Here is a 72,089-nt window from a genome sequence, read left to right as displayed (position 1 = left end):
CAGATTCCTTGGGTTGCCTTAGCATTTTATTTCATTATTGCACACTGAAGCTTACAAGGAAATGAGATAATATGTGGGTTTTATTTATTATGCCCATAGTAATAAAATTAAGTCTTTATGATTCAGTTTGCAATTATAACATGTGGGGTTTTATAGGAAATTTCAGTTCAGCTTCCCATGTGAGTGTGTGGGAGGAATATGAGAATATTATTTCATTTTTTATATGCACTCTTATTCAGTACCTTTCCCAGCATATTGATTTTGTACATTAAATTGTACATTTACTTTGGTGCAAAATTGCCCTGGCACTTAAATGAGTCTGTGGATGCAAAGTTTTTAAGCCCTTTTTTCTTTAAACATACCTTTGCTATGAATCTTTACTAAGATTTTTTCAGGTTTACCTTCACTAATAGCATTTGCTTTTTGTATAAGTAGTTATTCTCTAGCATAAATGATAAATGCAGTAAAATACTTGTGTTTTTTTCTTTTCTTTTAATAGTTGGTAAAGATAATTCTATTGAAAGGACACATACTTAGAGTATATCTTTCAAATAAAAACATTTTAATGAAACTTAATTTTAGGCCAGTGCTTTAATTAGCTAATGCTGGGAGCTCCTACACTTATCAAAGACAAGCGAATAAGAGTAATTATACTTTAAAAGAATGGACTTCCCATCTCAGGCTTTCAAATTTACCCATTATCTCTCCTCCACTGCAGGCCTGTGCAAAACAATGCTGTTACACAGATGAGTTGTGTGTCCTGTGTATCCAAGGTAATGCAGGCTGGAGCAAATGTGGAGTTTGTCCTAAATGTGGAGTTTGTTCTAGTGTTATCTTACTCCAGTGCTAATTTCAGCAGATAGCTGTTCTTCAGATTTTGTTATTTTTATTGGAATCTGCAGAGTTAGCCATGACAGAACACACTGGGGATATATACTTGCATGAAAAGCATTTTTTTCTTCAGCACCTTTGCTAGTGCTGAAAGACGTGAGGCTGCCCAGCTGGAGTTCCAGATCTTGGGGTGTTTGCAGAGTTGGAAGCTGTGGGTTGTGCTGTTTTCATCAGTAAACCAGACAACCTGAACATACATATCATTTGCACATGTTGTCAAGATGATGTCAAGGCATACTTCCAGGTGCTAAAAGAAAATAATATACTACTTCATTAAATTCAATTCAGCCAACCATTTTTAATGAATTGCACCGTTCTGATTCATTTTTAATGTATAAAATACTTATTATTTAGAAAAAGGTTTATGACTTGAAATAATTTGCAGTTCTGCAAATTATGTTTTTCATTACTCTGCCTTTTTTACTGACTTCCAATTCCGCTGTCTTTTTCGTCCACTATTCATAATCTTATCTGAAGGAGCTCTGTTGCTTTAAAGAAAATTGCAATTGTCTGGTATTGCTTCTGACTTTTAAACAAAGCCAAGCAGCAGGCTTTCTCCTTCCAAAACACCATTGTATTTATTGTATGACAAATTCTATGTATTAACAAAGCTCCAGGACTAATCTAGAGTTCTATTCCACAGGATTATGGGGATGCATATGCACGTTAAAGTTAATTTCAGTGGAAATAAAACAAGCAGAAGTCAGCCTTCACATCTCTAAATTAGCCTTTTAGCTCCAAGTAAAAAATTTACGATGGTATTTCTGAGAAGATAAAAAGATTGGGACTTGCTTTTAGTAGTTGCTTACATTTATAAGGGCTAAATTGATCATGGCACTAGTTCTGCCTGAGAATTAAGTTCTCAAAGTAGACCGTAGCCATAAGGATAACTTACCACAAAATACAAACATCTTGAAGAAGTGACAGAATGGAAGCCAAATGTCAGAAGTTAGAGAACAAGCATTTAGTTTCTGATTCCTAGTTGTCGCTTGCATTGGAAGTGAAGAGGAAGCTGCTGTGGACTGTGGATGGTCTGGAGATGGATACAGAAACCTGTCACTTGTGTCAGTGTACAAACCCCTCTGGTTTCAACAACAAAAACGACTTTTTCCAACATCAGCTCGAAATTTGAATTACTTGACTCCATACAGCTCTTCCACAGGGTTCACAGAGCTATTTTTAAGTAGCATAGAAACTGTCATGTCCTTATTTAGTTTGTTCTGGCTTTACAGAACATCAGTATGAGCTCTTCATCCCAAACCAGATGCTAAACCTTTCCTCCCTGATGGTATTTCTGATTCTAAATAACTAATCACGTATTCAGACTGCACAGACTTCCATTAAGGTGTTACAAACTGAAGAGCACCACCTCTCAGGTATTGTGACAAACGTCACATACAGCCTGTGTGACTAACACCTGGATGAGAAGCAGTGGAAATCTCTGATTTTGGGGCAGGTTCCTTCTTGATATGGAAAGGATCTGCAGCATTCACTGATGATCTCACAACTGACATGTGTCCCATCCTATTGGCCACGTTTCCTCGTTTTACTTCATCAGTTAAGTCACTCTTCAATGCTTTTCCTACTGCATTTGCATCACTTTTCTTATCTCTTCCCACATTTGTTTCCCTGTGGCATTGCCTCATTCAGTACATTACATTCTCCAAGTTCCTTGACAGCTTCTAGATTAATTTATCTTTTTTTTTTTTCTTTTCTCTGTAAAGGTTTTGTTTAGCCTTTGATTTATTTTCCTCTTGTGCCAGTTCCTTTCCTGCAATTTCAGTCGCACAGTCCTCTTGCAGTGGTGTTAACAATTCCCTGCTCTTATTGGCTTGCACGCAATTGGGATTTTTCAGTCACTTTCTGGAATTTTGTATTCCTCTGTCTCTAGCATTTCTTATTACATCTGGACTTAAATTCATGTTAACCTCAACTGCAATTTGTTCAGGACAAGCATGAGTTTTAAGTATACAAAGGGAGTCAACCTAACCAAAACTTCATTTTCAAGTCATTTCTCCAGCAAAGTTGTTCTGCATGCTGCTCGAGGCTCTCAGTCTTTCTCCACCAACACACACTCGTATGTGATTTGTCCTTCTTAAATGGCTTTTCATAATTTTTGTACTTGATACAGAAAAGAGGATAATTTCCCGTGCCACTTGTACTTTTAGCATAAATGATTGTCACAGGATAGTTTTCGAGATTGCCCAAAGTAGGTAGAGGTCTTGTGTTAAAAACAAAGGAAGAAATGCTCCCTGCATGAAATTCTGTTAACTCTAGAGAATTTCTTTGAGTTCTTTTTAGAGTTCCAGAAAATCTTTCTTTGCACTGTTCTAAGTTATATATTAGCATTGCAATTTTTCTAGGGTTATTAGAAGTTCATTTGACTATTTGCATAATTTCAAAGTTAAAGGCAATTGTCACATTAAAGATTAGGAAAAAAGCACGTCCAACCAAATATGTGAAAATATAGAAACATTTGTCTTTATTTTTGCTGTTGTAAAAATCCTACTGTTTGAGCAAAATTTCTCAAAGTTAATGAATTTATTCAAAGTAAACACAACTTTCAGAGGATGCAGGCTTAGTCTGACCTGTGACCAAAATCAAGGGAAATCTTTTTCATTCAGACTTCTTAATACAGTAGTTTACGGTCAGTGAAATAAATATTTTACATTTTCTACAGCCTTAAAAATAACATGGCATTATTAATATTAAGCTAGTGTACTTTTTCATTAGAATTTCTTTTGTAGGGAAAATGACACCTTCCCTGTCATTAGGAAGGCTGAACAAATTAATTAGAATTTGTAATCTAGGTTTAAATTCAAATAATATTGTCACCTTTCTTATGATGGATACAAACTTACATTTTAAACTGGAATTGGAGGTAGAAGTTAATTTTCAGAAGTGAGTGATGCTGCACATTAAACCAATCTGTACATATTGACTGGAACTGCTTAAGTAGAACAAGTTTGTTTAATTTCTAAAATATTGTGGCATTTTTTCCTCTTTATTTCTTTTTATCTAATTGTAGGGCAGGTGAAAAGGCAATGCAGAAGCTGGGGAGAGAGGTAAATCTTCTTTCTACTCGTGGACACAGAATTTAACCTGTTGAAGGAGCAGTTCCACCTTTTCATGCTCTATTTCTTCACTCTGGAGACATCCAGACCAGTCATGGCTAAAAATGACATGAAATATGGAATCACTACTAGAGTTCACCCAAGTTAACCTGAGGTTACAGCTATTTATTAGAAAATTTGCTGCTTTCAAATTCTTCATTGCGTTGGATAGAATGAATTCTTTCCCCCCAGAATTAGGTTTTTCTTCTGTGGTATTTATTGTACTCTGGTGGTGTTTGTTTTGCGTTCTCAATTTTGGAAGAGGAACTAATGATTTTATTGCTACAGAAAGCAAATTTCAGCAATTTTAACGCAACCATTGTTTTTTGAATTGTGTCTGATTTTAGCTTTTGTCATTTTTTTCCTTTCTCATTGAATTTTCACAGTGTGGGACACACACTATACTGTAAACTATAACTGCAAATCCCAGGGAAAGGCAGGGTAAACACAGTATCCTGTAAGGAAACAGTGCTTCATGGACCAAAACCTCCTTCTCCTAGACTGATATTGGACAAAGAAAATTTGTCATGCTTATATTTAAAACCAATTTCTAGCAGATCAGTTCCCTTCTTCCTGCCTTGGGCTGTGTCTTGTCATTTTCTGTGCTGATCTCATCTCAATTCCTATTTGGTGTTTTATGCCTGCCAGTGAAGTTGTGTTGGCAGCACTTAAATTGTCATGAGAGGGAAAAAGGCAAATCTTGCCTGTTCCAAGCTCTAGTCCCTAAAGACAGGAAATTTGTGCCCCGTGGGGCAGGAACCTTGTTCAGTCACGGAGGTGCAGGTGAGACACCAGAGCAGGAGTAAATACGTGAGAGAATCTCAGCTGGGAAGGTGGACTGACCCTATTTTCTCCATCAGAAGTAAAACTCTCTACCTGCCTGTGCAGTCTGAGAAATCGAGTGAATATTCTCTCAACACAGAGGGACCAACGTGAGCCCTTTTTCCTGCCTGGAAAATCTGTGTGATCCTTGCAGGGCTAATCCTTAATGGCAATAATATCTGGCTCAGAATACAAATTAGGTGCTGCTGCTCCTCTGCTTTGGCCGGGAGCAGTGTGCCAGCTGTAAAAAGAGCTCATCTAGACACCTCCACTAATGCCCTGAACAAGGCTCTAATGAAATGTGCTAATTGCAGCTTCCACGAATTTTAATGAGATTTCCCCTTGGGAGTGTTAGCCCACGAAATACCAGCATTTTTTGTGCTCTCAGTGTGATGTTTCTTAGGGCTACTGACAGGATCCATAATGGAGATACATGAACAGCAAGAAGAATTAGGATCCCCCGTGTGTCCCGAGGGCTCCTCAGTTCTCTGCAGGTTCTCAGGGTAAGGCAGGAAGACCTTCCTAGGGTTCGTGTGAAGCAAAAGGAGACATGCTCTGAAGAAAACCAGATGATGAAGACAATTCTGAGAATGTGTTCTTGACTGAATACAACTCTGTGTTTGTTTTTAATGTGTGTAACCATGAAGGGATTAAAAAAAAAAAAAAAAAAAAAGGGCCTGAATGAGAGCTATTGTTAGCAGAAGCAAAACTCACAGCAGAATAGGAAAAAACAACTAAAGAACCAAAACAAATTAAGAACAAAGGGTAAGCAGGTGCAGGGGAAAAAAAAAAAAAGTTTTATTTAAACATTTTAAATTTTGAAAGTAAATCTATTTCCTCCTTTTCCTGAAGAATCAGAACATAATTACACTGATTTACTGTCCTTCTCTGATGATTTCGACTGCCAAGTTGCAACAGAAAGTGAGTAATTTTCTGATGAGAGGATAATTTTCCTCTAAGTTTGAATTATTTTTCTTTACCTATTTTTATGGGTGTCTCCTTCTTTCTTATTTAGGAAGCTTTAGGGACTTTTTTGTAAGTTTTAGCCCTAAGAATGAAAACTGCAATGAATTCCACTGTCATTAGTGAAACAAAGAATCATTTAGAGATCCCAAACAAAACCCAAGGTAAAGGGGAGTTAGACAAATATAGTAAGAATGTGCTTCTGTCATGGTGAACTTATACTTGGAAGGGACCAAATAATAAGAGAAATGTTATTATCTCATTTAAGAATGTGGGATGAAGAACAGAGCAATGATGTGACTTGACTAATGGTGTAGGTCTGAGCTGGGAACAGAATCCAGACTGCCTGACTCCCCAGGCAGAGCATTAAACAGATTGCCTTTCTCTCCTCCTTGAGAAATAAGTGAGGGCTACCTGTTGAACAGCCTGGATTTGATGAAATATGCACTGAGTGTTTGATTTGGTGAATTGTCTTGTATCACAGTGAGGGTATCTTCAAAAAGAATCTATAAAGAAACCCACTAATTAGAAATTGTTTGTAGGTTCAGTGTGTCGCTGCCGTAATGATGCTTCTTGCTAATCAAAGTGACTGTATCATGTCAGAAGACACTGGTGTTTATCTTTCAGGGAATAAGCACCAGAAAATGCTGCATAGGATTTCTGTTCTTTGTAAGCAGCCCTTGTTAACATTTAGCCCTGAAACATGTGGTCTTCAGGGTGCTGCTTCACATGTTCCTTCACTAAGAAGGAGCAAAAAAAAAAAAAAAAAAAAAAAACTGTTGCCTCGAAAATGGTTTTAAATATACATGCAAAAGTTTATCTTTTTTGACTTAGTATTATCTAGTGTGCACTGCAAAGTACTCCTTTAAAACCAACCAGGGTGATGTAGCAGTACACGTTCCAAAGAAATGTTCTTAGTTTGCCTCTATAAAATGCATTCTTCATTTGTATTAGATTAGAATTAGATTAGAATCCCAGCCCTGCTGGAGGCTGAATTGGGTAGGCTTTAGCCTGAGAGATACACAACTTGGTAAAAGGCAATTACCTAAAATTAATCTAATCAATGTTTAGAGCGAACTAGGACTCGCAAAAGAAAAGAAAAATGTTGTTTATCTCCGTAGAAGGTGTGTAGAAGGGTGAAGAGTGCAATCTGCAGGAACGGAGGTTAAAGTGGAACTTTCCTTAGTACAGTAACCCTGCCAGAAGCTGGAGCTTGCACATTATGTATTCCCAGACATGTCCCTAAGCTAGCTTTAATGAATGCTCTTCTCATTAATTTAAATGCTGCTAACGTGCAGCTAGCAATAAGATAATTGAAGAAGTTCTTAATTTAGAAGCAGGCTCTCTGGTTGTTCCACATGAAGTAGCAGAGCTATACATGGTTAAATTCAGGACAGAGCTGCGTTTTTGGAGATCCATTTAACAGTGCTGGGGAGAGGGGTAGGGGAAGAAAAGAGAAATGCTCACTGCTCTTTACAGGAGGAAAGTGACTGTGGGTTTGAAGGACTATAAATTTATTATTTTCCTAAGGCCTACTGTCTTCGAGCAGAGATTTCATCTTCATGGTAATTAAAGCTTTTGGGGGCAGGAGCTCTCCTTTTGTTTTCTACTTGCACAGCCCTAAGGGTAACAAAGTTCTGGAGCAATAAATTGGGGGACCACAGTAATTCACAAGGAAGAACATTGGGGAGACCGTAACATGAATGCAGGTAATAAATAATTTCAAGGACGTTACAGCAAAGGAGGAAAATTCTTTCTTCTGCTGGTGAATTCAGGAACTTTCCATATTTGTTGCTAGGACACCTGCCATCCAAAACTTAGCCTTGTGCAGGGGGATACCTCTCTTCTCACTCATGTGGATAGTTTTCCCTGGATTCAGTCCTGAGTTTGCTGTCAGTTACCTCGAATTTCCATTTTAGCAATCTGTGAGTGTAACCCAGCAGTGTAAAGCAGCTCATGTTGACATATTTTTCTGTAAAATCTTTCAGATGTAGGGAAGTTCAGAGGCTTCAATATGAAACCATAAAATATCTCTGCTTCCTTTACTGGAGTTTGCTCCAAAACTTTATGAACTGAAGATTAGAACTTCTACCTCTGTGGAAGCTGAATTTAGCTGGCTTTGCTCTTGTGGCATTTTATGTCAGAATTGTAGAGAAATTAATTAATTCCTCATTTTAAAATCTTTTAGTAGAAGGAGGCCTTATTATAAGTGATGTGAAAATGTGACATCTGATAATGGATTTCTGCCTCCGTGCATCAAAATCAATGGTGTAGTGACCTCTTTAAAAATGTTTAAAATTAGAACAACAGTCAGAATCTAATTGCAGTAACTGAGTTTTGAGGAAGTTGCTGATGTTCAATTTCTCCCCTATTCCATCACCTCCTTCTCAAAGATATTTTCTCTGGTATTTAAGAATAGATGTTTTCATTGTTTAGCATTTTTCACTAAAAATTAATGTTCATTTAAATGACTTGAAAATTATAAAAATGACACAAATAAAACTGTATTTATAATAAATAATAAATAATAAATATATCATGTATAATATACAGCATACTATATATTATAATCTTATATATTATATCTTATATATTATATATTACATTTATATATTATATATTATATATTATATATTATATATTATATATTATATATTATATATTAATTATGTATAAAATATAAACTAAAATATAAGACATAAAATATAAAATATAAAATATAAAATATGAAATATAAAATATAAAATATAAAATATAAAATATAAAATATAAAATATAAAATATAATGTAAAATATAAAATATAAAATATAAAATATATATAAACCTAACATGAACTGGAATAAACTGTGAATTTTTTCCTTATTTATTGTTATCTTTAAGCAATTCTCTTATTTTCAGCAGCATATAAATTCCTATCAATTTTATGTTTTTAACTTTTCTTGGTGATTATTTGAAAAGTCTCCTGGATATACACAACTCACGTGGTTGGATATTGAGCAGCTGCTGTAAAACTCAAAGAACTGAAGAAACCAGAACAGCCATAGAATTCCCAATCTTTTTTTGATGAACGATTCAAAGGAAATCATTGTGCTTGTAATTCCAAACCACAGTGATTAATTGTCAGATTTTTGGAGGTAATATTGTTAGCAATATTTTCATTCTGGTTTGTCAAAATGTCTGACGATGGGTGACATAAAGAGCAGTACAAGAAATAACCCACTGTACATTTTTGGGGTGTATTTGACAGCACGTTTATAATAACTATTGAAATAGGAAATTAACAGCTATATTAATGGATTACATGCCTTGGGTACGTTGCATCCTGAAAAAAATCCTCTAATTCTTTTGTTGTGCCTTACTTCTTCTTTCCCTTACTTTTTATTAATTGCAACAACTAAGATTTTAAATTCTTTTTTGACTGATCTGGGGATTTTGTTGCTTAATAAATACTCAGGAGAATCAGTGAAAATATTTTTTTTTTTTCCTGAGAATTCTATGTTGGACAGTTTTGAATTTCCAAAAATGTAAGTATCATCTGGTTCCTGGAAAAAATCTTGAAACCTTGCAAATTTCTTCTTCAGCAAATAGGCAAAGTTTGCACAAAATGAAAATACTTTTGACAAAGATAAATGAGTCCCAAAGTTAAATTGCAATATTTGAAAAGTGAATATTTTTAATATAACAATTCTGCTGTGAAAGCAAGTGGTGAAACTGGAGTTTAGAAAGCATGTTTGTTTTTTGGTTTTTTTTTTTTTTTCATAGCATTCCTGCCTTCCCTTTTTCTTTACAGCTGGCTTCCAGTTGGTTTAGTATTTCACATCAAGCATATTTCTAAGTGAATTCTGAATAAAGACTTGGGAATTGTCAGATGATAGAAGATCAGTCTTGATCCCATGAATGAAAATTCACTTTGACTTTTGTTCAGTGAGGTGTATGCCTAGGGAAAAATTCACCTAAAGCACATGGTCTTTAAAAATCCATTACTCAGGTGCTAAAAAGTTCATCTAGCAAACCCTACTGCCTTTTGGCAAAAAATGGACAGAGAGTTCTATGTGGCACATAAAGCCCAATTTTTCCATGGGATAAACTTGAGTTTCCCAGTCACCGAGAGCCCATGAATGTTCAGTAGGTTCATCCACAAGGTTGCAGCAAGGGAGATAGATTTCAAGTGATGCTCACAGTTATGTGAACATTCTTGGTCATTCTCTGACAGGAACAGTTCATGCTTATTTTGGGTCTCGTGACATATTGAGCACTGCCTATATTTAGAATCAAATCCTTTGGAATCCCTGTTGCAAATACGACAGGGTTAATGTAAAGGCACTGACTCTGGCCTTTCACATTGGTAAGTGAGATTGGTAAGAGCCACTGATCAGTACCTTTGATCCAAACCTTTCAAAGACACTTTCCTGAACATTCCAAAGCAACCTATTTTTGCACTGACATTCTATACTGAAGAACGTGTTTCACCTCCTGGTGTTCATACACGGTGTGATAATTTCTGCCTCAAATGACGTTTCCCCCTAACTGTGAAAAGAAATGTGTCATTTATGCTCTTACACATCCTCATTTGGAGCGTTCCATCAAGAAATCCAGTTGAGCATCCTAACTGAGAGCAGTCCTTTCTCCCTGTCCAGCTGCAGCACCTCCCCAGCACCCAGTGCTGTTGCTTTGTGATGCTCTGGCTGCACAGCCCCAGGAACAGATGGCTCTGCCTGCCCTGCCCACCCCACAGCCTGGCTGGGAACAACATTTACTGTGCCCATCAGGCAGGCAGGAGCCTCCTCCTTTCCTTCTAACCTCTCAAATTACTCAGCTTTTCAGTGTTTGGCTATATACCTACAGGCAAGGTACCAGCTAATAACTATTGGCTTGGCTAGGGTAATAACAAAACCAGTTACGTTATTAGCAGGTAGAATTTTTCAGATTTACTACTTTTCCATTTTTGGGGGGGTTTTAGGGGCTTGGTTTTGGTTTGGTTTCTATTTTGTTGTTTGTTTTTGTTTTTAGAGAGGGTGTTGTTTGAGGGAAGCTTGCTTTCTGTTAAAAGTGTAAACCCTTCAGCATAGTGACAGTGCCTCTCCAGAGGCTCTGCAGTTAGTCCTGATCCTTTAAGGAGTTTTGAATGTGGCAAAATAAAAAGAATTGAACAATGCAGAATAAAAAGAAATCATTATATCAAGTAATCTACTTATTTAAGCACTGATTATCACTCTTAAGGTGGAGTTTTCTGCGGGAGTTCAGTCTGGGTGAAAAAAGATGGAACAATGAAAAGCACATCATCTCTTACTGCAGCCAAATATTTGTAAACTGAAGTTGCTGAGAGTGTAAGTGGTTACAGTCATCTTGCAAACAGATGGGACAGTCCTGTGTTTGTGAACTTTTGCCCTAAGAAAAAAGAGGGTAAAGGAAAGAGGAGAAAGTACAAGAAATGCTTAGTAATTATTACCTATTGCACATTATTATCTTGCAATTATTGTTTAGCTTAGGCATATGTGTATAACATTCATCAAAATAGTCTCAGAGTAATTCAGATACAACATGTAGGTGTAATTTTGAAAATTGCCACTGGATGTTTGTATCATTTTTGGGTTGGTTCCTTTTTCTTAGTCACAGTACACAGTGTGACAGAGTGGTCACTAGACTATTAATGATGTCATAGATCAAATTGCATTCTATAAACAGAAATTTACACCCTGTACTTGCAACTGAAAGGAAAAATCATTTAAAGTTTGACACAAAGAGTCTGGACTTTCTCTATGCTAAAATCTACTTTGAAGTGTTAATAAATTAAATTCATGGGGTTTGTGGAGGTGTCTTAGAGTGATCTGAAATTTCAATGAGGAGCTAATGTATTTAAGGGTAATCACTTTTCTGTGTCATGATTAACTGCTCACCTACTCTAAAGCATTAACTTGGTTGTAGAATATTTTAACTTTTGATGGTTTAGAATTCCCTGTGCACCTTGGCTGCCATTAAAGCAGGATGTTGGTCTTCACTGACAGAATTTTTTATATCCTGTTTCCTAACTGGCATTTTCCCACCGTTCCATACACAGGGAAATCACTGACACTTCCACCCGTGGTTAGGAAGGAGATGCTTTCTGCAGAGGTTTGTACATGAAGTCTGTTGGTGGGTTTGTTCATTCCCCTATGTTCTCTGAAATATGCTTTTTTTATTTTGCAGCGTCCTAACAGGGTCATCCTCTCCCTTAGAACTCCACTGACACCATTCCCCCCAAGCATCACAAACTGCTTTCACCACAGCCCCTGGACACAGCCAGCACAAAGTCAGCTGGGGCTGAGCTGAAATTACTGCCAAGGGCAGAGATACTTCTACATCCAAAGTCTCCTGCTTGCAGCACAAAGCTGGCCAGGTCCAGGACACAGCCCATGAAGAAGCTGGAAACTCTTTCAAAGTCATCACCAAAAGTAAGTGCTATTTTAGGATAAGGCTGAACAGCTTGACTTGGGATACTGCTGCCTCTTTCATAGTGCAGCTTGCAGTACCAAACCTGGTGCCTGTGTTTGTTTCTATGCACAGTTTGATATCAGGTCCACTACACCGAATAGCATGAATATTTCAGGATTTAAAAGAGTTTTACGCCAAAAATTTTTTACAGTAGTGAGACCGGCTCCTTCATGGAGCATGAGTTTTTTAGCTCATGAAAATGCTTGTTTAGTAGTGAATAATTTGGATAAAAACTGTTGAGTCAGTTATTTAGGGGCTTTGGTAACCAATGTTCTGTTCTCAGCAGAGAGGGCCAAAGGGTGGGAGGTTTGGTAAATAACATTTGTAAATCTTATTGCTTCCTCTCTAGAATTCATAAACTCCAGTAGCAAAGAAATTCTTAATTTAAGGGTGCTCCCAATAAAGGAATGATCACTTTTAAGTGTTGGATTAATTAATCAGTCTTAATTCTACTCAGCAGAACTTTTGAGAACGTTTTCAAGCTTATTGCTCGAAATTAAATGAGCATTTTTAAAATGCAACCAAATGTTCTGAATTAAGGTCATAACATTGAAAAAGTAGTTACTAGAAAAATGGAAGGAAAAAAGTGCCTTTCTCTGGCTTGGTTTCTTACAGAAGACAAAGCATTGATTACAAACAGTTATTGACATGATGGCAGAACATGAAAGAACTGCATTAAGGACTGGAGCTACTTTCAATAACACAGCTGGAATGACTTTAATAGAACTTTCAAAATAGCTTTTTTGAGATATTTGGAAGGTATATTAAAAAGTTCTGCAAATATATTCAGTATTCAGTATTACTGAGCCTTATAGTCTATAGAGAGAACTCTTTCATTTCCATGGAAATAACCTTATGCTTATTTCTTTGCAAGTTTCAGATGAAAGTTTGTATTTCTTGGGGTTTTCTTATAGATACACGGGGTTTAAAATGTATTTTGTGAAATTACAGTGTAAAAGTGGCTCATGTGAGCCCTTGATTTCAAGAAAGAAAATGAAAACAAAGGTGGAGGTTAGAGAGGTTAGTGTTAAGATCTTTGACAGTGGTTTTTTTTTTTGGTAAATGGCCTTACCTCTTCGTATGTAGAAATGTAAATGCGACAAGAAATTCATAATGGTTTTATTGGGCTGGTAAACATTGTTTATAAGTAAATAACACAGGTTATCTTAGTGTAATACTGCACCAATTGTGACCAGCCATGACTGGGTTATTTGAGCTCTCTCATTCATTTTTAGCCAATTATTTTGGCTGCTTATCAGGAAGTGACTTCAGTAAGGAAGCACAGTAATTCAATTATCAAACACTCCTTTTCTTACCCTTCCAAGAAAATGCATATGGACTCAATGTAAGAAAAACATTTATTTGCAGCTTCTTGTCTTTGATAACTCATTATGTTGCCCGCATTATGATTCCCCCCAGAATGCTTATCTGTCACGGAGGGTGGGAGGAGGAGAATGAAAAATTCTTACACCACCTAAAATATATCATTGCCCTGTAGGCAGTGATGCCATTTCCAGGAGAAATAACTCAGTTATCTGTTTGGAGGAAATTCCTCCAGCCCTTGGGCCTTGTACCCTTTGTTCCTGACCACCTTGAGAGAAGCAATTAGAAAAATCTCCAGCTTGGGAACCACACTGCCCCCAGGGCAGCTCCTGATCCTTGGGAAAAAAATGAATTTGATTTGCTGAAATTGCAGTGTGTCCTCTGAATATTGTTGTTAATATATATTTAAGAAATTGAAATAATAAAAAAGGATTGGAGAGAGTTCAGAGCGTTTCACAGTCACTGGTCAAAGTTCACACTGTCTTGCTTTCAATGAGAAGGGAAAAAATAATGTAAGACTAAATTCATTACATAACAGGCAACATAATTATCACTCCTAAGAGAAGATCTAGCTTTGGAGAAAACTTCAGATGTCTACAAGTAATTTTTTTATGGTTTTTACTGTCTTTATCTCACACATACAAATTAAAAAAAAAAAAAAAAAAAGAATATCCATACTTTTGGTTGGAAAAGACCAGTGTAAAATTCAGCTGTATTTATATTTTTATTCAGGAAGACAAGACATCTTCACTCCACTTTGACTGTTTGCATGGCTTCAACACCTGATGGAAGCTCACAGTACGTACAGCAGAATTGGGAAAGAACTTAATTTTTAATATCAACTTAGAGTAGAGGGACCCTCTAGTGGGTTTTGTGGCTAGGAATACATAACCTCTGCCATGTGCTTTTCATGGGTGCTCAGCAATGGGCCAGCAAGGCCTGTGGAGAACCCATGCTGCAGGTAACATGAAGAAAGCTGTGTCCACAGCTGGACTTTTATCATTCTGGGAGGAAATATAGAGAAACAAGAATGGGCACTTAGCTTTAGGAGAGAACAAATTCATCCAAAGGGCTGTGCTGTTATGAACAGACTCGAAATAATTAAACAAGAAAGGGAATATTTCCCCCTGCTTTAAAAATATGATTTGGAAGATGCTCTGTCAGATGTCTTTCCAACAGCTGCTGTTTTTTCTGTACTAATTTAAAGAAACAGAATACCAGCTTGGGGCCTTTTTATGATTTGCCAACTTCTCACCACTTCAGATACATTTGCCTTGTGTTCAGCACCATGAGAGGGTAGGGATTTATTTAGGAAACTGAAAGAGGAAAAAAATCATTGCATAGGCTCAGGGAAACTAGGTCTGGAGTCATGGACAGGCCACATTGTTTGAAACTGTCTGAAAAGAAAAAAAAAAAAATTCTTTTGCAAAAATTATCTTGGCAAATTCTTCTTGTTTCCAAGAGCAGACAGATGAGTGTTTTAGATATAAAGAATGACTCACAAATTTAATAGAAACCTGGAATGTTTTAAGGATTTTAATGTGCTGGCTGAAAGGACAAAGCCCAAAGCATCTCTCTGCTTTGAGTGACATCAGAAAACGTGAGAAAAACCTACAGCTTTCTTATTTTGCCCCAAATATGAATGACATATTCATGAATTAAAAAAAAAAAAATCAATCTAGGATTATTGTTCAAAGTAAGAAGATGCAAAATAACATTACAGCTATGAAGGCAGTGTGCTGTTATCTCCTGAAGGGTATTTGAACAGGTTGCACAGAGAAGCTGTGGCAAGTTTTCTATTTCATATTCTATATTTTTTTATATGTGAAATACTTTGATTTTCTTTTCTGTATTTTATCATATCCTTTTAAAAATAATGAACTTTTTCCTTAGGGAAAAAAAAAATTAATTAATAACTTCAACTTGTTTTGAAAGGAAACAATTATTTCCTTGATATTTGGAACCTATAATATGGTAAATATTTTTTTTTAAAAGGTAGTTGATTGATTTTCTTAGAGGGGAGTGTAGTTACTGTATTTCATGGTGGAACTGGAATTTAGTCTGTACCATTTATTTTATTGCTGATGTCTGTGCTTTTGTGCATTTGTAAAATACACCTTCACCCACACACAGATTTTGAGTGACACAGTTCTTGAAGGATTTTAAGTTTTCTGTAGCCCCCCGCCCCTTTTTTTTTTTTTTCCATTCTTTCAAACAACCCAGATATTTTCACTTTCTTTGCCTAGAAAAATTATGTTTGACACTCTGCTGACTGGTGGGGCATACCAGATATGGAGGCACATGGCAAGTGGACAAGGACAGTAATTTTTACCACAAAATTATTAAACAAGGACCTAATATAGAAGATGCTGATTTACAGATCCTAAATATGCCCTGGCTTGCTGGAGAGCTTCTTACTTCTCCATTTGCTACTGATAGGACGACTGTGCTTGGACATCTGTCAGATACTCCAGAAAAAAAAACGCTTTGTGGTTTCAAATACTTTCTTCCAGCATAAATAAAGCAATTTAAGTAAAAAAAAAAAAAAAAAAACAACTCCACAAAGCTGTTTTTATTCTGGAGGAATAGTGTTCACAATGGGAGTTCTGGAATAGCTAGTCTGGAGTAGTTATTGTGGTAAACTTCCTGTGTATGAAGGGAGCACTTGCTGATGGGTACTGCAACAGATTAAAAAAACCACAAAACATTAAAAATTATATGAGCTGTTGAAAAGGACAAGAGCCAAGATAGACTCAAAGGAGGCAAGATAGCTTAATAAACTAAATATTTAAACAATAAAAGATCAGAATATGTTTGGCCCTCACGAATTCACAGGAGGTGAAAGTCTCAAGGAGCTTTTCTCTTGCAAACATGGCTTACAGAAAAGAGACTAAATCCAGCATCGGCTAAAAAAAGAAAAGAGATCCCTGAACGAGTTTACTTGCAGGATGGCTGGGTGGTCCGAGAGCTTCACTGAAGTGACAGGTAAAAATGGAATTGTCATGACTGTTTTATGTCTGAGACATCAGGTCCTGCCCATGGCTCTCTGCCTTGGTCTGGGGCTCACAGCTCCCTGCTGCCTCCAGAACAGCTTTCAGAGACACTCTGGCTCATCTGCACATGAATTAACTCTGAGCCTCAAAGTGCGATGATTTTAATGGCACATAGTTGGAGAGGCTAAAATATTGTAATTTCCTATCACATGACCACGCTGAGTATTTGCAGATGAGGAAAGGAGCTTGCAAAAATATAGTGACAAGTTCAAAGCAAATGGGGAGAAGCAAAATACTTTTTGCTGAATTCTCTGTCATCACTACGATGAGAACATGTTGCTCTCACCATGTGTTTGTTAGTGAGAGGATCTCCTGTTCTCAATTTTTAAACAGTTATTTACACATCACACGAGGACAGGTCTGTTGGGCATTTCTCTGCATTCAAAAGAACATTCTAGATCAAATTTCATGGAGCTCTAGTACGTCCCTTGAGCTGCATTGTTAGAAAGATGGAGTACGAAAATGGTGATACAGAAATACCTGCCAGCATCCTCCTTTAAATTTAAACATCTCCCTTATGCAGGGAAGTGTAATTTTGGACCTGTAATTATCAAGCCAGTGCATTATCTGCACTGGGCAAAATCACACTGGGTCTAGAAAAGGAGATTCACCTCAGTACCCTGCTGATGATGGCAATGAGGCAGCAGTGATAAAAACCCTCTAATATTAGCAACGAGGGCACCCATTTTTTCCAGCTGCTTGTCTGTTCTTTCCTATTGTGCCTTGAAGTCAGATGTACATACAGTGATTTCAGTACAGCACATCTTTCAGTTCAATGTGGGCCTGAAACCAGAACACAAAAGGCCAGGAAAAGGTAATAATTTCAGTGTCAGTTTTATGAAAGTGCCATTAACTTCATTTTTTTCATTGTGTTTTAATGTACTTCAGAGCATATTTTCTCCCTTTGTGGTAACTTACATTCTCCAGCAGATGCCAATCATTTGTGACTTGAAGAAAATTGTGATTCTCTAAGTGTACCTTGCTAAACATGGGATGTCCATCAGAATGCACAGCTGCCTTGCCCTTGATTAGAGGACACTATCAAGAGTTTTAAAAGCTTATGTTTTTCTTGCCTGGAGGTGATGCACTTTCAGAGCCTGCGTCAAATAAGTTTTGCAAAAGAAATGTGTAGGAGTTCACCAAAGACAGCACAGAGCCCATAGGGGAGAGTTAGAGTGAACACAGAGCCAGCTGGTCAGATGCAAAATGAGTTGGAATCTGTGGTCTCATAGTGGTTGCTAAGAAGTTGGTAAATGGAACATGCCAAAAAGGTGTTCCATGGGCAGACTGCATGGATGCTGCTGGTTTGTGAATATGGTAACAATGCTAGTTCAAGGAGTAGGTGGAAGCAAGCAGGGAAAACTTGCTTTCTTAAGTTTTATTTATTTAATGGTGCACACCCACCTGTATTTAGCCCAAACTCACACTGGTCCTCTACAATTTAGTTATTGTTCAGAAGGAACCATTGCTAGGCTAATCATACTATATAGATTGTTGCTTTCAGATGCAACCAAGGGAGACATTATTAAGAAAGAAAGTATTTTCAACCTTTCAAAAGGCCATGCTCACTTCAAGGCTGTTGGGATGTTCTGGATGTCATATCCAAACTGCTTCACTTGAGTTCTTGGGAATTTTCCTATCTAGCCTAGACAAAGGAGATAGCATTTAATTCTACAGTAAATACCTTTGACAGTAAGTATTGCTTTAAGAGAAATAAGAATGATTACTTTGTCTTGGCACAGACAACTTTTTTTTTTTTTTTGTCGGTTTGTCTTTTTGTTTCTGTTTCTGTAACACTGCTCTATGAGCTTTGCATGCTGATGTTGTCTCTGGCCATAGTCACAGAATGTTCTGAGCTGGAAGGGACCCACGAGGACCACTGGGTCCAACTCCAAAGGGAATGGTCTGTCCAGGGATTGAACCCATGACCTTGGTGTTGTTTGCTTGCAGTGTGCTCCTACTGTCTCTGTATGTTTAGTAATTCTATGCTTTATTTATTTTATGCTTCTGCTGGATTTGGAAAAGGATGAAATCTTAGATTTGTCTGGCTAGGAACTGCTGGGGATTCCTGCTCCCATCAGTTATTTCAACAGCACTAAAAGGAACAAACAAGGAGTGACTGAGGAGAAAGTCAGAGATTGCACAGCTCAGCAAGGAGAGCCCAGCCACAAAGCAGCTCTGTGCATTCTTGTCCCAGGAAGGAGCAGTGCCAGTTATTGCCCAGTGCCAGAACAACTTCACCCAGGAAACGAGTGAGGTAAAGACTCTCTGAGGCTGCACCTCCTTCATGCCTGTGCCATGAAATTCAGGGAGTGCTGCTGACTGCCCTCCTCACTGCTCCTGGCACAGCTGGGAAAAGATGCCAGGCTGGAGCAGCATTACCTCCACTTTCCAAGGCTGGTGGAAAGGAAAGCATCCTGCAGAACGTAGATAACTGCTGGGGCCTGGTCTTTGGTGAATACTAAGAAATGGAAGATTTTATTGGAAATAATAAAAAATCACGTCAGTGCTGGAGAAATAAAGAGATCTGAGACGGTGGGGCAGAGAGTAAGGTTTAAAACTCAAAATATTTTGCTGAAACTTAAATAAAAAGTATACTTTACCACTTTAAGCGCTTATACCTCAAAAAACCCCCCTCATTTTACATGGCTTAAAAGACAAAAATCTTTTTCCATTATATAATGAAAACATAATTGTAAGTAGTGCTGTTGGTGTCTGCAACAAAAACACAGAGTTTTGCTACTAGCATGTGTCTATTTTTCTTTCCCATATTCTCATTATTTCTGTGGAAGCTTCCTGATTGAACCTTCTCTAAACAACTTTTTACACATGAATTGCAGATCATTCCAATTAGCTTTTTACTTACAACTAGAAAAGGCTATTTAGAGCACTCCTGACTGTGAGAAATGAGTCCTTGTGGGGAAAAATAAGAGGTAATTAGCTTTAAATGAAAAATAGCTGCTGTCATTTTCCACTGACAAAAGGAAAAGGAAACAATTTCTACGCCTCACAGCAAATACAGACTTGGACTGGAAAGGACTGCTTGGCTCAGAGTTCATACCTTGAAATTATCTGAAATTTAACTAGTTTTACCACAGGTATTTTGCCACGAAGATTTTGAAGGCATTGATATTCTCACTTTCTAAATTCTTGTAGCAAGTCCATTGCATCATCTGGATAAAGAGTATCCCAGTTATGTTAAATACTGAATGCCTATGGGCTGTGGAAGCAAACCCTGGAGAAAGGAAACCCTTTCTGCAATCATCTGCCCAAAGTATGACAGAAGGAGCTTGGGGACAACTCCTGGAGTCCGTTGGGTATCACAGGGTGGAGATGGAGTTCCTTGTGAGTACCAGAACAAGCCAGGTATGGACACTGCTCTGTGGAACACACGGCTGCAGAGCCCTCCAGGAAACCCAGCCAGATGCACTTGGGAGCTCTCTGCTAAATGCACGTGTTTGGCTCCCATTCAGGATAAGTACTGAGAAACACTTCAAACCAGAATAATTGTTAGTAAAGCTATGTAATTACTTTTTCTTTGGGTTAATATTTTACTGTCATAGAGTTAAGACCCTCTGAAAGCCAATTTCGATCAGCTTTGTTATATTACAGCACAAGAGAGATGAATAAATGGAGTAATATTTTATTGATCAGAAACAATACTTCTCTCAGCAATTAAAATGCATGATCATATGAACAAGGTGAAAATGAACAACCAAAAAAAAATAACTTCACATTTTTTCCATTTTGTTCTTAGTGTAAGCAATAAATACAATGCCATAGCTTCTATTAATCTTATTTACATAGTACAATAAATGAATGTTGCCTGGTTGCCAGCCCAAATGTCTCTTGACATCAAAAGGAGTGCATGTTGCAGCATTTCTACAGCCAAATACTCTTGTAGACCACCACCATGATAAACTGCATAACATAAATGCCAACATTAAACAACCAACTGAGGGACCCTGCAATGCAGCCATTTATTAATTGAAGACAGTAGCATTAAAAATAGACATTTTCTCTCATTGGATCATAACATGCTGGTGTGACAGATAAATATAAGGCAACTATTGCTGTAGATTTATACAATAAATCTTCCTAAAAGAAAAAAAAAAGAAACAGGAAATAATGACAGGTAATAAACAAATAATCTGCGTGTCCAAAGGAATCTCACAGCCTCACCAAAAAACTTTATTTCCATCCCAGAGAATATAGCTATGGACTACAACATCCTGTGAAGTGGAAGAGAGCCATAAGAAATCAGCCTAAGGATTTGATCTAACTTATAGTGACAGGAAAACATTTTAAGAAGCAGACCCTCCTCTTAGATACGTAGAAACTGAAAAAAAGGTGAGGTAGGAAGACAAAATAAGGAATTGGTACTTTCCAATGCAGATTAGATTATCCAACCTCAGCAGGAGAGGGGAAATATAACTCTGCTACACCATGTGGCCCTTCACAGCCAGGAAGATTTTCTTGCACAGCCAGCTGGATGTGGTTCTTTTCCAAAGTGAAGATGGGGAGTGTGTGCCTAGAAGGAAGCTGTGATTGTCCACCTAGAAGTAGGAAAACTTTTGCATAAAAACAATGTTCCCTCCTAAATTACCATTGCAAGTTTCTCTAATAGAGGATAGAGAGCAATTAAAAATACGTATTAAATGACAAAATCTGTAGTCTGTTAAATTTAAACTGCCTCTCTGAGAATTCAGCTTAATTGAAGTCTAATACTTTATCCCACTGTAAATCAACCATGTGTTAATTACAACAACGATCCACCAGGTACCATGAAAGAATTGTCTAATAATGTTCCATAAATGGCTTAGAGCACGTTAAAATGGACAGACACCTGTGTGGGCTTGGGAGTGTCAGTGGTACCTGCAGGTCCTGCAAAGGGATGCTCATGACAGATTCATACCAGCTGGTGATCTGGTCCCACAAATGTAAAACTGCTACACTGGAGCAGGGATTTTCTGCACCACTCTATCTTCAGAACATTGCACACATTTTAAGTAACACTACAAAGATCAGCAAGCAGAGTTTAAGCAACCTCTAGTCGTGTTGTAGCAGACATTGTTATTGTCACTCTTAAAATTTAAGAGGCTGTGACATCTGATTGCCAGATCTCACACTGCTCTACACTACACAATCCAAGAGATTCTTCAAATCATTCCCATCAACTGACCAGACAGCCCTGCAGAAGAGGACAAATCTTTATTTGTGCATCCTAGCTGAGATTCTATATTGTGAAACTAAATCATTAATAAAACACTTTCTATATTCAAACTCCAGATATTAGAACTGTAAAAAAAAAACTAAAGAAAGGTGCAAGTGGCATGAACTTACCACATCCTCCTAATGTTTTCCAAGTACAAAGCATTTAATGCATTATGAAGTCATAAACTGAGGAACACCAAAAATTACCTAGACACTAAGGCAGCATAGAGAAAAGCTACTGACAAAAGTGTTTAAATGTCAAAGTCAAGATATTTTGTATGCAAATGTCAACCTGGTTTCAGGAAGGACTGTCTTCCAATTTTTTGACTGGACTACATGCACCAGAAATACATTCATTAGCAAAACAGTCTGTCACAGTTCCAGCATCTACTTCTTCTTCTGCCCAATTTTGTTTTTCCCCCACTTCAAGTAGACTTAGCTGCAAATGAAATGTATAAAATGTTTTCTTACATTTTTAATTTTCAGTGAACTCACCTCGTTTCATGCCCCCATCCTTGAGCATTTTTGTCATTTCACTTAACAAAATTGCTATTTCTTTAAAGCGTAAACATGTAAGAAAAATATAGAATTTCTATAGAGACACATTTTTTCAAGACCTTCCTGACAACCTCCTAGCTTTCAGTGAGACCTTTATGCACCAGCAGAACCAAAGAAACAACATATAAAATACTGCTCTTAGCTAATTAACTGAGACAGAGATTCAGAATCAACCATTTGAAAATAATATTGGAATTCTCAAGCCATAAAGTTTTGAACCTTTATAATACAAACTTTATACTGTATTTTTCAAATAGTGAGAATTACTAACATTAGTTTGCTTGATGAGTCTGAGTCTCATATACTGGCTTTAAAGGTAGTAAGTATATAATGTGCACTGTGTTCAGTCTCAGACAACAAAAACAGCCACAAAACTAATCAAAACTTTGCCCCAAGAATGAAGGAATAAGTTACCAAGCACATGGCCAGGGAAATATGTAGAAGTAAAACCAGAACAATGCTACAACGAATTCTGTAGATGATCTTCTCCAGGTGAGTAAATTCCTTCAGCACACAGTGAAGTTCTACCAGCAGCAGTTACTACAGGTGTCTCTGGCAGTGAGGCCTCATCAGTCTTGTCTTTGTAGAACCCAGAAGAAGCTTCCATACAATTCAGGAGAAGGAGACACTTCTGAATACCCTGAAATAGCTTAAATAAAATTGCTTAAATCTTGGTGCAAGATATTACATTGCAGTACAGAAGTACATCAAGGCTAACACTGGAAGTGGTGTCTCTGTGCTTGATGTAAAACAGTGGGAAGAAAACAAACCAAAACATCAATCTCTTTAACCAAATCAGCAGTATCTATTTTTGAATCTGTTACCTCAGACTACCTGTCAGGCTCTTCTGACAGCCAAACAAATGCTGGCCCAAAAAAGGAACCCGGAAAACTTCATGTTATTATTGCACCTACTTAAACCATTTTGCTTCGTTCTATTCTAGGTTGAATTAAGACAACAGAGTATGGTATTTACACTCTAAGATTCTGTAGGCAAATGAAGTGGCTTCAACACAGCACAGTCTTATACAAACTTCCAAGAAAATAAGAAATCCTTCATTGATTCCCTTTGTACAAAAGTTTGCCAACTTTGTCTACACAGTAGAAACTGAAGAGGCAAAGTTTGTATCCTTATATAAATGCACATACATATATAGATATATATGTACAGATGTCCATAGTGTATAGATACAAGGAAACACAAACATACATGTCGATGCATGCCTGTGTATATATACAGATGTATGTATACACACACACACACACACACACACGTATGAGAAACGCGTTGGTTGAGTTTGCATCGTTCAGGAGAATAAACATATCCCAGGGGGTCGGGAAGGTCTTCTGGCCATGAAGTCACTGATTCAGCCGTGGATGGCATGGGCCCGGGGCAGCTCAGCACCCCTCAGCCGTAGAGCTTCTCAGTCTTGAGCGCCACGCTGTCCATGTCGTGGTAGCCCTTGCCGTTGAGGTGCTCGCCGGCGCAGTCGTGGCCGTAGCCGTAGCCCTGCACGTCGCTGATGGTGGACACGGTGTAGGAGGCCGTGCGCATGGCGTCCGAGTGGCTGAAGCTGTGCTCAAACTGGATCTTGTACTGGTTCCAGTGCCTTCTCAGCACAGCCTGCACCTGCGCCCCGAGACAAAGCAAAGCCTGGGTAAAAACGGCGGGGGGACAGCTCCCTGCTGGTCAGGGACGCGTCGCGGGGCTCAGGAGTGCTGGGCAGGGATGCCTGCCTCCGTGCCACGCAGCACTTGAGACGTCTGGAGTTGTTCAGCGCTTAGGTAAGCGTTACTTTCCTGCAAATCTGACATAATGGCAGCTGGAGGGTACTAGCTGCTCAGACAAAGCACAGGTTGCAGGAGGAACAGCAGCCACACAATTTTCTGCTTCCTCCCCTGTGAACTGCAGTCCAGTGTAGACAGATCAGAAACAGAGGTGAAAAAGGTAATTTCTGTTCATGCTAATTTTCAAAAGGCCACATCCTCAGCAGCTGTAAATTCATTTACACTGAACGAGCCATAATTTACATTTGCCGTGATTTTGGCACGAGTCAGTCTTTCCCAATTTCTGACCGTACCTTAAGCAAATGACTAGAAGGACAATTTCCTGAACTCCACATTTCTACCAGAGTTAAAGCTGATAAAATAGCTGAAGGGCCCATTGGTTTACACATCTCCACTGAAAGGATGTGGCGTTTGTCATAGCCTTCCTCCCCTCCAGTATGGTTAAACACCTGGGCAGCGTGGAGTGATGAAGTGTCACATTCATGAAATTCATATGGAATTATTCTTTCAGGGGAGATGCCAAGTGGGGAGTTCTAACAATGCTAATAGCTCCTGTTGTTGCTTTTGCAAACATTTTTCTATGTTAAAAAAAAACAAACAAACCTGCCTACATGTCATGAATATTTAATTTCCTTTTCAGCTAAACTTTGTACAGAAAGCAGTCCTAACTGCTAACCAGTGAACAGTGACTACCCCAGTTAACTGTTTATATTGTAGGTAAATATTTTTAGGATTTCCCATATGTCTTCAGGGTTTATGTTTGCTTTCCATTTCCATTTCCCTCACACAATGGCTTCTTTTGTCTAATTTTACTCTGGCTTTAATGATGAAAAATAAAAATAAATACAAGAAAAGGGGTGCAATTTTTAGACTTCCTGCAGTCTGGTATCAGAAACCTCTGTTTAAAGGAGAGCTTCATATTTCTCAAATCCTTTACAAGGAAATGTCAAAGAGTAAGGAAAAGTATCAACCAATTAACATAACAAATTAGCATTTTAGGGCAAAGGAAGTACTCTCTTACTGTTCATAAAAACTTTCTAATCCACTCTAAACATCTAAACACAAATCTTCAAACACTGAGAAATCAACTACCTTAATACTTTTAAGTTTCAGATCTTAGTGCTTTTCATATCAAAATTCTGTATTTCTTCAGAGTCTAAAGGCAGAGTTCTTGTTTCAGCATGGGAAGTTTTTGATTAATTAATATATGCATTGCATAGAACCTTAGAATAGATCCAACACAGAACCTTAACCTTCAACCTCTGCACAGGTTGAATCCATCTCCTGTAGTCTATCATAAAGCCAAGACAAGAAGCATATTCAAAATTTCCAACTTGGAAGCTTGGCATTTAGTTTGGAATCAATCAATCAATCAATGTTCATCACTAAGATATGTTCTATTTGTTCTCCTTTCACAGTCAGTAACTTCAATACGCTCAGAGTTTGAATTTAGACATGCATGCAAAAAATTACACATTGAGCAATTTTCACTTTAGACAAGGCAGGCTGGAAGTGGGGAAAATGCCAGCAACTGGAACTGAGTGACTTAACAAGGTCAAAGAAATGTCTTGGCAGAGCTGGGAGATAAACTAGGCTTGCCAAATTACACACTCCAGTCCTCTCCCACACTTCTCCTGGTTACTTCAGTAACCATTATTCATCTTCTTTTTACTTGTTAATAGCTTTTGTTAACCAGTCCTGAAGGACACCCAAAGGATTCCAGGGCTCCTGAGAGCCTCCAGCATCCCTGCAAGACAAGTGTTTTGGGGCTACTGCCAGGGCAAAGCAGTGCAGCTGCTCCATGGCAGGGACAGAGGGCTATAAAAAGGGTTTCCTGTATGGGAGAACAGCATTTCCTCTGTGCCTGCCCCACTGCCCATCACGCTGGCTCCAGGCATTGCTAACTGAGCCACGTGTTCCTGGAATTCTTCCCAAAGCCTCTTGGTTACTGCTGAATCAGAGCTGCACCTCTGTCCTGCTGTGTGTCTGTTCTTGTAGGGTTTTATATCCTTTCATCTGCTGAGAATGTCTTTCAGTCTTCTGTAACCTTCCAATCATTTATAAGAAAAAGGTGGGAAAGATCAATTAACAGTATGTGTGTCTGCCCACAAAAGAGAGAACAGAACTTTCACCACCTTCTCCTCAGCTTTGAGCAGTGGCACAGAGCTGTAAATTTAGCTCAGGAAGGGTAGAATTTTCAACTTTGTGAAAAGACAGGATATTAAGGAAAGCATTGAATGAAAAATACTGCAATGATATAATTGTGTTTTTCAGTCATTAACAGAGGTGCCGGCTGGGAGAGTCATTCTTTCTTTCTCACCTTATAACCTACTAATGGCTGGATTTGATGAGTTTGCAGGAAGGACTCCTTTCAGTCAGCCCTTTAACACTGGTAGCTTGATGTTGAATGTCAGACAAATTAAACAGCTCAGCAGCCAACCAGGAGAAAAAAAAGAAACAAACCAAACCAAGCCCCAACACAGCCTTATCTATCTCATCTATTATACAACAGATTGTATAACACTGCAAACCTGAGACAATGATCTTCATGGCAACATTTCTGTAGAGCAGTGAAATGAAAGGGAAAAAAAAAACCAAACTAACCCCACAAGGCTTACACAGATCATGTAGGTATTACAGCATCTGTTATTAAAATTTCAACAGGACTATTCCTACTGGTTTATCAGAGATCCAGGACAAGCTTCTCCTCTGACCACAGCCTGTATGACCCCAAAAGCCATGCTAAGGCCAATCTGGAGCAGGAAAACATGGTATGAGAGTATCTTACCCTGTGGGCTGCTGGCCCAAGAGCAGAATGGGAGAGTCCTTGGGGAAGCCCTGCCACAGAAGATCCAAGCTGAAGGGCTTGCACACCCACCCTGTCGGGAGGAGGTTTGTGACCAGCAGCTGCAGTGCCTGGAAGAGCTGGATTTGACAGGCCAGCCCTGCTGCTCTGCTCTGCAAACTGGAGATGTTCCTTGGCTGCAGTCTGCAGCACATACCAGCTGTTTTTCTTACATTTCTTAACTTCACTGAGGTTCTATCCTAGCAGATCACTTTTGTTCACTTTTTGGCCAGATGTGTCTTGCTTGAACAGGATTTGGCTCCCGATATTTGGTGCTAAATGCACTAAAATGTGCAGTAACAGCTGGGAAAGGCTAAGACTTAGGAAGAAATTAGTGCTTTTAGCATTTTTTAATTGCCAATACCCCGCTGGGAATCTCTGCCCCACTCCGAGTGTCAATTCCATCAGCAGCATCACCTTTAAAACACAGCCCCTGTGCAGCCCAGCTGAGCTGCAGGTTCTGTTCAGGCCCTGGTGTGAGCACAGGGGAGCAGAGGAGTGCCTGCAGCCCCACTTGCCAGAGCCAGAACCTTTCAGGAGACAGAGCAAACACACCTTTGCTGTGCTGACGTTTTTCCCTACCTACAATGTCCCCTTGGATTTCCTTACTAATGCAGTTGTTTATAAAGCACAGAGTCCCTTCTTGAACAAGTTGTACTGAAAATAATTTAAGAAAGCAAATAGTGGTCACTGAAGCACTGAACCCAAAAGTGGTTTAAGAAGCACAAATTTTCACTCTCTAGAGAGCAAATACAGACATATATATTTAACTAAGTCCAGGTCTATGGTCTAAGAACTGAATTAGTAAATTAATTAACGTTAAAATATCTAAATCCTCCTTTAAACATTAAACATTATTCTGCCAGTAGATATTCAAGCAGTGATTCACTTGCTAGCATTTGTAGGAGTTGTGGAAGAGCTCATCATTTACCACTGATGAGCCCATGGTGAATTTAGAGGATGACTCAGGTTTCGTTTTTCTTACACAGCAGAAGACGATATGTAAAAAAAACAATGAGTTTTTAGCAACGAAATATTAACAGATACAGGAATAGATTTCAAACTCAATCGTAATTTAAAATTAAAAACAGCCTTGGAAGTGGCACAAGGATGAAGACAGAATTGAGCAGAGGACAAAGTTGTTTCATAAAAACTGCAGAAATTTCAAGGTTTTCTATCCCTCCTCCCTAATTTTCCACTGCAGCAGAACAAACAGATTTTTTTTCCAAATACCTGAAGGCATTCTGAACTATACTGTGGCATTCTGAAGGCATCATGAACTTTCTGCTCTAAAGAAGGGAAAGAGTGTGTGAAATGTCAATGCAGAGTGAGGGCAAGTGATCAGATCTGATCCAGAACACTTAATGATGTTCTTGCTTTGAAGCAAATATATGAGCAGGGACTTGAACCTGCACCTACTCTGTGGTAAAATCAGATCAAGGCCTCTGCCCCAGGCCCACTGAACTTGGAGAAAACCTATCTTCATCTTTTCCTTAGCAAAAAATCAGTGGGACTCATGCATTTAAGGTGGGGGGACACACAACAAAGACACACAAATAAACCTTCAGAGCCCATGGTAGTTTCTTTGCAATTCTGTCAGCTTTGGAGCTGGGAAGAGAAGGAAGGGCAATCTACATGAATCAATTCTAGCATTAGCCAAATATTTACCTGTGAGTAAAAATTACTGCCCAATAACACTGCAGAAACACACTGACACAATTTTAGAAGACCTGATAAAAAACCCTAAGGATTCAGTCCTAGGAAAACATCTGGCTGCTCCCACATTTCTGCTTACAGTCTATACTGTAACCATGCTAAATGTAGAACAAATGAGCAAACAGATGTGTAGGAATAAATATAACATTGTAATTGTTCCTCTGCCAAAAGTATTGGCAAATTGCCAGTTAAGTTTTTTGGTGGGGTAGTTTAGTTCATTTGTTTTGGGGTTGCTGGGATTTTTATTTTTTTTCTTTTTTTTTGCAAGCAAGAGCAACATTAAGAATTTTAGATATATTTTTTTAGCCTTCCTACTATTTTGATCTCTGACACGAAGCCTCTGGAAGTGTTCTCTATACAGCCTGGGGCCAGAGTTTCTATATGAAACTCACCCTGTGCACTCCAGGGACCTTGAGCTATCCAAGATAACAGCAAAGCTTGTTAGCTTCAACAGGATCAATACCATCTATTACTGAAACCTGGCACAACCCTCTAATGTCAGAACAAGGTTTGTCCTTGGAACTGGCTGATCATGGTACCTTGAACATGCACTTCTAACCCACACAAATTCCTGCCCGAAGCTGTTAAGGTCTGATTCTTGGAATGGTGCCCTTCGCTTCTGCTAAAAAACACTTTTCCAAACCACAGCCTGAAATTTTCCCAGAGAGCATCCTAAAATAATCCCAGACTGGTAGAAGGAGTTTGGCTGGAAGAGACCTTGGTGACCATCTAATTCCAGCCCTCTGCCATGGGGTACAGCCACAGCCCAGCCCAGCAATGTGTGCAGTGTGTCCTGTTCCTGCTACAGAAGGAGCAAGCAGTGACTCTCCAGGATAGCATCCTGTACAGCTTCCAGCACAGACAAATAAACCTTCTGGGCGTTGAAGTGCTTTGCAGTGTTAGGATATTTATATGGACTTTATAACAAAGTGACAACTGCCTTCAATTTCTTAATCAAGGCCAATGTGTGTGTATAGCTTAGCACCCAAGAATCAGTCCTAACACAGTTAATAGTGCCTTGAATAATAGCACAGTCCTTTCCAAGCTCTGCTCTTGGCATCATGATAATTTGTTTTCCTCTTTTTAATTTAGACAAATAAAAATGAAAAAATTACCACCTCCTTAACTGCTGAAACAAAAACATATAAAAAGAAAAATTATTATAGATATAGTAAAAGTTGTTACTCTACCTCGCCATTAAAGAAGCAGAAAATTGTAGCCACCAGTAGACCCTGTAAAATAAAAAAGATTCTGCTTTAATCCATATGCATGCAGGCTACTTCAGGTGTGAGATAATTAAAGGTTTCTGATAAAATTCAGATACAGATAGCAGAGAAAATGCAGGACAAATCAAAACACGACGAATTACTTCTAAAAACAGCGCCAGCTTTCTTCCATGACGTTTCTTTCCTCTGAAAAACTGGAAGGCAATTAAATGGGAATTCAGCATCCTGAAAAGTCAAAGACTACCGGATGAAGATCTTTAAAAACTGAAACAGCACAGTCACTTCTCTTTAATTTGACTGCCACACCAACTGCTCTGAGCCCAGGTGAGCTGAGCTCTGCCCACCTGGTAGTGCATGAGGATGTGCATGACGTAGTCGTACACCTCCTCCGCGATCCGGCCCTCGGGCCGCCACGGGAACAGCACAAACTCGATGCCAAGGAGGGGGACCAGAATCAGGGTGGCTCTCACTGCCTTCATGTACAGGTTGGACTCAGCCTTGTGGGTGTCTTTCAGCTTGGTTATGAGAACACGAACGATATTCAGCAGGAAGAAAAGGTTCACCTGTCGGAAAAGGAAATGACACTGAGAAGGAGGTCTGAAAAATAATCCTGCACACTGATTTGTGAGACTGGAAACCAGACAGTGCAAACTCACACTGCTCGGTGAGCGCTGTGATTGCACAAGAGATATCAGATAAACGCCTTTGAAAACACCTTGAAGTAGCTGAGATGTGGCTCCAACTTCCAGTATCCACACCCATTCCTTGAACTCTCGAACCAAGGTACCTGCCAGTGGTAACAATCCACACACCTTTCTCTCTGCTGTCAATAACAGTGCATGGGAGAAGGATTGATTTTTTTTTTTTAGGTTAGTCAAGAGAGAGGAAGATGCTTTTTCCTTTCTTGTATTTATATATGGTTCTTCAAAAAGCTACTTTTTATTTTTCAAACATGAACTTGTTAAATTTATAGAGAAGAAAAAATCAGAATAATAATAAAAAAAGGCAAAATGCTGGTATAAGGAACTGTATATTTCTCTAGACAAACAGTGGATTTGGCATTCTCATAGTAGCTAATGGTTGGATCTTTCATTCTTTCAGCAGAGCTGCCAATGGGGCAAGCACTGAGATGATGCTCTGTGTCATTCCCTTGCACTACTGAATTTGTTTATTTCCATAGTTACCAAGGCTTTTTTGTGCTAGAAATGGTCTCTGTTCCTCCAGTTTCACCAGAAAAAACATCCCAAACTGCCAATTTGTGAGCAAGCACACACCTGACACCCAGACACAGGTATCTGTATGGATACACACACATCCCCCAGGGATGAGGAAGCAGAGCAGCAGCAGCAGCAGCCTTAGGGATGATCCCAGCCCACATCTCCCGTGCAGCCAGGGAGGAAGCTGCAGGTAGAGGAGACCCCGAGGGCTCAGCCAGTCCATCCCCTTATCCTGCCCAAGGCACAGACACAGGACAGAAGTGCTCTGGGGAGCTGCTACGGAAAGGAGGGACACAGGCTCTGCTCCTGTCTCAGCTTCCCGAGGATTGTCTGCCTTGCCAACAACCAGAGACAAAAGGGGGACATGGGAAGAAGCTGGCAGACAGACAGACAGACAACTCCCTTCTAAAATGCCTCAGAATTCCTGGTCTAGGAGGAGGCTCTGTCTTGCTGTAGCACAAGTGCAAGCATTTGCAAGGGGAGGCATTTCAGACCAGGGGTGTCACGTTGCCTCCACAGCCCTGGCAGAATTCTTTCTGTCAGTTCAGGCTTTCAGAATAAATAGCTGTGTGCTATTATAGCAACAGGGCCCTTTACAGATATGGGATGTTACTTATATTCTACTTACATGCTATTTAAATCCTTCTAACAGGAAGCTGGTTTACATAGGAAACTACTGCATAAATTTCTCCTGGAAGCCTCCAGCTACCTTTAAGCTTTGTTTAAACAGCCAAGTTCTTCTGATTCTTTCTCGAGGGATTTATTTAGATTTTATGTAGCCCACAATCTCTATCCAACTTCCTATAGTACGTGCAGACAATGAGTCCTTCCTCCATTTCTAAATTTAATCCTTCTCAAATCTACTTGTTCAACATTGACAAGTCCCAAACACTGAGTTTTCTGCCCTCTCATGTTTTGGTAGCATGGCCAATTCCTATAACACTATCCTTAAGTGCTAATTGGAGATGAAAGTTGCAGCAGCCAGGCATAAATAGCTGTTTCTTTCACAATATGCACAGAGCGTTTCTATTTGTTTCACCCACCAAAACCAAAACGCAGAAAATTAAGCATGCAAATATAGTTTGCAAATAGCTAAAAGGGCAAACAGAAAGCTGGAGGAAGCAAGGCAGAGGGCAGAGTTGAGTAGAACAGGATGAGTGTCAGTACAAGTGTGTAGTACCAATTTTTGATGAATAGTTCTTCTGTCAGAAAATAAGAGGGAGATTCAGGATGAACTGAATTTTTAATTAAAGTGATGAAAACAGGTCCTGGTTTTAAGTAAGGTGGTGAGTAGCTTTTTACATTTAAGCAAAAGTAGGGCAGTGGAACTCCTCGCATGCACATTATCATCAAACTGACTGTGATGGTTTGGAAAAGCCCAAAGGAGCTCTGTTGTGCTATCTGCACAATGAACACAGAGTGAAACAGCAACAGCCCCACAGTGACCTGAAAACTGAACAGGACAACTGAGCAAAAATAGAAACAAAGGCAGAGAAGGCAATCCTAGAAAAAAAAATGTCTTGGTGCTTATAGTGGAAACTCAGGAGCATTTAGGTTCTGGCTTGAGAGTGGCAGTGAATTGAAGCCGAGTTCCTAAGTCAACAGGGGCTGCAGTTTTTGAATTAAACTCTCCTCAGGTGATATTTCTCCTTTTCTCCATGCTGAATTTGCACTAAGTACTATAATATTCCTTGTAGGTTTAAATTCTGTTTCAGTTCTTCCTTAGGATGATATAAACAGATCATTCTCACTCGAGGCACTCAGATATTCTTAGATATGAGTTGGTAGTCCTTGCTTGGCTTTTAATGCAGTTGTGCAGCTCCATATCTTTGCCTGCGTGGACACAACTGAGCATTCAGCTTCTAAATTCCTGAGCCTGGCACCGAGTTCAGCTTAAAGTCATTAAACACAAGGACATGAAAGACAAAACAGGGAGCACCTGAACTTCCTTCTAGCACACCTTCACTCAGAACTGGAATCTGTAATGGTCTGCCAATACATAACATTATTACAGAGAGGAAGGAACATCCCTGTAACAATATCTATACAAACAAGGACATAACTAAATAGTCCAGTGGCATCCAAACAAACAAAACCACAAGAGCACTGGCACATCTGAAGTCCCCACAGAAATCACAACTGCTTTCACTGAAGTGCAAACCAACTCCTTTTCCCTTCCCCTCTGAATTCTGATCAATATTTGTCTAGCATGAAAACTAACATCACCCTCTACTGTCTCATTCCCACTCTGTTTCTTTAATGGTGATTGCTTAGGCAGACAGTTGTAATTTAATGGTGAGCTGAAGACAATTCCAATCAAAGTGCAACCTGTGTCTGCTCCTGTTTCCTTGGCAGAAGAACCGACCACAGTTATGTAACAACAGGGACCATAAAAGCAGCGTTGTTTTAAACTTTATGTAATTGTAGGATTTTCAGTGATGCACAAGAGTTAAATTCCCATTGATTTCTGCCAATTATCCCTGGCACTCACTTGACAGTCCCCTTCATGTTCCTTGAGATCTGCTCCTGCAAATAGAAACAGTGTCTTCCCCCTCGTTATTTAATTTGCAGTTTAATGTTGTTGCTTAAATGTCTACTAAAGCAGGTCATGCTTAGTAAAGTGTGGAAATTGTATCTGGCAAGCAAGCTGCTTAAGCAAATGAGGGTTCTGTTCACAAAGCCTAAACACATGCATTTAATCTAATATCTTTAGCCCTGCCTTGTCTTTTCTGAATTGAAAAAAATCCCTTTTTTCTTTTGCTTCCGGAAAGGAAAGCAACTCCTTTAAAGTACTTTCACATCACAGGCAAGATGTGCAGTTTAATCTGTTATTCCTGCATGATTTTCAAATAAATTCACTGATTGTACTGAGAAAAGAAAAATGTAAGAGAAACACTTCCAGTTGGGCCATGAAAAATATAGGAATACCAAAGGTGAAAAAAAGTTGTAAATTGCAAAGAGGATGGACAAAGACTGTGCTCAGACCAACCCCCAGTGATGATTATTATGCCTCCAGTAAAATCAAAGAACTTTCTGAATGTGGCCTTGATTAGAAACAAGACTTGATCATTTGGAACAGATCCAGTGCATTCGAATCCCACAGGAGTCTGGCCACTTGCAGTGTGATTTTGGGGAGGCCACTGCTTTGAAGGAGAAAAAAGACCTCACATCCTAAAATGAGGTCACTTAATAGAAGATACTACAGTCTTACAGCTTTTACAGAAATTTTTACATTGCTATTTAAAACAAATTCTAATACAAGTCAGAGTTCAGCTTAAAAGAGCTTTACTTAAGTGATGTGTCTGTGAAGAGATGCCAGAACAATAGAAATAACAACCTACAAAAAAAAATCCCCTATACTTTTCTGTGAAAACAGGGTTTCATCTTCTGTGTAAAACAGAGAGAATAAAAATGGAAAGGATTTAGAATTGGGTTTAAGTTTACAGATTAGGGCACAGCAGATCCTTGCACGAACAGACAGAGCAGACCTGACCTGTGTGTCTGAGGCACCTGCTGGGTTATGCAGCACACTCACAAGTGACAGTGACCTCTAAATGTTAGCTTAAAGCTCCTACCTTTGTGAGCCCATCAAGAGCAGCCAGAAAACAAACAAGAAAACAAAATATTGTTTGAAAAATGCTTACCAAGAGAGCAGCACAAATAGGGCCATGGATGATGTAAAGCAGATGAGTATCAGAGCTGATCCAACAACTACAGAAAACAAACAGGAAAAAAAAAAGGCATTTATTTGCTTTGGTTTATTTTTTATTTTAAAGAAGATATAAAAATTTTTCAAAGCAAGCCGAAGCTACTTACTTGTCATTATAATACAAACTTCTTGCAATGGCATGTATGCAGGCAGGGATCAGTGGAAAACCTGATGAGAAATACAGTATTTTCCTCATTAGTAAAACCTGGTTAATAACCAAGTAAACTTGCATATCTTTCAGGAGTCTTCTGCATTTTCACCTCACCCAAACTATATACCTGCAGAGAAAATAAACTAACACGGACCAATTTAAACTTTCTTTGTTAAAATTTCTTTCTGAGGGCTGTGTGAAACCTTATTCCCACTGACTTGCCAAGAAATCCACAATAACACACAGGAAAGGCAAATCAACATTTCACTTTTTTAGAACATAACAAGTGACCTCTATTAACACAGATGCTTTTTAATCTGCAGTAACACCAGGTAGGAAGGTAACAATAAAACAGTGGTTGTATACATGAGCACAGCTTTAACAGCATGACCAGTGGTGAGCATTTCTCACTGGTATGAGGATAAAGTATCAGTACCTTGCTGTATTTAGAAAATAACTTTGAAATTAGACTCAGGGAATTAAGCCAAATGGAAAAAACTTTAAAAAGAACAGGCAAATCAGTCATCTGGGGCCCTTGGCACTCTGGTGGTAGCTGATCTTCAGGAGCTGCTGGGCACCTGTGACCTTCCAGCCATGCCTCAGCTGTGCCTGCAGTGGGCCAGTGACCCAGGTGCCAGGTTCTGCTGGAGCTGAGTGTGCCAGTACAGAGAGGCTGCCAGAGCCTTCCCTTCCACTTTGTGAATAAGCCCTGCTGCACTGTCTGAAGTGAGCAGGCTTGGATTATTAGTTTTGATATTGATATTACTCGAGATCTTCAGTTACAGCTATTCTCTGTTTGCTTAGTGGACAGTACAGGTCAGATGGAACTGCTGGAAAAATAAATCCTCAGCCATCTCTAACTCAGTTCTGACCCTCCACCCTAGGCACAGAGAGACTTCTCCAAAAACAAACATTCATTCCTGAATAAACATCTTCGAGGTGAGGAACAATGAATAATTACTTCTTAAGGTCTTTTTTATAATAGGAGACTATTTTCTCTATGCAAAGGAGGAGTCACTTCCTGACTCCAGAAATGCATAATCTCTCTGTCAGCAGAGGTACACACAGCTTCCTATATTAATATCTGAAGCCTGTTAAAACACTACAGACAAAGAATTGGGGTGTGCCATTGTCACTCAAAGCTCCAGCTCAGAGAGGCAAAGGTACAGCTGTCTGAAGGAGGAAGAGGCTGCATTGACCTGAAAATACACAAGCTGAAATCACATACCCCAGCCAAGAAGGTAATACCACATCAAGTGCTGCTTCTCAGCAAAAACAGCCACCACAATCAGAGTGTGCAGGTAAATGCCTTCACACAGCATCCAAAAGTAGTTGCAACCCATCAGGTACAGGTAGATGAACTGTGACACTTTGCAACTAACCTGCAGGATAAAACAAAAACAAAACCAAAAACAGAGTATAATATAAATTTTTAATTTGCAGAAATCTGAGAGCTTTATTTGTGAAGTGGAAGTAATACCACTCAAAGTAATGTTTGTTCTGTTTTCCACTACAATTACATATTTATTTACTTTTTAAACCAGAATTTTTATGGCATTACAATCCCATACTTTATGGTGACATAAAACTGAGTCTGGATTTTTATTATTCGTATGTGAGAACCCCAAGATCCTCAAGCCTGGTAGAATGCTGTTAAGATATTTTGCCTTATTGCAAACCTTCCCACATTTAACCATCAAAATCCTTGAATTATCTGATAGTAACCCCACAAGAAAAGTACTTTAATGTGGGTAATCCCCTCTCAGTTTTACCCATCACAACATCTAACTACCCCAGAGAACAATTAATGTTTTTAAAATGTTTACAGCACTTCCAGTTTTAACCTATTCATAACTGCACCTAGGGACTGAGAGCCTGCAGTAGGTTCTGGAGAAGCCTGCCATGTATTTGTATTTAGCTTCATTAAAAATATATTCTACAGTTCAACTGCTCTAATATAATTTATTGGGAAGCCTAAAATGTGAAGTTGTGAATAAGGAGCAGCAGCTAACTTGCAGATTTGGCCACATTAAATCCATTTTTTCCACTCCTTCCAATATTGCTGCCTTTTTGGTTGTTCTATTTCTGCCACTAAACTTAAAACAAACCAAACCCCAATATCGTTTTACCATTTTCTGCTACCTAACTCACTTGATGATGATTATTAGCAGCTATCTCAGGTGTGTTTTCCAGCACATTGATGACTGCTTCTACAGGAGAAAAGGAAATTATCTTTTTACTCAATTCAGCTTCTGGAGTTTTACCCTGACTTTCACAGAATTAAGATTTATCTTCCGTGTCTAAATAACAATAAAGCCAGAGCTAGGGATTTCTTTGTATACTTCATCTTTAGACTCTTGCATTGCAAAAATAAATTGTTCTTATTTTAACTGAAGATGGCCAAGTTAAAACCATAAAACAGACCTAAAATACCTCGCAAACCCTTTTTTCCTGCCCATCCCTGGCGAGTTCAGCTGTCAGGCTCCCTGACACCATCTAGAACAGGCTTTCCTGCTGTTGTTTCAGGGCAGAAGTGACTCTGTGGAGCTGGGAAGAGGCGTTCAGTGAGCTCAGTCCCTTCGAACACTTTCACTATTTCACAACCCCGAACGTGCAGCGTGCCAGGCACTGTGAGACATCTGCTGCAGCCTCACCACACACAGCATTCCACCAGCTGTGCAGCTCCCACCTCTGCTGCACAGGGGTGCACCTCTGCCCCAGCCCTTCTCACCCAAACACGCCTGCCAAACTCACTTGCACTTACTGGGTTAGTTGCAACTAACTCCTGGTTGTTGGCAACGGCTGTCAGTGAAATTATTGTTACAACAGAGTTGCAAACAAAAGAGAAAAACAGATTTTTATGCAGGGTAATCCTTTGGCAACTCAAGCTCCTAGAAAAGAGAAACAAGAACAAATGAGTACATGGGAGGACAACTATGTGTACTTGGGGACAGCTCTGACATTTTGAAAAGCTGGAGATTTTGATTTTACTAACAAGTCTTACATCAACCCTCTCTTCAGGTCCAGAGCAAATTTAATACACCAAAAGGAAGAAAACATGAACACTGAAATCCAATATGTTTAGAGGGAAGGACCTCCTTTGTAGTGGCCAGCTGAAAACGATTTAAATGCTGACAATAATTTTCAGAAGATTTACATTGTTTTTTTGTTTACTACCTGAAGAATTTTCCAATTACCTATCCTAAGGATTTACCTTTCCCAAGCACCTCTCAAGCTTTCTTATCCTGTTTCCATTTACCCAAACCTGTTCAGATATTTTGAAGGCACTCATATCCTTGTAGCTTTTCTTCTTTCAGCCTAAAGCTATAGAAATATCTAAATAAGCGAAATAATGCAAATCTCCCCAGACATCTATCACTTACACTGAGAGAAATCAGAAACACATTCTAAAGAGCAGCAGGGGACACGTCTAAACTGTCACCCAAGGGTGGAAAAAAAAAAAAAAATCAAGTCTTCTGGCCTTTTCAAATAGCATGCCTGGAAGAAAAGATAAAGGGGGGACATCGGCAATTTATTTTTAATTTGAGAGGATAGAAGGGAGACCTTTGCATTTTTTCAGAGAAATGCAGACATGGAATCCTCCCGAAGGCTGGAGGAGTATATTGAAAACTGCTGACAGATGAAACAACCATCAAGGTGACCCAAAGTAAAAGAAGGGCAGCCCCATAAGCCTGGCCATAGGGCAGGTCTTGGCTGCATCTCCTGCAGCTCTCCCAAGGGCAGTGTACAAAGCACCCCCAGATCCCTGAGCTCACAGCACATCCTGCAAGCCCTGACACAGCCTGAGTCCACGGCACTAAACACAGGGGAGGGGAGCCCCTCTAGAGACCAGTGCTGCCATTAAAAGGGACCTACTAAAAGGGAAACTTTGCTTTGCCACGTGCCATTTGGCTGAAGGAAATACAAAAGATAAAAGTCTCCAAAATATGGAAAACAGGGTTGCATATGAATTTGAGGACAAAATAAGATTCCATTAGGCTCTTTAAGATTTTATCTGAGTCTTGTTTTAATGCCCCAAACAGATAAACTTTTAATGATTATAACACGCAGGGTCTTACGTTCTTTGAAAATGTATTTTTATATGTTTTTTTCCCCTGTATGGTTCATATATGAAAAGAGAGACAATACTAGATTCCAGCGAAGGGCTTTGTGTAAACAAGTCCTGCAAACCTCTGGAATTCTGTCTGCTTATTGTTAAGACTCAAGGCTCGGGCAGGGAAGAGCACGTACAGCTAATGGGGCCATCTCTCCGGGTCATCCCGCAGCTGTTCCTGTTGAATATTCAAACACACCCACCCACACCCACCTCCACCCAAGCATGAAAGGATCACCGGACAAGAAACAGAAAGCAAGACTGATGACATTTAAAAACCAAGACTGTTTTTGGTAATAAAAAGATTTTTTTCCTAAGCTTCCGCACCCTCCCTCTTCTGTTATCCTTCCTATATTGCTTTCTTTCTGACTGTTTTTCTTAATGACATAATATCCTTTATTCACTTAATTCTCATATTTATGATCTAGGTACATTTGAATGACCAATCCCTCAATTAAACCATGTGTAGTAAAATTAAAACAGACTTCCTACTAAATTACTATTTCTCTTTTTTTGACTCCTGTATATCTTGGGAATTAGGGAAAAATTAATTTCTCCAATAGGAAAAAAGGTGACATTTTCAAAAGCCCCTAAGTGGGTTGGAGATCTTAGTTTTTAAGGAATTTCAACACTGCAAAACTCAAGCAGTGAGATCCAGGCAGGCACCTAAAGGGAATTATTTGCTGAGATGACATTAACTGAGTGATTTAGGCAGCTCCTGTCTCTGTAACAATCCAATAATCAGTGCTTTGCTCTCCTCTGTGAATGCTGTCCTGGGATTTGACATGACACTTAATCAACAACTCCTTTATTTCAGGTGGGTTTGGTGTTTTTTTTGGCTGCTTTGAATTTTGTTGGGAGGGGTGGGGGCATCTTTGAAACCAGCTCCCCTTTTATCCTAAATCGCTGCTTTCTGAAGTATTCTCTTGCCTTGTTTTTCATTCTTTATGAAAGCCATACAATTATTTCAACATTTGCAACATGAGCATTATCTCGAGTATGTAACAGAATGGGAAAGCTGAGACACTGCAAGGAGTTACTTTTATGTCTCACAGATGAGTTTTCAGAGACATTCACAGTTCCAAGTTTATCATCCATTTCATTCTGTTAAACCAAGAACTCCAGTGCCCTTGGGGAACACAAATCACAAGCTGGACAAGTACTTCCAAGGAGAAAATTTTCTGATGAAAAAAACAAAATATAAAATGCAGAAAAAATTTAGTCCTAAAAAATAATTCAAAGCCCAAACAGTTGATATTTCCTTTGGGGAAAAGTTCCAAATTTCTGGTCAAATCTAAAGAGATCCTAATGATCAGAAAACCAGAAAATGTCTGGAAACTGTCAGTTGGCTTACAGAATAAAAGTTTTGGAAATGACAAATTCAAAGACACCACCCACAATAGAAAGAAAACCTCCACCTGTTAAAGCTATGAATAATTATCCAAGCCTTAGCTGATACATAATACATCCTGGTATTAATCTAGGTCCTGAAATACCCTTCTGCTACTAAAAATACTTTAGAGGAACTGTACATCCCAAGAGAACAGCTTGCAGAGGACTTTCTTTAGCTTCCTTTGAATTTTGTAATTTCCTTTTATATCCTAACATAACCACAGTCTAGAAAATGTGGTTTGTGGGTCTGGATTCGTTCCATGCAGTTCTCTGAGGACAGATGATCCTGGCTCCCAGAGAAGAAAATCCCTGGATGGTGATACAAACGTGACACAGGATGGCAGCACAACAGATCACCTGCTTTTGCACTAAGTGCCACAAGCAAAGATGAAATTACTTTGGTTTTCATATTATGGTATAGAAAAAGCATGCTTGGCTCTCTGTGATTTTATAAAATCATATCCTACTCCAAATCTTTTTCTTTCCCCCTTTGTTAGAGCATTTTTCCTGTCACATTAGATATCTAGTCTGCTAAACTTTGTGAAATTTATTGCAACAGCACCAACCTTTTTATGCAAAAATCAAAGTTCTTATAAGGACTCAGAGACATTTCACACATTGAGTTGTGGAAGGAAAGTTAATTTGGAAAGGAGAAGCATTGTTTCTACAGATCATACAAAATTAAATAGACTGAAAAACAATTGTATGTGTTTTCCTTTATGGAACAAGATCAGAAAAGGCTGAAATGTCACCTTGAATACTGGATTTCAAAAGAAGGGCTGCAAAGTTGAAGCACTCCTGTTTACTGGGGATTTGCAGAAATGCTGTGGAAGCCTGGGGAAATAATGCTCAGCTAAAGTGGAAGCACTGCTTTCAGCCAGATGTGACTAAAAAGAACTTTTTAAAAATCAGCTATCAGCTGCCACCACCTAATCAAAGCCCACAGCATGAGAAAAGCAGCATCCACTGCCAGTGTGGCTGCTATTCCTATTTAAAAGTCAGGAGGACATGGAAGCTGGAGTGAGGCAGCAGGGTACAGGGGCAGGAGCAGGTGAGTGTGAGGAGCAGATGTGCATGGCCAAGGAGAAGGTGTTTTATGAACTGATTAAACCAGGCTGACAAGGGGAGCCCATCCTGGGCATGGCAGCAGCTGGCACTGGGAACAACTTGTCTTTCTCAGCTCTGCTCTTGTGGCAACACTCCTGGGTTCACCTTTCCACCAGGTCTCAGCAGCTTCTTAAAGGACAAGAAAAAGAAAAGGAGCCTTTCATAGGGAAGGAAAGTAAGTCCACCAAATATGAAGTAATAAGTCTAATTTTAAAAAGCCTGTGTATTCTATTATGAGCTGTTGGGACAGTGGATTTACACTGCTCAAATTTCCTTTCAAGAAGGTGACATCATAACTGTTAGTCAGCAGATGACAAGCCTGTCATACACAATACTGTGAATAAAAAAAAAGGGGATTATTTTTACTTACTTCCCCTTACAGTTGTCATATTTTGTGAGTACCACTTTGGAATGTTACTGTACCTATCAAATGTCATCACTGTTTTGGTTTGACTTGCCCTTTAGTTTAGTTGATGCTTGGCATAACACTGAATCATAGAACACCCAGACTTGGAAGAGACCCACAAGGACGGAGTCCAATTCCTAGTATCCATACTGTAACTTATCACTAAAAAAACCCAGACATCACAAACCCAAAATGAACAAACACTTTCCTATTTCCAATTTTCAATATATTCTACAGTTTTTGGGTTACAGGTTTTTGAATTTAGGCTTCTGAGAAAAGAAACCTCAATTTTTGTTACAATATAAAGTCCAACAGCAAACCTATATGCTGGCTTTCTTCACCTTCCTTCTCCATCTAATTTAATTTGGATGGCTGGTGTTACAGAGCACTGAAACCAGGACTGTAGCCACCACTGGGATTTGATGAAGGATTTTAAATGTACTTACTTAAAATAAAAGAATATGCCAAGAGAAATCAGAAGGGATACAATTGAAAGACCGTGTCCGATGATGGCCAAGTAATACAAGTTCAGAGCAGTCTGCAACACAAAAACAAAGCCAAGTGATTCACACAGAGCTACTGCTGATAAAGCACATATTTATATGTCTCTTCTTGCAGTTAAAGTGACTACAATACTAATCAGAAAAAACCCCCAAAGCCATTTCAAGTAATGATGGAACAAGTCCAGAATCCTGCCAAACAACATCCTACTAAAATCTCCCTCCATAAGGAACACAGCAGATTAACTGAAGAAATCACTGACATTTACCTCTTACCAGTTAAAACATCAACTATCCAATATACAGTGCTATGTTTTTTTCAGAATATTTATATAAATCTGGCTTAATATTTAAGTTTCTGTAGTGGGTGCATTGCTGCCTGAGGCTTGATCCCTTTCTTAACACAATCCTAAGTAAAGCTCATGCTTCCTGCATGAATTTATGTAATCTTTCCCCCACAGATTTCTTCTCAGCATTTAAAGATACTTCCTTCAAAATGAGCTATGATTATGGTACTGGAAATTCGGTTTTTATTGAGCATTTCAGGAAGGGCATGAAAAAAACTAATAATGACTCAAAAATAGTGAAGACTAATATGTTAAATAGTCATGTTTCAATATTATGCTAAATAAGCCTACTGCCAATTACGGAATTACAAAAATCTGGGTAGATACAAAAGGTAAAAAAAAAAAGGGAACCGGTGATTTAATATTTGGAGTATGTTCATGTTATCATTACTTCTTGTAGCTAATATATTAATTAACTAACTCGTTTTATCAGAAAGCAGCAAACCTTTGCTTCCAGTCATGGAATCTGTCTTGCAAAAAAACCTTGCTGCATTACATGCGACGTTATAATTTGACACATAAGGAAATGAAGATTTTCAGGTTGAACCTTATACCCTCACAATAAAGCACAACTATTTGGGTTCCAAAGGGAGAGTTAGAGCACAAATCCAAATGCTCATGTACTGCAAACTCTGTGTATCCCCTGAACTTACCATTCCAAGTTAGCACAGAGTAATTGCAGCTTGCTATATACACTGACTTTTGAGGTAACACAAAAAGATCACAGGTAAAGCTTTAAGTAGGTTGCAAGATGACACAAGGGTAAGTCTTGATGTGCGCTAGAAATTTTCAAATTATAATTATTTTTTTAAAATAAGGCAACTTAAAAAAAGTCCCAAACAGCGATGCAATATGTATAAGTGGAGCTTATTGTGAAATTTGAAATGTGAAAAATTTGTGAGTGAGAAAAATCAAGCGTTACCCCGAAATGCTAAAATTTGAGATGTATAAATGACAACAGGCATTCTACGACAGGTCCATCTCCTGTATCACCCCCTCACTCAGTGACCAATCTAGACAGAGGTGCCTTTTAAGGATTTAGAGACTTCCCCACCATTCAGAATGGGCACAAAAGCAGGAGGTGGTGCAGGAGGAAGCACTGCTGAGGGCAGTAAAAATGAGAATTAATGCCCAACGGCCAGAGGTACCGTGCAGTGTCTCACCCACCTTCCCAGCACAGGGAGGAGATCATGCTGCTGAGCATAACACACAACTGCAGCAGGGCTTTCTCTGGAGATGTTATTCCATACAGTGGCTTCAGGAGTTGAAATATGTGGCAATACAGCCTGAGGGGAACTACCTCAATATTCATTGAGAGGGATCATCATAGATCTGCTCCTTTCTCACTAATATCCTCCTAATATTAGCAAGAATCAATGAATTATGGCTATTCTGCTAATAGAATTAAACTGCCATTAGCAAAATAAAAATCCCACAATTTGAGAAAAAGCATTAATAAAGTGGCTTATCATCTGTAACCATCTTTTGCCAATATGGTTTTTAGGTAAGTACCCTAAGGCATTCAACAGCAATGGTGCAGGCAGCTAGAAACTCTACTACAGGTCAGATTTCTTGACACAGTCTGCTACTATTGAACCCTTTAACATGAGGTCCAAATTAATTTACAGCCTGTCTTGGTCTGTGGTTTATATTCCTGGTTCTTGGGAATTTACAGTTTCAATTTACTGCTTCTTCCCATGACTGAATGTTTCATAAGCATAAGGAATATCAGCAGACATAAAACTGGGGAACAGAAAAAATATGCAGTTTTGCCCACTGTATCCTCACATATCACAAAGTAACCGTAAGAGGTCATTTAGAGATTTTATTTTTCTTTTTCTAAATCTTTTAATGGATGGGCATGTTCAAGATAAACAGAAATCTATAAAAATAGCATCTATACATAAACCCAAAAAAGTACAGAGTCTACTTTTGAAATACAGAAAAGTTTGGAAACTTGTAAAGAAAGATACTCAGTTCAGTTTCTTGACATGGGTACCATGCACTCATTCCTCTCCTACCTTCACTTTTTCATGTGTATAGATATTGCACTGGGTGTAGTTTGTCCATGTCCTGTTGCTTTCTGGGTGTCTAAACCAATTCCCATTTGGATCACAGATCTTTGTAACTTTTTCTGCAATCAAAGTTGACAGAACGAAAAAACAAAAGAAGAAAAATGAAAGAAAAGCACAACAATCAGCACTGAAATTCTCTTTCCTGATGCCAAGTATTTAATACAGATTGGCAAAAAAATGACAGCTTTATTAATATGACTAGAGAGACTTTGCTTGTTACTATGAATTCTGAGAAACTTGAGGCCGTTGCTTTTGCTTGGCAAGGACAACCAATGATGTGATTTTCCTTGAGAAAACAAATAGATTTTCCCTCTCCAATCCATTAAGTACCAAAATACATTGAACTAACTATTGGAGAACTACCAGATGAAGTGACAAGAATGTTTAAATGGCTTGCTTAACATCCAAGATGGAATCTGAAGCTTAACATCCTCCATAAATTAGTACTGGACAGGCAGAAAAACATAAATAGTAAGACTGCTCAAGAACCAAACTGGAAAATTGCTGGAAACACAATTATTTCTATCATCAAATAGAGGCATGAAAAGACCCTGGGAAATACAAAGAAATCAATGACATTTTTCATATGCTCACAAAGCTTAGCCCACAAAACCAGGAAGTGATTCAAAGTGGGAGAAACTCTCTGTCAACTTCTGTTACATTGAGGTAAAGGACTAAGCCATATTTCTGCTTGTCCATCAGAAAAGCTCATCTCTAAGAGGAAAAAGGTGTGATCTAACTTCAATTCCTACTCCCTAATCTACAGAATCCCTCAAGGACACAGTTTAGAAAAGAAGTAACTTGTCAGTTTTCTATGTGATAAGAGGAAAATGGGTCTTGAGTTTCTGAAATCCTGGAGCATTAATGACTTGAGTGAGGCAAACAAGAGACATCAAAGCCCCAGACTCCCACTTCAGTGAGAAATAACGTTGATGCAGAAGGCAATGCACTCATACCTGATGGGTTGAAATCCTGAAAGTAGTCAGGACAACGCTGCACCGACACGGTTCCAGCAGCAACATCACTCCAGCACAACCAGCCATCCCAGGTCCTGTTGCAGTAGGGACCTGCAAACAGATAGAGACCTGGGAATAAAATAACTCCTGCTTCAGAAGAGTCTTTCAAAGGTAATGTGTAGGACTGGGTAAGGTAGGTTTGCAGCAATGGGGAGAAAAGAGAAAAGATTTAGCAGTGGTTGATTAAAACTTCACTCAATAGAGACAGTTCCTTATACACACATTTCTTTGAAAACATTTTAAAATCTTTTCTCATTCACCCTGAAATGGCCTACAAGTACAATTTGCAAACCTCAGATCTAGAACACAGTGGGCAAAAACCCCTGAACTGATTGACACTCAATAATGTACCTTAGCAAAGAGCCTCACACACTGAAAGATGGCTTTACTGAATTCATTTCTATTTTGGATGGATACCAAGCCTGTACATATGTTTGCTCATTCATAGAAAACACAGTGGCATCCCAGAAGCCATGAGAAAAGCCTGGCTGGGAGGCAGCCCCAGCTGCTGTGCCTCAGGCTGGGCTGAGCCTGCAGCAGTCACTGTGGACAAACACTTCCCTAAGTGCCCCAGGACAGGGAATTCAGTGTCCCTCGAGAGCCTGTTCCAATGCCTCATTGCTCACACACATTTCAACATCTAAAATAAACCTCCCTCGAGAATGAGCTGGCATTTTATAAACAGCTTCTTTCCCAAAAGGAACGCAGAATGACCGTGTGCCTCTCTACAAATTTCAAGATGGTTTCATTATCTCACTTCGGTTTTCTTTTAAAGGCTTAATAATGTCCCCATCTCAAAGGCTGCAGTTCTCCAGCATCGTGTAATTCCTCCTCATCTCCCATTTGTGCAGATCCTCCTGAGGCTGTGAGGCCCCTTTATGCTTGGGCATAAGCTTACACTACCACCTTTGTATCCATTTCTGACCTCCAGGCACCGAGTTCCTCCAAAGAATCATTTCAGAAGAGAAAAATATCTCATTGTAGAAGAACACAATCACCTTTCCTTGCCTCAAAAGCCACTCAGTATTTCCAGAAGCTACCAAGTGAATACAGCAACAGGTGGAGTCAGCTCTGAGAGACTTATCAGGAAAAGCAATAATGACACCAGCACAACCCTCCGAGCAGGGAAAAAGTGTGGATTAATTTTTTAAAGGCAGACGTGACCAGACAGAAAGAGGTATAATAAGAGCATGAAATGAAATAAGGTGGTGAGGTTCATTAGTCATGATTTTTTTAATACAGATATCTATTTAAATTAACATTTTCTTATTTCATCAAAAAGAAAAGCTTTTTGTTATATCAGAAGTGGTGCTCCGGGCAGATAGTATAACATATTATTTCATGCATCCCAAAGTAATGTTAATAAAAAATTGGGAAAATGTTGTTACAACCTGAAAAATAATTGCTAGCAAGAGAAGAAATTAATAAAACTAAAGGAACCTGAATTACTATAATAATTTCTGTTGACCATTTGCATTAGTAAAACCTCATGGGAAAACAATCTCTACCTTCCTTCTTGTGAATAGGGTCTTGCATAATCTTCTGGTAGCATTCATACTGTGCTGTCATGATTTTATTCCGTGTGACACTCAGCTGGGCAAAGTCCATTGTGGTGTTCTGATGTCCCTCAGCTGGAGTAGCAGTGGCAAAGAACTGAGAAAATAACATTTCTTTTAGCAAACCACATAACAAGCTCCAGTATAAACTTTTTCAGCAAAAATCTTTTCAAATATTGTACTTCAAATACTATTCTCCTGAAAGATACTGATCTTCAAATCTTATTAGTGACAACATGATTTTATGTTTTTCTGGTTAATTTAGCAATTCTTACTATTGAGTCTTGATAAATGTCTCCTGAATGAGTGTGGGGTAGGAACAATTGGCAAGATTTGTAAATAAGAATGGCAGCATGCATAGAAAGCACTGAGGCAGACAGAAGCACATGAACATCTTCTGTAAAACCCAGTGAAATATATCAAAGTTTAGTCTAAAAGACACTTCAGTCAAGTCCAAAATGATCCTTTATGAAAAAAGACCTTCCATATATTTTATGCACTGAAGCATTTAGCTTGTCCAGAGCTATTTGTTTTCTCTGCAGCCTGGTGAACCATAAAGCCAACCCTCAGAACAGAGAATGTTATTCAAAGGACAAGACATCCACTCTGATAGTTATTAAAAATTTAAAAATCTTAGAAAAGTTGATCTTGACCAAAACCTGAACCTTTAAAGTGGATTTTTAATAGGAATTAAATATTTTATGGGAAGATATTAAGCTTCACAGAAAAACAAAGCTGCAGATTGAAATGCTGTACCACGGTCAAGCTGTACATACGAGGGATGAAATTAAAATTTCTGAGGATGTCTCTGAATCTCAGTTAGTTGTCACCTCCTCTTCCTGGGGTCTGCAGGGAACTGTCTCTGTGTCACTTGTCCACTGCTACTGTTCTGAGCCAGCAGAGAAATGTACTGGATTCAGCAGAGGTAAATACTATTTCTGGTCCTTCGCCAAAGGAATTTGATGGACAACAGAAGGTAGATAAAGATCTTGCTGTGCAGAAGCTGCATTTGAGCACAAGATGAGCTCTTTCTGCACTTCCATATTAATAATTTCTGTGGCACTCTCTACAGTGTTGTTAAAACTGGAAGTGATTTTAAAAATTCATAAGACTCACCATAGTAACCGATAATAAGAGCAGCGAAAATGTGATCCAGATTTTTGTCATTTTTATATCTGGTGCAGTCAATTTTATGTCGCAGCTGAATGAACTCAAACTGCAGTAGAAAGAAAAAAAGAAAGAAACTGAGCAGTTAATGAAAGCCAAAATTGATAAAAGACTTTCATATTTTATTTCTGAACTCAAAGAAACTGATGGAGGTCCTCTCCCCTCCTTTTCGCACGTGATGTCTGTCACACGAAGCACGCAGGGACGCACACCGTGGCAGCAAAGCAAGGCACTCAGCTGCTCAGCACTGGACTCAGCAGCAGGCTTTTCCTGCACTGCTGCCTCCAGTGCCCAAGCAGCACCTGCAGAGGCTTTTCCCAGGCAGGTCCCTGGTGCCAGCCCCAATGCAAAGAGCCCCGAGACACAAACTGCACTCGGGGCCATCTCTGCCTTTGGGAGACCACACCAAACTGCAGGTCGGTTCCCTCAAATGCACTCGGACTTTCAAACACTCACATTTATTGTCCATTTTCTTCATGCCTCCTGATATTTAATTTTGCCATTTCTGGAATAAGTGATCTAGTGAGAAGCCGCTTCGTCCTGAACTTCCAGCTTTGCAAGGATGATAGTAGCAATGCAAGAATTCATAGTGAGCTGTAAAATAGTTTCTGTATCTGCAGTACCTGTAGTTTCTTTATCTGTCATTTGAAGAAAACACAAATACCCAAGCCAGCAATGACCACCTTACACTGCAGACTCTTGCTGGAATTGATTCTTGAAGTGAAAAATTCACCCAAAATATAAAACATACACCATTATGTATGAAGCACACAGACCATCTATCTCGTGTAACCCTGCTGTGACAACTGCCTCAAAAGGAAGGGAAATGTCAAAGAGTTTTGTCTTTTAATATTTCAGTGTCCTGAAGTATCCTGAGAAGATCATAAAGCCAGGCCTGGAACTGACATAAGAGCTTTTCTTCTGGAAAATGACCTCTGCATACTCAGTTTAGTCATTACAACTACACTGCATTTCAAAAATCCAAGTATCTCACTGCAGCAGCATTGATGAAGTTATTCTTGCAGCAGCATTAATGAAGTTATTCTCAGCTAAAATAAAAGCAGTAACTTGCGCGTGAGTTCAGCTGCCTGGTCCAGATGAACTGACTCCCACTCTGACACTGTGATTTAAGAATCCCTGCACACCCAAAGTCCCTCACACAGCTCACCCAGCTCAGAGACCCAGGGCCAGAGACTGCCGAGGGCTGTGGGTGCTGTACCCACACACAAACCTGCCTCCTGACCCCAGCCCATTCCCCCTCACATCACACTTGCTCTCTTCTTTGGAAGTTTTCCTTATTCAGCAGTGATGTGCTATGAGAGAATGGGGGATGACAAACAAGTGGCTGTGCATTGGCCAGCAGAGATAATGGTACAAAAGGCTCATTAAAAACCCAAGCTACTCACCCCTGCCTCAGTCACAAAAAAGCAAACGTTCAACATTGCTATTTTCTGCTTTTACGTTGTATTAGGGTGCTCCTAATACAACTGCAGAACAATAAACAGCATCTTGTAGGACATTATTAACTACTAAATATGAATTCACTGCTGTTTATAGCCTGATGCAAAGACAAGAAATGTGTTGTAAAATCAGCTGTGCCTGCTTAACCCAGACTAAAGCTGCACCCATAATCTTCCTTCTATTTTTACCAGTGGCAATCCTGGAAGACTGATTGCTGCAATTTGCACAGGTGAGGCTCTGAAATTCAAATCTGAAGGCTCTTCAAACACTTAGAGGAAGACTAATTAGCATACATGAAATATATCCTTGGTTTGAGCTATTAATTCCCCAGAAAATCCACACGATAAGAATTAAAGTGAATAGATAACTCTAAAGACCCTGATCTGTAAACTAAAGAAAAATCTAAATATCTCTGTAGAGTGACTAAGGCTTGACTAAAACCAGATATCTAAAGTATATCTAAATTAACAGAAGGGCAATATGAGCTCAATTCTGCATGACAACTTGAGGCAAGTGTGATTAATTCAAACCTATCATGTTTCATTCATTTACAGCTGTGTCTGTTTTCCTAGGGGGAAAAATCCCTGACCTTCTGAGGAAATGAGAATTAATAACTTATTGTAACGTAAGTCAATAATATTATTTTCTCCCAAGTATGACAAAACACATCTGTGCAGGGTTAAAATCCACAAATGATGTGCCACGAGATGAACCAAGCAAAAAATAGCAACCATCATTTAGTGCATGTTTTCCTATACATGTGTACAACAGTTCAAAATAATTTTCTCCACGGTAGTTCCAAAAATCCTTATGCTAAAACAAATGTTGGAGGAAAAAATTAAAATGCATGTTTATATATTGCTCTCACTTAGCCTTGCTTATTTTAATTTATCTAAAAGATACAACATCATATAAACAAAGGCAGGAATTATCTGCTTTGATTCAGAGTCCAAGTTTATTTCTGTTTCACAATATCAAAAGTCATCCCTTTGCTCAGTTCCTTTAATGGTCCAAGTCTTCATACCTAGTGGTTTAGTAGACATTTCCCATCAACTGCTCCAGTATCTGCTGCTAAGTTTTTAAGTCTTCTCAGGAGATAAAATGTTAAGTCAAGCCTATAATGCACTCTATGCTTTCCACTCATTTCTCTCAGTTGCTAAAATACAGAAAGGAAAAAAACCCCAACCACTGCCTTTTTGGAAACATCACTACTTATGGACTTAATTACAAAACGCAGGATGAAGGTCATTCAGATGCCTGTTTGGACTGCAGGAAAGCATTTCTTGCATCACTACATGGATTCATTCACTCAACATTTATTCCAGTTAATCTGGACAAGACCTTTCCAAGTAAGAACTTTCTTAGGGATGGACAGTAATATATTCCACTGACTGAGGCAGCAAGCCAGTACTGCTAAGGAAGTCAGGCTGCTTTTGTTCATCATCTGCTCTGATGAGATAGTCTGAAATTTCTTTCCCTCTCAAAGCTGGGAGGCATTAGACCCACAAGAAATTAATAGAGAAAAGAGACCACTCTTAGATTTCCTTAAATAATGAGGCTTCCCAAGCTGTTCTGCTATTATAAGTCTGACACGTCCACTGTGGGGCAGAGAAAAGAACTGTATTGGACTGAAATTAATCTGAGTGTCTTGAATGAATCCCTTGACTCCACTCTGTTACAGTGGGGGTCTGCACAAAAGCCAGGCCTGAGGTTTATATGGCAGGCATTGACAGAAACTGAGGTGGTGAAGGCAACACTACAGCTACTGGCAGTCCTCTCAGTTTTCCCAGTAAGAGGGAATATCAGTGAGAAAAGAATGGGGAATTGGAACAGTGAATCAGATCCTCCAGATCTCTGAAATATCATTTTTGTTTCCGGTGCATGTTTGTGCGTTTGGTGAAGACTGGGATAACTTGAACAAAACAAAACAACAACAAAAAAGGAGCTGCCATTAACGATGGACTACGTTGTGTTTGTCACTGACAGCAGTGACACCTACTGAAGAATGAGGAATTAAAAAGGAACTGCAAGCTGGACTTAGCTAAAATAGTCACTGGTATAGCATTAACAGATGTTCCCATTTCTCTTCCTCCCTCTTTCCCTACAGAGCCAGCTTGCCTCATCAGCTGTTTCTACTTTTAACTTTTCCCCATCCTCCCAAGAGTAAGTGGCACCCTTGATGAGCCTCAGACTTCCCCTTTCAACCATACAGTAAAAGGGTTAAAAAAAAACAGTCATTAAAAAGAAAAATATAATCGTTTCTTTTAAACTTGAAAACCACATTTAGCACAAAACAAAAAACACAGGCAGCTTCCACCTCAAGCAGTTCTCAAAACTGACTTGAAGTGAGAATGCAACTCTCTTGGAGTGGGACAGGAGGGAGATCCTACATATGGCACTGCAGTCCCATCTATAAATGCCCAAACATTTTTCACTAATCGCTCACCTTTGATTTGTCCAGAAGCCAACAAAACAACCCTTTTTTAATGACAATAAAGAGAAAGCCACAAAACTTGTGCAGTGTAAATTATATACCTTGAAGTGACCTTGTGACACTGAACTTAAAACATTTGCACAGAGACATAACCTTCATCCGAAAATGAGGTCAGAATGGGTATTTTCTTGACACTTTTGTTACTTCTGGTTCTTTCTGGAGGGAGGCACACAACTTGGACTATTGAAAACTTGGTTGTTTCAGCCCAAGATAAAGGCAAAACCAACAAGCTGGAAAATGCCCAATGCTTTTCAAAGTGTCTCTAATTTGAATTGCTGTTCAAATTGCACTATTAATAAAAAACTCCCCCATGCCAACAAAATCAGTAGCCTCAAATGGAACTGCAGATAGAGCCTCCACTTGTATTTTCACTCATATAAACTTTCTGGGAAATACTTCTCCAACTAAAAGGGCTTTTCAAGTGGGCAGCAGCAGCCAAACAATAACACACAACAGATTCACTGAGTCCTGGACGTGGAGTGCAAAATCTCCACACTTACATTAGAGAACAGTGCAAGGCAGCTTGGAAATCTTCCTGTTTGGGTAATCTGCCTTTTTTTTTCTGAGGGAATCACTTCTGCCAGGATTTGAACAAACTACTCAGTGCTATCCCATATATGTGGGAATTACTCTATCCTCCTAATAATTAGGGAGCTTGAAAGTAAAGGTAAATAAAATAATGCCACACAAACATTCTCTCTCTACCTTTCCTTCCAGGAGTTTCTCCTAGGAAAAAGTTGTGGCACAATGGCATTTGCTTTCTTCTTGAGGATTAAAAGAAATAAAGAAACACAGTGGCATATCTCGATTTATCCCCGAATTATTCTACAGCACCTTCCTTGTGCAGGTGGTAGTTGAGCTCAGTAAGAGAAGGTCCTCACTGTTCAGTTCTGGGCTATGGGCTGTGCTGGTCTCATGGTACAGGTCTGTGCAAGCAGGAAATTGGGATTGGCTCACTAAGGTGTTTCCCATCTTGTATTCTCTTTATTAGCACGCTTTTTGCTTTTGTTTTTGCATTGCTCTAGCTGCATGTCAGAGGCCTCGCAGAGATTGCAGAACCATCTGCATATGAGATTACACAGATTAAATTACTTCTGGGTGCTTCTTCCCATGAATAGATTTTGGCAACCATTCAGGCAAGTTTTGTCACCTGCACCAAAGAGAAATTACTAGCAGTAATTGGCAACACTCGTGGCCAGTTTCAGTAACAAGTTACAAGAACCTATGACAGAATGATAGTGGTGCTAGTTTTCCTCTATTTTCTAACACTTCTTTTGATCAGTTCACAGGTGCGGATGACATTGCAAATTATTCTGAGGAGGTCCACTTAAAACCCAAACCAACCAACAAAAAAAAAAACCAAACAACTGAGCAAAAAATGCCACCACACCAAAGCTCTCCAAATAAAATTTTGGAGGAGGGAATATCTACAAGATTTTCTCCTGGCATATTCTACAGTTTCTGCCTTTGGTCAACATTACTCTCTACACAACAGACTGCAGAGCAGATTTTTTGTCCATCACACCAATTTCAGCTCTTTAATACAGGATTTCCACTGATAAAAACGGAAAGAGTATTTCTTCCTTGATTTTACATTGAAAGGTCTTCTCTTTGCCTTGTGCTTTCTATGCTTTCCCTATAAATTATGAAGGCTCTGCCCCTCCTTGTCCAGTATGATGAATTTCCTACAGACTCCTGGACATAGGAAGCCAGCAGTACAGATCATGCAATGCCATGTGGAAGAATGGCAAGGACTCAGGGGAGGTTGTAGTTACAAGTCAGCAGGATGTCTCACCATGCCAAAGAAATGCAGCGTAGGAACTTTAAAAAATATCGAAGCAAAGTAAAATTATTTGTCTCTCCTGAGGAATTAGTTGCTGAAGGAAGGCAACAGAGATTCTGGCAAAATAAAATCCTTACCAAGAGACTGCTGGGGCTTTACTTTCAAGAGATGCAAATGTGACTTCCAACAGTTTATAGTTCTTAATTCTCCAGTTTCCAGTGAGCGCTATTTCACTACTATTGTGTAAGCACATTGTTATGCTCATTTTACAAGCTTAACCCTTTTCACCCCATAGCCCTAATCCAGCTGTGCCTTGATGCCTAAAATCCATCAGCATAGCAACATATGCTGCCAGGCATATCTCACCACGTTCAGTTCTGTAAGCCACAGCACTGAAATTCCAGAGCAATTACTCAAGCACAAAGCAACTTTGCAGAGAGGCTGCTCTGCTGAACGAAGTTACCTGTAAAAATCCACTATCCAACACCCTAAAAACAACTACTATTTCTTTTATTAAACAGAAAGGAATATGATGGCAGACTAGTGAATGACTAAATTCTGATTAAATTCTAAAAGCTGATGGATCAAGATGATTTAGTTTTGGTATTTATTTTTATTTTTTTTTTTAAACTATATTATATTCCCGTTATGGTAATTTTAAAAATGGATGGAAATATATCCTGTGAACTTCCCTGAAATTTTACTTCTTCCAAATCGACTGCTGTGATGTGGCAAGGATGTTCCAATTAACATGCTATTTTAAATAAAAGGGAATTGCTCAAGGCGTTCATTCTTTTCCAGGGATTTCATGCTTTAACAAGTTGGAGAGCTCCCACATTGTTACTAGGTATGTAAGTACAGTTACCTAGATACATTTTTATAGGGATGATACTCTTAGCCATATAACTTGATTTTAGGTAGTTCTGCCAGGAGCAGAGAGCAATGAGCCTCAGGGTCCCTGTCAACTTCAGAAGTCCTATGATATATGTGAAAAATACAGTATAGCCCTCCAAAGAAAATTTCTCCACCTTCAAGCAAAATTATTTCTGTTTTGAATTAAAGCAAAGACAGTATGAATTTATGAATTAATCAAACAGACCTTAGGACTTGTGTAACACCCCTTGTTGAGATGCTGAAGTGGGATTTTTTTTTTCCCCAGCCACTGCTGTTTCAAAGCTGCAGTGTACTCTTGCTCTGTGTGCCCTTTCAGGCAGTGTTTCTTTATTTGAATGACTCCGTTTGATGCTGTTTACCAAGCAATGACCCAAAAGAGATCCAAAGGTTTCTTTGTGAAAATGTTTACAACATGAAGTAATTTTCTCAACTGGCTGACTTTAAAAGTTTGTTGTTATTCCTTCATTGACACATGCTAATTTTGTAAGAACAGTATTTCCACAGTTCAAAGACTTTTCTCAAGGTCAGAACAAGGCAATGGGAAAATGGGTTAAGCAAAATGTACCAGGACTTTTATTTTTTTCCAGAGTTTACCACTCAGGCTTTTTCTCATTGGCCCCAGCCCAGTTTGGCAGCTGAGCATATCCTGTGACACTCACAGGTTTTACACCAGTTTCCTTTCAATTCAGAAGTGTGAATATTTATGCACAAATATATTCCCATTCAGTTATAAATAAAGTGATAACGTTTCAAAATGTGATTTTTTTTTTTTTTTGTTAATTTTCAGGTGGACTGTGGCAGAGCAGCAGCAGCTCAGAGCAGGATGGGGAGGGAGCAGGTGGCCAGGAAAGGGAACTGCTTTTGCCAGGACAAACAAAGTGCTGGTGCAGCCACTGCATCAGAACCGGTGTCCCAACTTTGGGTTCATCTTTGGTCAATCACTTGACCAGAACTGATGAACAAAGTGTAGAAGTAAATTCTTCATGGATACGTCAGAAGCACTGTAGTCTTCTGATTTTGTGTTGCATTTCTTTCTTTTACTTAAAAAGCCCCCCAAACAAGATCCAAACAAACCCCCCAGAACGTAGTACAGAGAACTAAAATATCCCCAAGGCAGCTTGCATTGGCAATAGTTTTAGTCTGGCTAAGGATGAAATTTCAGATGGAAAGTTCATGCAAAATAGTAACATCTTCTCTCATGAGATATTTCTGATGCATTTACTAGTCAAAAAAACTTCAGGTAAACTTAAGGTAGCTTTAGAAAAATTCAGCTTGGTATACTTATTTAAAATAAAATAAGCCACCAGCCACTTCAAAGCGTTTACCAGGTCAACCTAAGTCACCACAGTTCAGAAGATTTCCTCTTAAATTCAAAATTTCACATGCCAGAAGTCAAAAGTGCGAGCTCTGGAATATTTCACCCTTTGAATATTAGACAATACATGTTATACTGTGCTAAATTATCAAAACTACAAATCCATCCTGTAGAAAAGCCAAGAACAAGCAGCAGCCAAAACCAACCTTTTGAATTCTGGTGGTCTGCAGCTTGTCTCCTTCGCCTTAATTAGCTACAGATATTCCCCATCTTCCCTATGTTTTTGCATCTGCTGCATTACTAAAATGGCACTTGAACAAAAAGTGGTTTAAGTGGGCTCACACAGGGTGCAAGCTGTAAAGGAGTCTGTGAGACTCCAGGAAGTTAAACCAGAGGCACTTAATCCCGGCAGTGGGGAAGGAAATCACCTGCTCTGTCTCCTTCAAGTCTATACCTGCATATTGTACACACACCTGCCGAGGGCCACACAGACTGTGCTCAGAGCAGGGGGAGGACAAAGGCTTGGGAATGACCTCTACTGGACGGAAATCATGGATGCACATACTTGAAGGGCAGACTAAGAATACAACATCAAAGCTCTTCTCTTTGCATTTATAACCAGAGCCTTCCTTTTTATCACATATCCAGGGAGACAGCTCTCTTTCTCCTCACAGACCAGCTGCAGAAATCCACTTAAGGCAGCCATAAAGTAGGCAGTGATGGGTTTTCCCATGCTCTGCCCACATTTCCTTCAGATGATATGTACCACGATATTGCTAAGGCCAATGGTGTTTTGCATTAATGTTATTTTCTGTCAATCTGAGTTAATGTTAGTTTTCCCAAACTGAGGTTAAGTATTACCTGTGGTTGTTCCTAAGTCTTCAAAATGGGAATTACCTTCAACTTCAACCACACCCTGCGACACTCACAGGAATATTGATATAAACAAAAGTCTGATAGGGGCCAAAACATCCAGGAGAAAGAAATACTTTTTTAGAGATGCTGTCAGTTTAAAAGTCAATTAGAGGATCAAAACCATTAACTACCAGCTTAACAAAATGAGATCCTTGGAACAGAGGCAAACTGCTACCCAGAGGCTGCAGTAACCCCTCTCAGTATTTGCCCAGTGCATTCCTCATTCTGATCTGGACACAGAGGGCAAAAAATAACTGGCACCAGTATAAACTTCAGAGTCTCAAATTGTTTTGTTACATACAATCCTCCAAAGGGCACTTTGGACTCTTTGGACAGGCAATGTCATTTTCAACCACCTAGAACATATTTGAGTGTTGATTTATACGAACTATCATTGTCAATGTGCACTTACTTTTAAAAGAGTAATTTCTTTTTTACCTGAGCTCAGGCTTTTAGTCTGAGCAATAGTATCTAAGTAGAAATCTTTAGCACTACCTGAAATAATACATTTCTATATCTTTTCTGAAACATCACTTAGGCAAAATTTCTTCCACCAGAAATTGCATATAACGCTTACTAGAGAGTAAGAAGATAAGCCTTCTATGATTTTCAAATTTGTCCAGCAATTGCCTCTCGAGGTCTTAATTCACATTCTGAAACGCCAGAGAGTAAAAATGCTGAAAACTGGACAAGCACAAGCCTAGCTGGCCTTACACTTCAGCTGACACCCCGCGCCATTTTCACGCTGCTAACAGAGAAGGGATTCCGTGCCACCGAAAAAAAAAAAAATAAAATAATTCTGCTTGCAGAGCTTCCTGCTGCCGCCAAAGACGCGAAAAGTTCCAAAGGGCACGGGCAGGCGACAATTGGGCGGCGAAAGGCACACACGTTTCCGAGGGACAGCAGGGCCACACGGGCACCTCCGCGCCCCGCCACGCACCGGCCGCTCGCAGTGCCAGCTGCCCTCTGTAGCAAGAGGCGCCAATGTTTCCATGAATTCAGTTGAAGATCATCATATGCTCAGGGTGTGGCCGTGGGAAAGACCAGTGTATCTTACACACGGTCCCTGAAGTGCAATTAGTGATCCTTTAATTACAAACAGACTTTTCCATATCCTTTCGCGGTATTCCACCCTCTCTTACCTGAATGAAACCACATATAAAACCAAAGTAAAACCATATGAAACCAAAATAAAATACTATGAACGTTAAAAATACTACATGAACTGGACACTAAAATCTCTGCCTTGATAAACTTTGATAAACCAAGTCTCACTTGGACAAGATACACCACGAAAATGAACCATTACATATCAAATGTAATAAAATATTACAAGCACTATAGCTGCAGCAGAGGAATGTGCGTCAGGCACGGCTATTCTGGTCATGAATTGCATACAAATTTTATTTGCACATAATTTATATGTTTAAACACATTATCTCCCTTCCAGATGTAACATTAACAATAATACAGAGGCAGGAAATGTAATGGAAAATCTCAGTTTAAAGCTTGTCAAAATTGCAAGCATGAAAAATATTACATGGCTTTAATATAGGTGCCCATATGTTCTGCATGCTCACATCCTGCATTTATTTTCCTTGAGAAAAATAAACCTCACGGAGGTTTCAGACTGATTTCACACTCCAGAAAAAAAGTCCTTGGCAGAAAAAAAAATGCATGGAATTTGATGGGAAGCTTTTATAAGGATGTCTACCCAAATTAAGTTAAAAAATAATCATTTGAGTTTGTATTTGCATAGAGCAGATCCTGCCACTGTCTGGTCAGTGTCTCAGATACCAGTGCAGAACTCATAGGCATTAATTTGGCTCTGATACACAGCTTGGACACCAAACTTGCAGGCATTACTTCCCTCAGACTGAGGTACCAAAACTCACCAAGAAATGCACTTGGCATGCATTTTTAATATTTTCCCCCTCAAAAGGGGACAAAATAAGACACCTCAAAAGGCTCATCCATTGCATGCACCTGCAGAGATCCTTGACTTGCACCCCTCAGCTGTGACCCTCTCAAAGCTGCATTTGTGCATCCTGTTCCACAGAGCATGTGAAAATTCAAATTCATCTTGCTGAGACATTTTGTTCACAGCTGCTAGCTTGGCAGAGATTTGGTTGGGGAGGGAAGGGAGGGAGAGACAATTTTCCAAGCAGTGGGGAAAACAGCACAGAACTTTCATCATCAATGGCCTTGACACTGCTGGAGCCAACGGAAACAACATCACCCAAGTGACTCCATGCGAGGGAACCGCTCGGACGCACATCAAAAAATCTCCTGCATTTATTTCTATCATGGTAGCTTATGCCAAACTTCCTTCGGTGACATCCAGATTTCTCCTGCATTGGCTTCCTCCTGCTGTTGATAGAGCAGGATATTTGCTGAAACCAGCAGGTAATGAAAGAGGTATTCTGAATTAATCAGCATATATGATAGAGAGAATTGTGTTCTCTTCCGAAGCTCTAAGAACAACTGGCTGTGTTTTTCCAAAGGAGCTACATTAAGGTAATAGACATAGGATTTCAGTTCTAAATTCTATTTGGATACAAGCCTTGCTGGCAGGTGAATTCCACAACAGGTACATGTCTCTTACTGACCTCGTCAGCGATCTTATGGGAGCAAAAGTGCCTGGCAATTGATACAGGCCCACAACACCACACAAGCAACAGGTAACACTTCATGAGGTAACTTCTCATTGCCATAACTCCTCCAGGATTCCAGAAGAAATACAAATTTGCAGGAATAAGGCCTGGTTGGTTTCCTCCCCAACCAGTAAATATATTTCGCTTTCTCAAGAGAGTATTAGTAAACAAGTAGCGCACGAATCCATTTTATGGTTGCTCAGTGATGAGTATAGTGTACAGAAATGACAAAATCATTTTTATTCTTGGTGTTCCCTTGTGATAGCCCAAGCCTTTACTGACTATGCAGAGCTAAACACTTCCTGTACATCATTCCAAAGCCAGTGGCATTTTATGGATGGCATTAGGTATTCCAGATAACATATAAATGTTTTATAGACAAGGAAGCAAAGTACTTTCAGCTTTGTCCAAGCCAAGCATAGAATGGATTAGATACAGACCCTGATCAGGAAGGACACTGACAACTTTGCATGTATTTGGGTTTTCAACTCTAAAAGACATAATTTCCCAAATATGAATTCATTAAGAAATTGAGATATCATAAAACATCATTTGCAACCACCAGAATAAGTAAATCCACTCTCATGCCATTGCCACCAGACAACCTCTATATCTGAAGTAATTACAGATCCTCAGGCTGCTTCATTACACCACTTTACAAAGCTCTGGAGAAGAGAAAGAGACTTTTGAAGAGTGTTTTTAAGGAACAGAGAACTTTAAATCTGAAGTGGCCATCACCCAGAGATCTGAACTCTGAATCCCACTTGGCTGGTGATCTCTGAGGGTCAGACATTACATGAAATATGACCCTAAAGCATCTGTTGGAAATCAGAACACCAAACTGATGGGACATTCAGTCTAATCCAAATGTGGGAGCCAAGTCTGCTACTGAAAATATACAATGCTACCAAATGTAGAATCATTACCCTGTGAAGAAAACGGTTTCAGTACTAGCAAGAAAATCATAAAAAAATAGTCCTTTAATGCAATTTTTCCTATAAGGTCGCAGAGAAGCACCAGGGAAGAATATGAAGGGAAGACAAGAGCAAGAGAATTAAAAAAAAACCTGATCCTAAATCAAAGAGTTGAAAGTCAGTTGATATATTCAGTAAGGGCTTTGTGAAAGAATTTTTAAGCTATGTGTGGCTCTTACAGACACATCTATTGTGGGAGGTATTTTAACCAGCTTCATGTCTGACAGACAGTCTGTGGAATATAAATAAATTTCAGCTTCTACTACAGACATAATTTTCCTTCTCTGTAGGAGGGAACACTGGTGAGAAAGGATTAGTCCGCTTGGATTTACGGTTTTTGAGAAGCCTACAAAAACTTACAGTTTTTTTGAAGGCCACAAGTAATAAAACCCTTAACGTGTTGGAGAGAAAAAAAAGAAAGGAATTTAAGAGATTTGCCCACCAGCACTTTTCATGTTGTGTCACAGCTGAGATTTAAATATCAATTCAGCAATTAGAAATGGGTTTATCATTCATTTCTGTTGGGATTGTCATCAGAAGGACTGCAAATAGACAGCAAAATTCCTTGGGCTAAGAGAAAACCCAGAGAAATGAAAAGTCAGGAAAATATAAATTGTATTTCTGCTAAAAAATTAACAGTCATTGATCATCTATACCAGTTTTTCACCTGGAGTTGCACTTACCTGTCTCTGAGATGGTCTCAGGACAGAAATCCCTTCTAAGGCTGTGGTTTGGGTATTAATGCCTCTCACTAGGGAGTTTAAAGGAACATCTCCCACAAGGAATTCCCAGTGCTAAGCGTTACTCAGGTGAGACAATCTGCCTGAACATTGTCTTTGCTCCTGAAAAACACAAAGGAGACTCTTCCCATGCTGGAGAAGGAAGCATTACCTAAGGTGTTCTCCTGCCTCCATCTCCATCCCCTTCTAATCTCATTTCCAGCACTCACCCCACACACTGAATTGCATTTAGCAGCACTGTGGATGCCAGGTTTCTCAGGCATCTCAATAATGACTTACTCACTCTGCCCCAATAACCAAATGGATACAGCTTCACATCATTTCTACCTGCAATTCCCAGCTGGAAACTGGAGATTACCTACTTGGTGTAGTGAAACTCGAGTGCCACATCCCACGGAGTAACAGTCCCCTGCAGCAGACAGGCATTGAGAAAGGTGACTGAAATGTCTGATTCTGGTAATTTAATCAGTCACATTTGATTGTTCTGATTCCTTCATTGCTCCCATAAAGACGTAAGAGGAATTGGAAATCTCTTTTACCCATAATCACAAAGCAATCACAGCTCTTAAGTAATCCATCCTGACAGTGGACAAGAATGTTAAGGAAGGACAGGAACCATGAGAAAATTACTTGTCAGAGAATGTATTCCTAGACAAAAATGTGAAAAAATACTATGATGTAAAGTAGAATACAACTCACATTAAAACAGCTGCATGTTAGATTACCAGGTATCCATTTTATACCACAGCACGTTCAAAATCCAGTACCTGATAATTACCATTACAGAGGATCAGTTTAAAAATCTGCAGACGTAAGAGTCAAGCCTTCATTCAGATTTTGAAACACTCAAACTAAAAGGGATTTTGAACAACTCTACGGTCCTTTTAGTCTGGGAAATTTATTCACAGTGGTCAAAGAACACCAAGGAATTCTCAAATCTCTGCACTCCAAACAAAATAAAGGAACTGAATGGGTGTTAACTTCAGAAGCTAACTTGAGCATTTTAAATACCAGCACTATCAATTATTTTTCTGACTAAAAAATGCCCCAGGGGCACCCACAGCACATGCTGGTACAGTGGAAATGGACCTGCCCACCTAATCAGGATCCTCCTTTTTATTTTTAATTGACCTTTTATAACAGCAAAAGATGAACAACACATACAAATACGGCAGAAAGCAGAAAACCATTACAAATAAACCTCTGTCTCTCATTTTGCTTTCTCCAAACTGCAAGGGGGGTAATCAGACTGTAGTACAACCTCCATCTACACCACGCTTGCACTCAGCTGTAACTGCACACATCCTGCCAATGCTACTCCTCACCTGTGTGGGTCAAGAGACAAAGCAAGCCCAAAGGCTCTCACAGAGCTCCCCGTGCCCTCTGAGATGCCCTGAGGGTGTAAGAGACACTTGCCAAGCCTGGCCCCAATGGACCTGCTGTATCCTGATGGACTGAGCCAGGTCTACTGGGCTTCCCAGCAGGTGCCTGAGAGCTGGGTCATCCCATCCCACCCCAAACATGGAGCACTACAAACCCTTCTCCTATTAGTGGCTTCCCTATGAACAGCTGAGCTGAAGGAACAGGAACAACAATAATAAACAAAAATATTCCCTCCAAAGCAAACCCACCAAAAAAATTGATGGCGAATAAAAAGCCACATAGCATGTCTGCATTCTGTTCAGTCTCACTGAAGTCACCGAGTCATAACATGCCCAGAGCAGAATCAACCTCAGAAACAAAGGTCCTGAGAAAAGGGGGTCACCCACACTGGGCCACCTCCAAGGGCTGCCAAGAAAGGGCACGTTGCTACGTACAGCTCTCAGAGCAACCCCAACAGAGTCGGGAGAGCACGACGACAATTGGTGAGATCCCAACACAGAGCTGAAAGCTCACCTCGGCAGGGGTGGCAGCATCTGGAACCTGGCAGAGACACTGGAGCAGTTTTGCAGTGACTGCAGTGTCCCAGTCAGCAGGACAGATGAGCACCGGGGGCTGCCTTTCATTCATCCTTTTACACAGCTCTTTCTGCAGGAAAGGCTCCTCCCAGAGCTTCAAGGACCAAAAGAGTCAAGTGATCTTGAAGTACAGAGAGGAGGTGGAGGAAAGGGTGGTATTCTTTCCCATCAAAGATCATTTTTACTTAAATATCATTCTCTTGCTCTTGAGGCTGCTATTGACACTAATGAGCTCTGCCAAACAGCCCCACAAATGGCAGCTCTGAAGGCACGAACTTAAAAAAGGAGTACACGAGCATCCTTCTCTGCTTCCCAAAAGAACTCAAAGTAAAGGTACCTTTGTAGAGACAATATCTGACAAACAATTAACATACTCTAGGAGAAATGCTATTCTGTACTGAAATAAGACCAGGTTGTGAACCTGGGTAGTCCCTTCAACAATTAGTAAGTCCTCTCAAGTATTTTCACCACATGTGGCAGGGCTGCAAAGCCCAAACAGAACACGCACTAAAAACAAACAAATAAATAAATAAAGCGCATCCGCATTGCTCTGTGAGGTCTAAGTTTTGCTCAAGGTCTCTTCCATGGACCTTTGGTGACTGTTCAGCTGGAAATTAAGGGCCCAAGAGACTTTTGTGAAAGCAGAAAGGGATATCCTGAGTCCCAGCCAGCAGCCTAACAATGCAGGTCCCAACAGCCAGGACCGTGTGGATTGTGTCAGGAACATCACTCGTCACCGCCCCGCGCGCTCACGGGGTCTGCTTGTAATTCCACTTCAGCTATTAAACAGGCTTCATTTATGGAAGATACTACTCTTTAAGCAATAGGTTCCTACTCTATAAAAATCAAACTATGAGTTTTAATTTTAATTACTCAATATATTGAAGTAGTGAGCTTTAAAAGGTACACTGTGTAATTCTAATATATTCACTGGGAAAAACAATTTTCACAATCTGCACAGTTTATGCTGTGGAAAGTCTATTTCTAACTTGACTTCCATTTGTATTTGACCACTGACCACGGTAACTTGACATTTTCTTTATGACAATCTGTTCTAGTCTTCAAGGCAAAAAAAAAAAAAAAAAAAAATCCAAACCCAAATCAAAGTTCAAACAAGACAAAAACCCCACCCAGTTTGTATTAAACTCTCACTGAAAACCTATGCTTCTCCCATAAAATAGTTCAAATGCATTTCTGCCTCCCTGCAGGACTGTGACATAGGTGGAGATGATCACTGTGGGACTGGATTAGATTCTTGGCAAAAGTGGTTACGACGTACTTGCTGCTGCATCCTAAGGTTTGTCAGAATTCCTTGTCCTAGCTGGGTCTGCACCCCAGAGGGACAACTGAGGAATTATTGCAGAAAGCCAGTATCTGAGCTGTGGATTTCAGAATTAGCTGCATTTATGTCCAAGGGATGAAATGCTTCAGTAACTTTTGAGTTATTGCACATTACTTCCTATTTGTACTGAAGTTCACAAAAGTAAGAAAGCAGAACTGCCTAGAAATTATAAAACTCCAGAATTTCTAAAGGCACAACTTCACACTCTTAAGACAAATTTATGTCCCATTCAAAAGTTAGAGATCTACTACTTAAAAGTAGCTCTCTGTTTAAAACTGTGAAAATCTCTTAAGTTCTTTCATTTTTTTTTTTTGGTACAACTGGCAGTTAATTTGAGTTAGGTTCTTTTAATTTAACTGCAGAGACAACTACAAATGTGAGTCTTCACACACTTATCATTCTCCCTGTGCTGCTCCTCACAGTTTGATGGCACACTGGGAGCTGACTGCTCCATGTCATTTCTGCAGGGTTTCTCCCCTTAAGTGCCCCATGACTTGTCAGCCCTCCCTGCCCAGAAGAAACCTGGATGTGATTGTGGCTTTTCCCTGGGAAGCTTCTTCATTACAAAAACTCTGATTATTTTTCATTTATTCTTTCCATACTTCATTGGCCCTCACACTATCATGAGGCAAAATAAAGTTATTGAAATGTAACTAACTTACTGAGGGCATCAAAAATTATTAAAATGCACAATGCTTGATGCTCACGTTATTAATCCAATTTCTTGTTGATAAAGGAAGAGGTGAGATTTGAGTCGGTGGTGAGTATTGATCCTGCCCTCAATAATGTACAAATTATTGATGTTCAGATGCTCAAATGGTCTTTGTGCACAATTCCTCATCATTCCTGGCAAAGTGAAGTTGTACTCTTAGCAAATGCTTAGTGAGCAAATGAGAATTTTGTCACTCTGACAAAATTTTGCCACTTGGACAAAATCTGACTCTGTTTGAGCCACGAGTTTAGTAAAGCAAAAAGGAAAGTTAGGGAGTTGTTGTTGATCAAGGTTTCAAACAAAACACAAGTGTACCTTCCTTTCTGTGCTAATTCTAGGAGGAGAAGGAAGTCAACACAATTAATGGCTGATAATTATAAAAATACTGTGTTACTTTATATAGTGCAGCATATAGCTTTCATAAACACTGAAGATGTTTCATTCAACTCCTTTCAGTCAAGTCCTGGATATTATTATATACCATCTTTGTTAGTGAAATGTATAGTTAGATTAAAGATACGTGAGTTTCACAGTACAAAGCAATTCCCAAGGCCTTAATTAAGGAGAAATTATTTTTTCTGCAGACAAGTAATTGAAAAAATAAATTCAATTTCTTAAAATGACATATACTTTTTTTTTTTTTCTTTTCTTTTCAGGAAAGCGCCATGCACAGGGTATATACAGAAATCAAAAGGAGGATACTAAAGCTCACTGGCCTATGAAATGATTCAAGAAGAGAAATCCTATGCCGTGAGTATAAAGGTTCCAAGTCAATTACACCTGTGAAACAACATTAAGTATTCTAAATTAAATGAAAAGCATGAATTGCACTACAAAAATAAAATATCCTGACCCCTGAAATATTCTGATCCCTGAAAACAACGTCACTGCTAGCAAATCAAAAACATCTGTTTCCACAACATTAATTGGCCTTAAGAGCAATTTGCTGTGGAGACAAACTTTTAAAACCTTAAGAAAAAAATAAATCAGGATGGGACAGAAGGTAAGCGGGGAAAAGAGCTCAATCCCAGTATCTAGAAAAAAACTGGCACATTTTCTTCATTTCATTGGAATCCTGGCACATTTGTCAGTTTTACAACATTCTCAAGCTACAGCTGCAAGGTACAAGTATGTACAGGACATGGTATGAACATAGAGTATGATCATATACAGACCCCTTGGAACCATTTAAGACTTAAAATTTCTGGTCCTTATGTTATAAAAGTTACCTAAGAGCCACTTAAAATTTGTAAAAGCTAAGCTGATCCAATAGGCAGGAACCAACTCACAAACTAGGAGCAAAGGAAAACAAAATCAAGTTTATCAGCAAATACAACCATCTTTGACTTGAGACCAGATTATTAGTAGCAAGTCCTCTCTGACCTGACTTATTTTGGAGAGTGGTGGTTTCCATATGTTGTTTGTACTGTTGCAGAGCTGCACATTAGGACATAAGAACTCTGTACAAATTTATAGTAGGTGGGGTGAGATGGCACTGAGGTTGATGCCCAAAGACTGGGAAGTGATGAACAAATTCAGTTCCTCAAATAAGAAGCTGCACAGCTGGATAAGCCCCTGTATATTTAAATGTTCTTCCACGCCCTTTCACATTACAAACAGAGTGCACAGAGGCACAATAATTTATCTAATTCCAGCAATTTGAAACTAAGCTTACTGATGTTTGGTGAATTAAGGCTGACAAGAAGATGCTAGCACAGGTCTTAGTGCAAAACCACTTAACAGTCTAGCAAGAGCTGCATTTTCCCCTTAGAAGTGAATATATTTCCCTGTCTCTCACCCAATGCAGGAATATTAACATTTCCTCACGAGCTGCTGCAACAGTACATAGCTACTAGAAAAGTGCATCTTTTTCCCCAGCAAAACACCTGTAAGTAAATAATGATAAATTCTAAAAGAGCACCCTAAACCATGCTGTAGCCACAAGTTATATTGACCAATGCTTTTCCCTCTCACATTCATCACAGAGATAAAGACTTTCCTCCTGAAAGGCTAATTAATTTAAACTTATCAGATTATAAAACTTCATTTAAGGAGAATATATAGATTCTAATAAATAAAATTTAAACTGCACATATCTTATTAGTTTACCTATTACAGAACACAGGAACCATAAATAGGAGTCACACCTAGAAAACATGCATTCGTCCACACAGGCAATATATGGATATGTGGTTTTGCTTGCATGATTGTGTTTACTGATTTAAATCAGTGAAAGATGAGAAATGTTTCCAGTGAGCTCAACCCTACTTCCCTGAGGAAAAAAAAAAAACCCAAAAAACCCAAGGAGCAGCACCAGCTGCTTGGCAGGGCTGTGCTGGAATGATAGCACAGAGTGCTCGTGCTCAGGCCATGGAGTGAATCAGTGCTGAGCAGGGGCACAGCCTCAGCACTGGCAGCTGCTCCACCTGGCCCAGGTGCTCGTGGTGCTCACTGCCCCCATGCACAGCTTCTCCAGAATTAGTTTTGCATGCACTGTGCATCTCGAGCAATACTGGAACTAAGGAGTGGAGCATGTCAAGGTAGGAAATGTGTACATCTACAAAAGATTTGTGGGCAAGGACAATTTGATATACCACTAGTATAAAACTCTGCACTATAGCTGCCTGACACTAAGAAATAAAATCCATTTTTTAAAATAATATCCACTCACTAATTTGAATCTTCTTTAGCAATCCAGTTCTAATTAGAAAATTAGTATGAACTGGTTCTATAGTTCATTCTGCACAACTCCCATCACCCTCCAGTTTAACAGACTCTTGTTCATAAAGAGATGACACTTATTTCTAAGACAATGAAAAATAATCAATCTGAATTTAAAAAAAATACCAAACAGTAACAAGGGAAGGCGACAAAGAAACAAGCTAAATTTATACAAAAGTCTTTTTATACAAAGTGACAAAGGAAGAATAGCAACAACAACAAAAAAATTCAACCTGAAAGCCAAAAAAGAAAACCAATGAAACCACACATCCAACAAAGCCACACCACATCAAAGAAACTCAACCACAAGCTCACTGTAACTGTGTGATTGTGTAGGTTTCCACACTTCCTCGGATAATGTCCCAGATTTGTTGGAAATCTGGACAGGACTCTCATGAGAACAGGCTTTCTGCTGATATTTTAGATACTCCCAGGTTATAAGTCTGCCAGAAAAAAATGCAAGAGCAGCCTTTTTCCATAGTAGTTTTGTTCTTGGATTCCAACTCCACCAAAAGAGGAGGAACTGCAGAGATGTGTAAACTTAAGAGAGGGATCAGCCACAAAACCTTCCCCATTCCTGAGCAGTGCACAGTGTGGTAGAGCTGAATTTTGGGGAAGACATATGAGAGCTCTAATTTCATTTGACTCACTTCATCCTTTTCTAAGTTTTTGAAAAAAGCAGATCGGTGTTATTTAAAACAAAGACCTGACAGTGCTATTCAGTGTGTTACCAAATGGTTTTCTAATAAAGATCAAGGATTTCTGTCTGTCTTGAGCACGGTGCTGTGAGCTGAACAGGAAGGATTCCTGCAGCTTACAGATATGGCTGGTAAATAAAACAGGATGTTACAAAGGTTACCTTCCTTACACAAAACAAGGAAAATACTGAAATCACTGGAAGACTGTGAAAAGGGATCTTCCACCAGCAGCAACAACAACATGCTTGCTACATTTTGGAAGTGAAAAAAAAAAAAAAGCCAGTGTAACAAATGATTTTCTGTTACTCCATAATGCTGGCAACAAAACTAGAGGCAGTTTCATTTCTGAAAACAGTGATATAACCACAACTACCACACCTATGTCTTGTACTTCTTTGCAATAGATGCAGCTTAGAAACAGGTGCTCTGAAAACCATGCTCTTGTGCAGTCAAGACAAAATAAGTTAGAAGGTTTTCAGGGGCAGGAGGTTCCTGGCTCAACCACCTTTTGTGTTACTGACATAGGTTTGCTTCTATGCTTAGTTTTATTAAAACAGATACTCACTGGTTTTATGAGGAGAGAACAGTAAGTTTGTCCAGAGGGCTGCAGAAAAGAAAAAAATCCTTTATGTAAACATTTGTGGATACAGACAGCTTTGGAAATGCAGCTTTGGAAAGTCCAAGACTCTTGGAGCATAGGAAAAGGAATGAAGACACATTTGGTTATCACACAGAGATTCTGGCAGATGGAGAGTCAATAGGACCGGAGGAAGACAAAGCAGAATGAAAATAATTACTTCCATCTCTTGGGGTATTTCCCTTTTCAGCTGGGAATAAAGCTCTAGATAGTGGTAAACCCCCAGGAGCAGCACTGGTTTGTCTTTGGAAGCTCAAGTTCTGCCAAGTGGGGCAGGAAGGGCAGCTGAATCTCTTCAAACAGAGAAGTTGCTAGATAAGTTGGTGACCTTCCTGCTAAGCCCAAAGGGCCCCAAGCACACAATCCATACCAGCCATGGCATCATCAAACACTGCAAGTTGTTAACCAAATGTCCAGTGTCAGGAAACAACTCTCTGTCTGTGACAAACTGAGCTCTTCCCTCTCTACAGGACTGGAACTAATTTATTTTCTATCAAAGTATGCTTACAATCTTTCTCTCTATCTCTCTCTCTCTCTCTCATCAAAAAAAAGCATTTTCAGCAGTCACTTGCAGGTTACCCCTCTGGAAACCCTAAATAAATTGATTTTAACCTGCTTTGCAGTCCCCTTACTGAAATAAAAAAACTAGTGCCCTTGGAAATGGTCACCCTCTAGGAAAACCCAGCTGACCTAAAAAATCATCACCTGTAATCCCTTTGTCATGTCCACTGCCCTCAGTGTTCAAATGTTTGCTTAAAAAAGTTGCAAATGGATTCTGGAAATCCACATTTATTTCTTGGAGCTTCTGAAGTTCAATAAAACTGCTTGCATTCATCCACATAAGATCATGTGGCGTTTTAGGAGGAACACCTTAACTATTGTGCTGCAGTTAATTGAGACAGAAGTACTGTTGATTGGCATTAATTAGCTGCTTTATTTTTACACTAAGCAGCGTACACGGCCCTTCCTATACCAAGTGATACACTGATTTTTTTTTTTTTTAACAGATACAAGTAACATTAGATGTGGTAAATAACTACTGAGCACCCTCTGCAGCTCACCTTTCAAAAGGATGCCTGCTGTGGACCCAGAGCAAAAGACTTTTTCAGCATCACATACTTACTCTTCAATGTTTCCTGCTCATCCCTAGCTTTTTTAAACTGCTTTTCAATTGTTGATGGATTTTCAAACACTGTGGACCCAGTGCACGAGACTTTTTTCAGCATCACATACTTACTCTTCAATGTTTCCTGCTCATCCCTAGCTTTTTTAAACTGCTTTTCAATTGTTGATGGATTTTCAAACACTGTGGACCCAGTGCACGAGACTTTTTTCAGCATCACATACTTACTCTTCAATGTTTCCTGCTCATCCCTAGCTTTTTTAAACTGCTTTTCAATTGTTGATGGATTTTCAAACACTGTGGACCCAGTGCACGAGACTTTTTTCAGCATCACATACTTACTCTTCAATGTTTCCTGCCCATCCCTAGCTTTTTTAAACTGCTTTTCAATTGTTGATGGATTTTCAAACACTGTGGACCCAGTGCACGAGACTTTTTTCAGCATCACATACTTACTCTTCAATGTTTCCTGCCCATCCCTAGCTTTTTTAAACTGCTTTTCAATTGTTGATGGATTTTCAAACCTTTGACTTTGCTTTGTGCTCCGAGCATCATCCATACAACCTCAATAAGTATGTGGACTTTGTAAGCGCGCTCCTTGCAATTTTTTAGGATTTTTGTAGGAAACTCAAAAGCTAAAAAGGAGTCAGGGACCTGAGCAAAAAAACGACTGCTCTCTAACGAGCCGTTTGTCAAACCGGACAAAATCTACACATCACACAAAAGCTTCCAAGGAGCAGCACTAATGCCAACCTCAGCCACTGTGACCCCGTGTCCGTGGGTCTGTCCGTGCCTGGCCAGCTCCCCGCGCTCGGGAGGCAGCCAGGACACGCCGAGGGATCCTGCCACACTTCCCCTCGCAGTCCTGCTAACCTCAGCCCTGACCTACAGTACCCTTACTTTTCCATTCCTTAGACTCTCTCACACA

General features: G+C 39.3%; 1 protein-coding gene across 1 annotated transcript; it reads right to left on the bottom strand.

The window, feature by feature from the left end:
* Nucleotides 1-23,816: 23,816 nt before the first annotated feature.
* CALCRL (calcitonin receptor like receptor) lies at nt 23,817-48,783 on the bottom strand. The gene is made up of 12 exons (XM_062506719.1): nt 48,690-48,783; nt 47,526-47,670; nt 45,958-46,068; nt 44,948-45,060; nt 42,526-42,617; nt 37,825-37,951; nt 36,289-36,442; nt 35,017-35,077; nt 34,845-34,911; nt 30,328-30,546; nt 29,948-29,989; nt 23,817-24,038 (listed from the first exon to the last, which is right to left on the bottom strand). Exons 1-12 carry the CDS (start codon nt 48,738-48,740, stop codon nt 23,817-23,819), a joined length of 1,404 nt encoding a protein of 467 aa, XP_062362703.1. The 5' UTR covers nt 48,741-48,783.
* Between the last annotated feature and the right edge of the window lie 23,306 nt (nt 48,784-72,089).

Source organism: Cinclus cinclus, chromosome 21 (assembly GCF_963662255.1).
Source record: "Cinclus cinclus chromosome 21, bCinCin1.1, whole genome shotgun sequence".
Classification (NCBI taxonomy): domain Eukaryota; kingdom Metazoa; phylum Chordata; class Aves; order Passeriformes; family Cinclidae; genus Cinclus; species Cinclus cinclus.
This window is presented reverse-complemented; position numbering and strand designations above follow the sequence as displayed.

Bases quoted from the DNA above. Each gene is read 5' to 3' on its own strand.
- CALCRL (XM_062506719.1), bottom strand. From the start codon at position 48,740: ATGACAAAAATCTGGATCACATTTTCGCTGCTCTTATTATCGGTTACT. The intron at 36,443-37,824 runs GTAAGTGCAAGT...TTTATCCTGCAG, and splicing joins AGTTAGTTGCAACTAACCCA to GTTAGTTGCAAAGTGTCACA. The intron at 34,912-35,016 runs GTAAGTAGCTTC...TGTTTTCTGTAG, and splicing joins AGTTTGTATTATAATGACAA to TTGTTGGATCAGCTCTGATA.